This window comes from Hyla sarda, chromosome 1, assembly GCF_029499605.1.
Source record: "Hyla sarda isolate aHylSar1 chromosome 1, aHylSar1.hap1, whole genome shotgun sequence".
NCBI classification, from domain to species: domain Eukaryota; kingdom Metazoa; phylum Chordata; class Amphibia; order Anura; family Hylidae; genus Hyla; species Hyla sarda.
In genome coordinates, this window is record NC_079189.1 from 373,686,655 (window position 1) to 373,758,743 (window position 72,089).

Below are 72,089 nucleotides of genomic sequence, written 5' to 3' on the forward strand. Positions count from 1 at the left end.
CTGTATGTACAGTATATGACGTTGTGTATACTGTATACTATATACGTCCTCCATGTTTCTATATTGTAAAGATTTGCTAGATGTGTATATATATATATATATATATATATATATATGTACATGAAGGGAAGGGGGGGTCGATACTATTATTTAGATGCATTGATATAAATGTCCGTCCTATGCCTCTATCGTGTACAGGTTTGTTGTGTGTCCTGAGGTGAGGCCCCGCCCCCTCCACATGCAGTTTTGTTGCTGGATGGTGCAATCTCATTTCAGCCTTGCATTGCTACAGAGCGATCACGCGCCGAGCACGTGGACAGTCCGCCTATCACAAGTCCCGGCTGCGCTGTTTGTCCAACCACCGTTCGGGATCAAAAAGCACCATGTGAAAGTGACCAATGAGAAGAGGCGCTGTGCTTTATATCTACTGAGGCTGAGATGTAGGGCTGCGGATTGTGCACCAGTACTGCTTGTCTCTCGCGCACTCCTGTCAGCCCGATAGTCCCCTCTCTACCGCAGCCATGGACATCATCACCCAGGTTCTCAATTTTGGTGCTGGACCAGCCAAGCTGCCGCCATCTGTGAGTAAAGCTGACATAGGTCCAGGTTCCGTCATTTATGAATGTTATATAATGGTGACTGGTCTATTGGGGGTGATCAGACTCCTCTAGTGTACATGCCAGTCTATGCGGGTGTGACCAATGCTCTAGACCAGGCATAGAGCAACTATCGGCAATGCTGATGTTTTGGACTACGTCTCCCATGATGCTCTTACAACCAAAATGCTGACAAAGCATCATGGGAGATGTAGTCCGAAACATCAGCTATGCCTGGTCTAGACGGCTGTCTGCATGCAGTGTGTGTATAGAAGGGGTACACTCAGCCCCCTCCTGGGGGCATGTCCTTTCATTTATATCCTATGCATAGAATAAGCTGGTTATTAATTAAATAGACATAGAAAATTCTATATTAGTAAACAGATTGGATTTATTCCAAAATATTGTTATAACCTGCAATAGGATATTATTTATATATGTGATAAATACTCTAGCAGTGTTTCCCCAACCAGTGTGCCTCCAGCTGTTGCAAAACTACAACTCCCAGCAGGCCCGGACAGCCAACGGCTGTCCGGGCCTGCTGGGAGTTGTAGTTTTGCAACAGCTGGAGGCACACTGGTTGGGGAAACACTGCTTTTTGGATTTGTTGCAGGTTTTGACTTCCTTATTGAAGTCAGTTTGGAAAATCTGCAGCGTATCCGCCACACGTAAATATGGTATTTGACACGTGCCCTATAGTATAGTGCCAATGTACCTGTTAATGCGCCCCTTTAGGCACTGGCAGATATTTAGGATTCAGATGGCGTGAGAGCGGCACATAAATCTTCCAGGGCTGAATGGGTTGTAAATTGTGCATTAGTCAAGGGAATGTCAATCCTGATAAATGCAAAGATTGACATCTAGGAATGCGTATAATTTTTATTATTATTTTTTAATTGGGGGGCACCAGCCTACACAATGGTGACTTGTTCTGCTGGCACAGATGAGACTCCATGCAGAAAGAAATTGCATCAGCTGTCACCCTCTGACCAATCGGGAGGAACACAAGTGGAGGCGTGGCTTGTCCACAATAGTTCTACCCAACAGCTTAGTGTTTCTGCTCTGTCAGCATTTATTCCTCAGCTATGCACATGATTGGCCGGACTCATGTGAGTTCTGCTTTCAGAAGTCCATTACTTGTGAACACGTTCCTTTTGTCTGGTACTGGTGCCAAGAGGATTCTTGTAAAATGTCGTGGTATGAAAACCAGTGCTATTTGATTCCATAGATTTATCATCGATTCACAATAAGCCGTCTATCTCGTAAAATAATTTTCAGTTATTAATATAGTTTATCATCTCTTCAGTATGATAAGCTTAGCGTATTTTAGGCATGGCTTGGTATACATAATAGCGTGCATGGTCAGCCACTTATTGTACATTGAATTATAAATGCACATGTTCTGCAGATAATAAACCTGTTACAGGCTATTATATCATTAGTAGTGCAACATTTAGGGTTTTAGTGTGTGTATAATATTACATTTTTTATTATTATTTATCCAGGTTTTGCTTGAAGCTAAGAAAGAACTGGTTGACTATAAAGGACTTGGCATAAGTGTTCTTGGTGAGTGCTCCATCCGATTATTTTTTTTTTTTTAAGTGTCTGTTTTTAAATGGTATCTGTCTATAATAACAATTAATAGATTAAATGGATAGCTCAGCTAATAATTTTTAGCTATTATTAGTTTCCACCTTCATAGTTTTTTAGTTTTGCAATAAACATCCATAAAATTGACACTCCTTCCACCACTATTCCTATGGTGAAATGTCATCAAAACCCTTTCTGCCTCCTTGTTCTGTCATCTCCGTCTTGGCGGCTGTCCCTCCTCCTACAGCCCCCACCTTCCGAGACAGAGATCACATGACTTAACTGCTGAGATGACCACCTGACTCTCCATCTACAAGGGAGAGTGGAAGACTCCTGCCTAGCAACACCTGTGAAGCAGCGCGTCTGGCCCCTTACGCTCCTGGCACTGACTGCCCTGGAGCGCAGAGGAGAGAGATGAGCGGCCGCAGACACTCGGGTGAGCCGCGGCAGTCAGTGACCGAGCAGTAGTAGTGGTGGTCAGTATTTTTCTTTTCTTTGCTTCTGCTCCCGCTCCCCTGCTACAGTCTCTGTGTGTGTCTTTCTCTCGCCCTGATTTACTAAGTGTTGTGTAGGTTTCTTTGTGGGTTTTAATTCCCTACAATTTATTTTCCACGGTATTTACTAAGGTTTCCCTACATTTTCCACTTTCCCTACATTTTGCTTTTTTTTTTACACATGCTCTGATCTGTAGGGTTTTTCCTCAGCTCAAATCCACACCCTTTTTCTGTGGAAACCTTAGTAAATATGTTGGGTTTTTATGAAAATGTCGGGAACACGCCCCTTTTTGGCGACTACTCCCCTTCTCCTATGACCACGCCCCCTTTTCAGATTTTGTCATCAAAATGAAGAGTTATTTGGGATTTTTTCAGTTCTGGTGCAGACAGAATTTCTGCGCACATCCCGACAACCTGGTGCACAACCCAACAAAACATGTCGGGTTTGCAATAGTAAATGAGGGCCATTGTCTTTATTTAGTTACAAAATATATATAAAATATACATAAAAAAAGGATGAAAAATGGACATCAGAAAGGTCGTTGGACCGAAACACGTATGCATACCATATATTCATATACTTTTTTTATTCAATCTCCAGCCGTACGGAAGTTATGTGGGAACATACATTTCCCATTGATTTGCATGGGGCTTTAAACAAAAACCCCGCCCCTCACAAATGGGGGTAGTTAAAGGGGTACTCCGGTGAAAAACTTTTTTTTTTTTTTTTTTTTTTTTTTTTTAAATCAACTGGTGCCAGAAAGTTAAACAGATTTGTAAATTACTTCTATTAAAAAAAATCTTAATCCTTCCTGTACTTATTAGCTGCTGAATACTACAGCAAAAATTATTTTCTTTTTGAAACACAGAACTGTCTGCTGACATCATGAGCACAGTGCTCTCTGCTTACATCTCTGGCCACTTTAGGAACTGTCAAGAACAGCATATGTTTGCTATGGGGATTTCCTTTTACCCTGGACAGTTCCTAATATGGACAGAGATGTCAGCAGACAGCTCTGTGTTTCAAAAAGAAAATAATTTTTGCTGTAGTATTCAGCAGCTAATAAGTACAGAAAGGATTAAGATTTTTTAATAGAAGTAATTTACAAATCTGTTTACCTTTCTGGCACCAGTTGATTTAATAAAAAAAAAAAAAAAGTTTTTCACCGGAGTACCCCTTTAACGACAAAGGACTTAAGGGGTTAAGGGTTAAATTAACTATCCTATATTTTAAGTGGACATATAAGTAACATGTGACCAAGTATTATCGAAATATCTCCAGCCATTTGGAAGTTATGCAGTAATTTATTTCCCGTAGACTTGTAAGGGACTTTAAACAAAAACCCTGCCCCTGGCGAATGGGGGTGAGTAAGGGTTAAATTACCTATCCTATGTTTGTTGTTGACATATAAGTAACATGTGTGCCAAGTTTCATGTTAATATCTTCAGCCATTTGGACGTGATGCTGGAACATACATACATAAACACACACACATTGGGGGACATGTATCAAAGAATTTACACCGTTTTGTGTCAATTCTTGCGCAAAATTTTGTGCAAGCTGTTTTTGCGTCTCTTTTTTTTTTTTGCGTACATTCTGATAGAGCATTTTCTCCTGATGTCACGATACAGGGTACCTTGGAGTGACATCTATAGTACGCACAGATTTATTAACTGCGTACTTTTCCTTGACACCCAAAAATTTTCCACAAGTACCTTTTATTTTATTTATTTTTTTTTTATTTATTTTTTTTTTGTTTAACGCAAACATAAGCCATCTTGGGCTTGACGTAGCAAAATGCTCTAAATCATCGATTCTATTTTTCAAAGAGTGGATTGAGAACTATATTTGCCGCAATTTATGAAACTCATTGCGCTTGATTGATAAATTTAGCGCTTCTGCACTTAATTTAGAATTCGGCAAAAGGGGTAAACTGCTTCTACCATACACAAATAATGATACATGTCCCCCATTGAGATTGTGCCTTCAGTTGTTTAAAAACTTTAAAACTTCAACTCCACGCATGCACAGATGGACTTTGACTTTTATGGGCATGCTGGGAGTTTTGGAAGCACCTATTTTGTGAATCCTTGCTATATAGTACAGCAGATGAAAGCAGGATGGGAATGGTTGCTTTGTAACATTCCGAGTGCTGGGGCTGGTCAGGTGATTGGGGCAGAAACGGCAGTTAGGAGGAAGTGAGCACAGAGCGTCAGCAAAGAATGCTGGGACCTGTAGTTTAAAGTCAGCGTGCAGGGAAGGGAACAAGCAGGAGGGCAAAAAGGTGTATTAGAGCCACGTATAGGAGATTTAAAGGTCACAGTAGAAGAATAGATGCAAGGTAATGTCCTATGCTGATTTTTTTTTTAATATTTTTTTATGTTCATTTTAATATGTTCGTCCCTTTAATGTAATAGATTAAACTATTGGAATTACTTTTCTTATATTCTTCTGGCAGAAACAAGTCAGGTGGGACCTCAACTCAGCACAGTGTATGGAGTGTATAGAGCTGAATATTTCCACTCCCTTTGCCTTTAAGCTGAGCTAGACTTTAAAGGAAAACAGTCACCAGTTCACCCGCACTATAACCAGATACACCGGGTTATAGTGCGGGTGAACAGGAGACCGATGCAGGTTCTTGGGCTGCTATACCTACCTGCAGTCTGGAGCCCCAATCCCCAGAAGTCCCCCTCTTCCAGCGCTGACTTGCGCTTTGAGGCGGGCCCACCAGCTAGATTTAAATATTCATAAGCATCGGTCACGTGAGCGCTCAGTAAGCACGAGCACTCACGTGACCAGTACTTATATATAATAAATCCAGCAGGCGGACCCGCCTCAAAACGCAAGTCAGCGCTGGAAGGGTGGGGGTGTAGGGGCTCCGGACTGCAGGTAGGTATAGCAGTCTGAGACCCTATATAATGATGATGATGCCTTCAGTGCATAGTGCTGAACATGCTGCTAAATATTTCTGCTCCCTTTGCAAGCTGCTGGGAAGAGCTAACACACTGTAGCAGTCTCAGCCAATCACAGCCCATCTCACACTGAACTGTTCTTGTCTGTGTGTAGCAGAGTGAGGGAGGAAGTTCTCCTTTGCAGGGGTTCAGATGATGTCACAGCCTGCTGGGGAACGCCCCTTCCCAGTCTGTGGTGCTGACTGAGAAGATACAGAACAATTTGAAGGTAGAAAACAAAAAATAAAGGCAGGGAGTGAACTGGGAGCATTGGTATTATGAAATGTAGGTATATGTAAGTTTGTGACAGGTACTCTTTAAAGGGGTTCTCCGGTGCTTACACATCTTATCCCCTATCCAAAGGATAGGGGATAAGATGCCTGATCGCGGGAGTCCCGCCGCTGGGTACGCCCGTGATCTTGCACGCGGCACCCCGTTTGTAATCAGTCCCTGGAGCGTGTTCGCTCCGGGTCTGATTACGGCCGACCACCGGACCTGCGGTGTGTGACGTCACGCCTCCGCCCCCATGTGACGTCACGCTCCGCCCGTCAATGCAAGCCTATGGGAGGGGGTGTGACAGCTATTGCGCCCCCTCCCGTAGGCTTTCATTGAGGGGCGGAGTGTGATGTCACACGGGGGCGGAGGCGTGACGTCACACGCCACCGGCCGGCTGGTCGTCCGTAATCAGACCCTGAACGAACACGCTCCGGGGACTGATTACAAACGGGGTGCCGCCTGCAAGAACGCGGGCTTCCCCAGCGCCGGGACCCCCGCGATCAGGCATCTTATCCCCTATCCTTTGGATAGGGGATAAGATGTGTACGCACCGGAGAACCCCTTTAACAGCCTTTTCATATTTGTGCAGTAAGTAACTTTGGAAATGATTTCCCTTTCTTTGCTTTTGTTCTCTAGCTCCAACTGTTAGTGTCCTCTGAGTTCCCACTGTGATATGGGACTCAATGGTGACCTGTGCCAAAAAACCTCTAGCATGTTCTTATGGAGCTGGGGTTGGGTGTCTTAAATGGGCATTCTCATTAAAACTAATTTTTGCTATTGCACTACTTATGGTAAATAAAGAAAATCTTTGTAATGTTCTATGCTTAAAAAAAAAAAAAAAAAATATTGTTTTCATTGTTTTTTGTGTTTGAAAAAGCTGCCACTAGGTGTCTCCCTACTTGTCCAGAACACATTCCTCCCCCCCCCCCCATCTTTTGCACAGACTTTGGACTCCTGCTGGCCTGGCAGAAGTCCAAGGTCAGGAAATGCAGAGGGGTGAGTGTGCAGCCTTATCAAATCAGAGCTCGTCTCACACACTGAACTGTTAGGGCTGTGTGTAGCAGAGTGAGGGAGGAAGTTCTCTCCTGCATGGCTTCAGATGATGTCACGCCTGCTGGGGAACGCCCCTTCCCAGTCTGTGAATCTGACTGACTGAGACTGAGCAGAAAATACAGAGCAAGATCAAGGTAGAACACTAAAAGATAATAAAAATAGAGGCGGGGGTGGTTTATCATGAACTGGGAGGATTATAAAAGATTATAAGATTAAGAGAGGTACTCTTTAAGAAGACAGAAACAGCCAGAATTCACATAGGCAGCTTTAAAGGGAAAAATCAATCGCATTAATCTGTTTATATAGGGTAATATTATGAATGATGCTGATTCTAATGCACTTATTTTTTTATATTTTTATTTTTTTTCCTGTTGTGCTGTTCTGGAGAAAAATAGAAAAACCTGAATATGCAAATGATGATCTTGGTGCCCTGGAGGCGTTCCCAACCTTTTGATGCACCTTTCTCTCCAGCATGTTGCTAATATGTGCTGTGTTCTTGGGGAAGCAGTGCATTCATTCTCATGGACTAGGGCTGTACATGACAACACGGACACTGCACAGATTAGCAACAAGTTGAAGAGAAGATGATGATGAAGAAGAACAATGAAGGGGGACTATCTGGGAAGTCCAAATGGTGCACCAAGGATCTGGGAACGCCCACAGGTTTGATCACTTGCATATTAAAATGTTTCAAAAAGGTAAACTGCGTTACATTACGCATCACATGCACTATTACCCTGTATAGACAGGTTAGTGTGGGTGAGGCTGCTAACAAATTCCCTTTAAATGATCACCGTTGTTTCAACTTGCATACATAAATAGTGCAAGAGAATATAAGAAATTTGAAATGTATCTTATCTGAAAACAGTATGTCTTAATTTTTTTTAAATTGGGCTTCTCTCCTGCTGTCAAGATCACAATAACCTTTATAAATGCAGAATGCCTAATTTCTGTACAGCATGCGCTAGTAACCATGTGACTTGTAACATGAATGGGATTTTCAAAATAACTTACACACTTGTACTTGTTTTTAACAGAAATGAGCCACAGGTCATCTGATTTCACAAAGATTTTAAACTCTACAGAGAATTTCATGAGAGAATTACTGTAAGTCCTTGGAACCTTTCTGATCTCTATAAATCGGGTTTATTAAAAACAGACATTTTTTTTTTTTTTATCTTGTACTTGCAAATGTTTTGTTCGGTCGGGTTCTGGGTGTTCAGACCCCCACCAGTCGTTATAAGATTGAATATGTCATGAACTTGTCCTTAAAGGAGAACTCCAGAATATAAAAATTGTCCCCCATACTGCCGGCAGTAAAGAAAATAAAGATGTACATACCTTCCTCCGGTAACCGGCTCTGGTCTCCGCCACGATCCACTTCCTGGTTGCCGGTGGTCGGAGAGTCTTACTGTGCTCAGCCAATCACCAGCCGCAGTGAAGTCCCGACTCGGCCGGCGATAGGCTGAGCAGCAGTGTGACGTTTTCGGCCCCGGCCGCAGGTGCCGGTGTAGTGAAGAATTTTATGTCCTGAAGCGTTTTCTCATTGCCGCTCAGCCTATCGCCGTCTGAGTCTGACTTCACTGTGGCTGGTGATTGGCTGAGCGCTGTATGATTCTCCGACCACCGGCAACCAGGAAGAGGATTGCGGCGGAGACTGGAACCGGTTACCGGAGGCCCCAGGGGAGCGGAGGAAGGTATGTACATCTTTATTTTTTTTTTTACTTCTGGCAGTATGGGGGACAATTTTTATATTCTGGAGTTATCCTTTAAGGCCAAAACAGGCTGTTAATATATTTATTATTATTATTATTATTATTATTATTATAAATGTTTGTTTATTTTTTTTAACAGAAATATTCCGGACAATTATAAAGTGCTTTTCCTGCAAGGAGGTGGAAGTGGACAGTTTAGTGGTGTGCCACTTAATCTTATTGGTTTGAAAGAAGCCAGATGCGCAGACTACATAGTAACAGGTGCCTGGTCAGCAAAAGCTGCTAAGGAAGCAGAGAAATATGGAAAAGTAAACATTGTTCACCCAAAGCTTGCAAGTTACACAGGTATGTCAGCTGACAAATATCTATCGCTCTGTTCAGATTGGTAGGTAACTTGAAGTATAAATCTATATTATTTTTTTGGGGGGAAATAAATGGTTCTTTGTATAATGTTTCAATTCAGGGTTAAGACATTTGCTTAAGGTCACCACATGAGAGCTAATACAGATCTATGCTGGTTGTTAGGAACAACCATGTTTTAAATAAGATGGTCAGGGAGCATATGACTAGCAGCAGGCCTTTTTCAAAAAATTCTAAATTAAGGAAACCTTAAACCAAGGAAGAAGCAGTCTAAAGAAGTCCTCAGAAGAACATAGGGGTTTATTTCCTCCTGGACTGTTCCGTTTGCAGCTGATAAATGGCTGAGGGGGTGGGGCTTAAAGGGGTACTCCTTTTGCAGGGCATCTTATCTCCTATCTATGGGAGCACCGTAGATAGTGTTCGTGTATATCATTCCCTCCTATAGAGATACATTTGAGCAGTGTGTCGGTGACACTAATAGAGCAGAGGTCTTTCTGTGCATGGAAAGAGCCAGGGTCCCGGGCAGGAGGTTGCATGGGTCTCAGAGATTGGGAACCCCCCCAACCCTGTGATCAGACACTTATCACCTATCCTGCATATGAGTACCTCTTTAACAATCATGTCCTACTGTAACTGAGTCCTCTCAGCTTATCACCGGCCAAGGTTAGACAACGCTGTGCCAGCCATAAGCTCAGGACAGTCTAATGTGTCAGACGCCAGAATGCAGAAGAAGGCCAGGGCCCAGAAGACAGAAGAGCAATATCTGTTCACCAGGGAAAGGCAGAAGGTGAATTCAAGTTTCATATTCTTTTTGTAGCCCGGGCAGAATGGAGGAGTGGAGACATTTAACCCCTTAACGACAATGGATGTAAATTTATGTCATGGTGCCATGGTACTTGACGTACCATGACGTACATTAACCCCTCAGATGTCATGTTCAATACAGATCACAGCATCTGCGGCAGTGTGGTACTTTAAATGGATGATCGGATCACCCGCAGCGCTGTGCGGGGATCCGATAATCCAGCATGGAGGCCGGTGGCCCCCTCACCTGGCTCCGGCCGTCTCCCGGGGTCTTCCGCTCTGCTCTGGTCTGAGATCAAGCAGACCAGAGCAGAAGATCGCCGATAACACTGATCATTGCTATGCCCTATGCATAAAACTGAACAGTGTTGGCAATCAAATGACCTATGGGGACTATTAAAATGAAGAAGAAGAAAAAAATCCCCTCCCCTAATAAAAAAGTCATCCGTTTTTCCCATTTTTTTTACCCCCAAAAAAGCGTTTAAAAAATACACATATTTGGTATCGTCGCGTGCGTAGAAGTCTGAATCAAAATATATTGTTAATTATCCTGTACGGTGAACAGTGTAAACGTAAAAAAAATCCAAAATTGCTGTTTTTTGTTTTTTTTGTTACACATTTTTTGGGGAATAAAATGTAAAAAAAATTAAACCTAAGCAAAAGTGATATGATAAAAACTACAGATAACGGTGCAAAAAAATGAGCCCTTATACCGCCCGGTATACGGAAAAAATGAGAAGTACGTAGAAGTCTGACTCAAAATATATTGTTCATTATCCTGTACAGTGAACAGATACGGAAAAATGAGAGTTATAGGTGGTCAAAATAGGACAATTTCAAACATACTAACTTTGTTAGGAAGGGTTCACACAACGTTTTGTAGCTATGGTTCCCGTATACGGCTGGGAGGAGGGGGCGGGGCTTAATCACGGCGCCCGCGTTTCAGCTGTATAGGGGAGCCGTATTTAATGCATGTCTATGAGCCGACCAGAGTGAACCGCAGCCGACCGGAGGCTGCGGTTCACTCTGGTCGGCTCATAGACATGCATTAAATATGGTTCCCCTATACGGCTGAGTGCGGGCGCCGCGATTAAGCCCCTCCCCCTCCCAGCCGTATACAGGAACCGTAGTTACAAAACGTGGTGTGAACCCAGCCTTAAAATGGTTTGACATTTTTTTTTGGTTGCACCGTACATTTTATGGTAAAGTGATGTCATTACAAAGTAAAATTGGTGACACAAAAAACAAGCCCTCATATTGATCTGTGGATGTAAATATAAAAGACTTATGATTTTTAGAAAGATGCAAAAATAAAACTGGCCTGGTCCTTAAAGGGTTACTCCGCTACCCAGCGTCCGGAACATTGAGTTCCGGACCCTGTGTGTGGGCTTCGGTGTTCACGCCCGCCCCATCGTGATGTCACGTCCCGCCCCCTCAATGCAAGTCTGTTGGAGGGGGCGTGACGGCCGTTGTGCCCCCTTTCCATACACTTTCATTAAGGGGGCAGTCCGTGATGTCACGAGGGGTCGGGCGTGAACACTGAAGCCCGCACACAGCGTTCGGAACTCAATGTTCCGGACGCTGGGGAGTGAAGTAACCCTTTAAGGCCACAATGGGCCTGGTCCTTAAGTGGTTAAGGACCATTCACACTGTGAAATCCTCTCTGAGAACAGGCAGGGATTTGTGCAGCAGCCCCCGCCGAATTAATCTGTGCTATGACTGCACAGACATGCGCAGTCCACATTGAGGGCAATGCAGTTCCATGGGGAATTTTACCCAAAGTGTGAACATGGAATCTCTACAGCAAAAATCCGCAGTGTGCACAGTGCAGCTGAATCTTATTGAAAACTATTTGGAGTCTCCAATTCCAGGTAAAAATCATGTAGTGTGGATTAGGGGTGTGAATCGCCAAGAATTTGGCGATTCGATTCGAATCGCGATACCAGTGTGGCGATTCGATATATCGCGATACCGTCTAGGTGACGATACATCGCGATATATCGCCCACCTGGGAGCATTCATAGATCCCAATAGACGCCGCTGTCAGCTTTGACAGCGGCGATCTAGTACTCCGGTGCTCACTTTTCTCATGTTATCCCGTCCGGGCTGCAAAATAAAATAAAACGCACTTTATCTTACCTGCCAACGAGCCCGCGGAGCTCCGGTACAGGTGTTCGGTCCCCGGGCTGTATTCTTCTTACTTCCTGTTAGTCCGGCACGTCACATGGAGCTTCAGCCTATCACCAGCCGCAGCGATGTCCCGCCTCCGCTGGTGATAGGCTGAAGCTCCATGTGACGTGCCGGACTAACAGGAAGTAAGAAGAATACAGCCCGGGGACCGAACACCTGTACCGGACTGTACCGGAGCTCCGCGGGCTCGTTGGCAGGTAAGATAAAGTGCGTTTTATTAAAAATTCCACATCCCTAAAAGAATCGATTCAAAAATATTTTGAATCGATTCTGTATCGGCAAATGAAAAATCGTGATTATCGCGAGAATCGATTTTTTTCTTACATCCCTAGTGTGGATGGGACCTAAGGGAGGAATTTATTTGTTATGTGTGTATTTTTTTTATATATTTTTTTTTAAATCACATTTTCTTAAATTTTCAATGTCTAATAGAAGAGGCTGCAAGATAGGACTGTTCCTTCCTTTAAATTAATTTTGATCTATGTACTAATACTTTATGTAATGCACAACCAAGACAAGTATAACCTTTTTTTTTAAAAAATTGGCGCTTTTTTGGTGGGGGAAATAATTATTGATATGCAACTGGAAATTTTTAGAATGTAAAGTTTTATGACAGACATTTTACTTTTTTTATTTATATTTATTTTTTTTTCCTCCAGAAATTCCAGATCCAAGCAGCTGGAATCTTAACCCAGAGGCTTCCTATGTTTACTACTGTGCCAATGAAACCGTACATGGTGTGGAATTTCCAGAAATCCCTGATGTGAAAGAAGCAATATTGGTTTGTGATATGTCTTCAAACTTCCTGTCCAGACCAATTGATATTTCCAAGGTATATATCTGTTTTTGTTCAACATAATGTTAAATATACTCGTAAGATAGCTGAGTAAAGTAGTGATCTGAGACCAGTTTGTGGAAGTAATTTTGAGATTAATTGCAAACTTGATGTACAGTAAATGTCTTCATAATGTTAGTCATTTAACAAAACCTATGACATGTCAAAAGTTATGATCAGTTGGGAGCAGTGTATTCACACTCCAACCAATTGCTGGAATAAGCAGAGAGAAGTACTTGGCTGAGTGCTTCTCTCTCCACTTTTTTATTTTATTTGTCTCACTGCAGGAAACAGATTCTATAGTTTAGCCTTTAGATACAGGGAAATCGGTGAGTTGGGGAGAGAAGAGCTCAGCTGAGCACTTCTTCTTCTGGTTAGTTCTAGTGATCTGTGGGGTTTAAAAACCCACACCTAGACCGATCAAAACTTTCGACATGTCTCTGACACATGAAGATTTTTGTTAATGACAATAAAGCTTTAAAGCTCACTCTAATAGGCAGCAAATCAGTATAGTGGGCACTAGTTTCCACATTACTCAAGAAAACCCAAAATAGCATGCTAATACAATTCGTTACTTTAATATTGCATTGGAGCAGTCTCCTAATTGGCTTTTTTTTAGTTGGTCTTTTAAAAACTTCTATTTGCTTTTTAGTTTGGACTTATTTTTGCTGGAGCTCAAAAGAATATTGGCTGTGCTGGCGTCACAGTGGTAATAGTGAGAGAAGATTTATTGGGTTTCACATTGAAGGAATGCCCCACCATCCTAGATTACAAAATCCAGGCAGGAAATGGTTCCCTGTATAATACACCTCCATGTTTCAGGTATGTTAATTCTGAGTCATTTTTTTGTTTTTGATACACTAACCTAGAGTGGTTGTTTAGATTTATTATGTCTCGGTGTGCTTAATAAAATAACAGGTCACTCTGAGTTTTCTTCTTGCATTTCATTCTTGCATTCAGTTACACCATATTATCTATAGCATATGCTTTATTACTTATTTATTTTTTATTTTATTTTTCTGTATCCACTTCTTTTGGGTTAAAAAGGCTGTCTCCAATGAGGTGGTCTCATTGGAGAAAAAACTCACCCTGTTTCTTGTGTCAGCCAATCAGATTGATTCTCTTATTTTTCAGAGGCCTTTTGATTAATTGCTATGGGCAACTCAGCAACTTTTCCTCTCCATAGATTTTGATAAATCTCCCCCCTTATGCCTAAATGTGGATTGTGGAAATATCAGCCATACCATTAAAACCACTGGCAGATGGAATAGATTTCTCATGATATCGGCACCTGCCAAATAGTGAAAGATATTGGTCAGTAAGTTCTTAAGGTTGTATGTTGGAAGAAGGAAAATTGGGCAATCTTAAGAATTAACATTAACAAGGGCTAAATTGTGATGGCTAGATGAATGAGTCTACCATACTGGCAGCTTTATTTTTTAGTACACAGTCCCTTTCAAGCTGCTGTTAGCCCACATGACCGTGTGTGTACTTTGTGAACTGGAAGTAATTTTCTCAATTCATCTCCACTTTTTTTTCCTGCATTTCTTTTTTTTTTTTTTTTTGTTTTGTGTGTGAAAAATGCCAGTGTAATTTCCTGCGTCTGATGTTTTTCTGGCGATTTTGCATTGGAGTGGAAATTGCATTTATGGCCCCTTTTTGGCTATTTTTTATATTTTTTTTCTTCAAAATTTGTTGGGTACCAAAAAAAGACAGTAGGGATGGGGTGTGTGTGTGTGTGTGTGTGTGTGTGTGTGTGTATGTATGATATATATATATATATATATATATATATATATATATATATATATATATATATATATATATATATATATATATTGTAATTTTTTATAAAAGTATAGGTTTCATACTGGTCCTATCTATTGCAGAGATGCTGAGCGGCTCTCTACAGTGCTCTCATCTCTGCACTATACTTCGGGCTGGCCAGTGATGCAAATAGAAATTCACATCACTCATTCATATTTTCCGCCCAGAGTGGGGATTGGCCGGATGGTTGCAGCCAATCACAGCTCTCAGCAGGCAATATGAATGAGTGTTCTATTCACATCACTGAGATGCGAGTGCTGTAGAGAGCCGCTCCGCATCTCTGCAATAGATAGGACGATCGTGTCAGGAGTGACACCCGCTGTGATCTGTCCTTAACTGCAGGTAGTACTACTCCCAACATCGAGTACACTCTGCTCCATGCTGGGAGCTGTAGTAGCTGCATTAATAGACAGATCGCAACAGGTGTCAGAAGTTACACTCGTTGCGATCTGTCTATTAATGCAGGTACTACATCTCCCAGCATTGAGCAGAGTGTACTCCATGTTGGGAGCAGTAGTACCTGCAGTTAAGGAAAGATCATGGTAGATGTCACTCCTGACACCCGCTGTGATCCTCCTGTATAATGTACAGAGAGCTGTGATTGGCTGGAACCATCTGGCCAATCAGTGTGTATATATAAATCAGTGCAGGGGACCAATGAAGAGCGGCTGGCCACATCTATAAAATTATACAGAAGGATTGCAATGGACCCCCGTTGATCTGTCAATTAGTACAGGTACGACTACTCCCATCATGGAACAGTATGTTGCATGCCGGGGAGTAGCAGTACTATCTAAAAATTTTTTAAAAAATAAGGGAAAAAAAGTGAAAAAAACACACACTACATTTTTATTATGGGCTACATTTTTAGTGCCCTGCCCACACACATGAATTGAATTGAAATTTTTTAAAAGGTATCTCAATCACTTTTTTTTTTTATTTATTTTTTTGAATCGCTAAAGTCCAAAAAAGAATAAAATCTGCCTGCAAAAGCGCCAAAGTTAAAACCTACATGGCGTTTTATTATTATTATTATTATTATTATTATTATTATTATTATTATTATTATTATTATTATTATTTTTTTTTACTCCCATGACTTCTATGGGAGGAGAAACACCACAATTTCAGGGGGAAAAAACGCCAAAAGGATAAAAAAAAAAAAAAAAAAAAAAAAAAAAAAAAACGCCAAACTGAAAAATGCAAAGGGAGAAAAAAAACTCTGCGATTTCTCATTGATTTACAGCTAACATCTGGCTGCAGCGTTTTGTGACTGAAAAAACGCCATCCGGCAGAATTGTTTTTTTTTTTTTTCTTGCCATTTTGCGCCATTTTAATCTCGAGGCAACGAAGAGAAAGTGACTTCTGGTTCACACAGTAGATGCTGTGGGCTTTCACAACTTGGAATGGCAGACACGTGGGATATCAGGACTATATATTGACAGGATTATAGCTGCCAGTATGGTGATTACCAGCGTGGCTATTTAACTTCCAGATTACTAACAAGTAACAAAAAACATCAAAGTGCTGTTTCAACACATGAATATCAGGTAGTTATTCAAAATGTAAACACCGTTTGCAAAATGCACCCCATTAATATTTACACATTTTTTTTTTTTTCACAACAGAACACCATTATACATACCCAGTACTAAACAGATCTGTCAAACACACCTTCATGATTATCAGATTGCAACTCAAAAGAGGGTGGGGAAACTTATGTATCTACGTCACTTTTCAGATAGTGGGAAGGGGTTTAACTTAACTTATGCCAAAAAATTGTCATTTATGGCAAAAGTCTACTTTAGTTCATAGTCTGGTGCTGCAGTGCTTCACAGTATACATCAGTATCCCTGTTTTTAAAAGGATTTGACTTATAGCTGGAACACAAACTCCATGTTTGTAATGCAGTGTGAGCCCAGCCTAAGGGAAAACGGTAAACAGTATAGTTTTTGCTGTACATTTTAGCTAATGATCATTAACCTCTTGGTGACCACCGATACGCCTTTTTACAGCACTCTGTGGTTAATAAATATAGATGTGATTCAGTAGCTGCTGGGAATTGGACTTCAGTCAGATTCCCTCAGTTTAATACCGATCGTGGCATGCAGAGTGAGTTGACAGGTCCTGAATTTTATATTATTGAGTCTAAAAACAAAACACATATATTTGGTATCTTTACATATAGAAATAATGCCACAGTAAACAAAAAAAAACACATGCAGGAATTACTATTTTGGTCACATCACATACCAGAAAGTGTAATGATGAGGGCGATGTGATATTGCTAAACTGCTGTTACCTATGTCACTTTTATCCTAAGTAAGCAAAATCAGTATCAAGATAACTACTCTCTAATATTTTCTCCCTGTCACCATGCTCACATAGTGATACAATTATGCTGCTTCACGTAATTTGGGGAGTAATCTTGAGAAAATTATATAAAAAATTAAAAATGTCATATCTAAACCACAGTTAGGCTAGGTTCAGACTAAGGAATTTCCGCCTGCAATTCTGCTTTGAAATTGCAGGCAGAAATTCCGCTTTCTAAAATGTATAGTGTAGTGAATGATTTTCCGTTCACAAATTCACACTTCGGAATTTGAACGGACAATCCACTTGGAAATTTCCACCTGAAGAATGGTGTTGCTCTTTCTTCAGGCGGAAATCCGCGCAGAACACATTGCAGTCTATTGGAGACTGCAGTGTCCGCGCGGTCCTAGCGCCGACTGATTCAGCCGGCGCTGGCCGCACTAGGAATCTCCGGGTGGAAATTTTCTGCATGGAGATTCCGTAGTCTGATCCTAGCCTAACGGTGCGTTTACACGGAGTAACTCAAGAGGAATTTACTCGAGTAATTCCTCTTGAATTCTCCGCTACAAATTAATGAACATCTCCTCTGACCATTGACTTTAATGTTGTTTCTGCTGTCCTGTTCACACTGCGGAAATTCTGCTAGCAGAATTCCGACTCTGAATTCCGTTCTGCTTGAAGAAAGAACATGTTCATTCTTCAAGCGGAATCCGCTAGCAGAAATCAATTTGTCAATGGTTAAAAAAAAAATTCCGCCCGACATCGTTTTCGCAGGCAATTTGTGCGGAAATGGCTGAAAAACCGTTCACTCCCCCCCCCCCCCCATGTCCCTGTGCAAATTGCGCACAAATTTCCAGCGAATTTTGCGCGAAAATAATTTATTTTTTCTGCCTGTAAATTTTTCTGTGTGAATTACTCTTAATTTACTCAGTGTGAACGCACCCGAAGTCCTTCCTTTATTTCCCATTCCTTTTGAATACACCTCTAGCTTTGGCTTAAACTACAGTGGCAGTTTTTCAAAAAAACATGCTAGAAAATAACCCGTGTGGAAACCTAGCCTAAGAGTGCGTTTGCTTATTTTTACTGCAGATCTTCTGCAGATTTGCTGCTGCAGATTTTGCTGCCATTGACTTCAATGGGCAGCAAAATCTTCTGAGGCAAATCTGCAGCAGAAAATACACATGTGTGAACGCACCCTAAAACTGCCTTTATTTTGCTGCTAAAATAAAAGGGAAATGCTTATATATCGTCATGTTAAAGAGGTACTCCGATGGAAAACTTTTTTTATTTTTTAAATCAACTGGTGCCAGAAAGTTAAACAGATTTGTAAATTACTTCTATTAAAAAATCTTAATTCTTCCAGTACTTATTAGATGCTGAATACTACAGAGGAAATTATTCTCTTTTTGGAACACAGTGCTCCCTGCTGATATCATGACCGCAGTGCTCTCTGACATTTCTGTCCATTTTAAGAATTGTTCAGAGTAGGAGAAAATCCCCATAGCAAACATATGCTTCTCTGGACAGTTCCTAAAATGGACAGAGATGTCAGCAGAGAGCCCTGTGTTCCAAAAATAATATAATTTCCTCCTTAGTATTCAGCAGTTAATAAGTTCTGGAAGGATTAAGATTTTTTAATAGTAGTAATTTACATTTAAGTAATGTAATCTATTGTAGGTTATATTTTAACTGATGTTTTTATAGTTGTAACCAGGGCTATGCTGAGCATAGTCTGGGCTTCTCCGACCATGGATCCTTGGGCACTGCCATAATGTCCAAATGGTTAGTTCACCCCTAGTTTTAAAAGATAGCAGGGATAAAGTTATTCTTATGAAATATCTATATAAAGAGTTTTTTTTTTTTTTTTTTTTTCTCTGCTGTGTATTTCATTGCTATTTAACAGGTGCTCACCCAATGAAACAAGCCAGAATCTTAAAATAACATACGATCTGTCATTGTGTTTCAGCATCTACATAATGGGATTGGTGTTGGAATGGATTAAGAATAATGGAGGTGCAACGTGTATGGAGAAACTGAGCATCATCAAATCAGAAATGATTTACAATGTTATAGAAGAATCCAATGGATTGTTTGTGTAAGTAGTTAGCTGTAATCTGTTCTTTTTTGAAGGGCGTTTTGTAAAATGGATCATATATGGTGATGAAACTTTCACTCTAGCCTTATAAAGGGGGAATCTGTCTGGAGGCGCTGTTTCTATTTGATTGCATATTAGCTCTCTACCAGTGCTGACATTATCTTAGGGTAGATTTATCAAAACCTGTCCAGAGGAAAAGTTGCCCAGAGCAACCAATCAGCTTGACTTTCATTTTTAACAAGGCCTCTGCAAAATTAAAAAAGAAATTGGATTGGTTGCTATGGGCAACTTTTTCCTCTGGACAGGTTTTGATCTCCCCCAAAGAGAATTTGTCAGCTGTGGTAGAGTGCTAATATGCAATCAAATAAAAGCAGCGCCTCCAGACAGACATGAACTGCAGTGGGTGCAAGCACTTAGAGCCTCTGTGCACCAGTTCTCTTTAGATTAAATATATGCAGCTCACCAATATACCTGAAACAAACTTGTGGCGTTTTATTCCATGATGCAGCAGGCAACGTTTCAGTGATCTTGAGTCACCATTTTCAAGTGAATAACAGTGATACCGCGGGGTTTAAATACACACTCCCCCCAGTTAGTGACATCATAAAAGTTAGAATGATCAGTGATCTCATACATTTGCATAATAATGAAAACATAACAAAATACTTTTACAATGAAGAAACATACAGTCAAGTGCATAGCAATTGTATATTACATATATACTGTGTATCAATACATGCATAAGTGCCGCTCTCTATACATTATTATTAGATCAGCAGTCTATTTTTACATGTAACAGTGTCCAGGTGTATAGAATTAAAAACAATCGATTTACTAGTCACGATGACAATCGGAAACCACCATCCTCGTGGTGAGGAACGTCGGCATCCGCAACCCAGGAATCCGTCGGCATGGACCGAGAGTCACTTCCAAGTGCAGAGGAGCTGTAGCCAAATCATACAGAAGCCTCCTCCATAACCCTGGTAAGGAGGGAGAGAACTGTGACACGATCCAGCGCATGTCGGTGTCATTCAATGCATGTCAACTAAGAATAAATTCTTAGTTGACATGCAATGAATGACACCGACATGCGCTTGATCGTGTCACAGTTCTCTCCCTCCTTACCAGGGTTATGGAGGAGGCTTCTGTATGATTTGGCTACAGCTCCTCTGCACTTGGAAGTGACTCTCGGTCCATGCCGACGGATTCCTGGGTTGCGGATGCTGACTTTCCTCACCACGAGGATGGTTGTTTCCGATTATCATCGTGACTAGTAAAGCGATTGTTTTTAATTTTATACACCTGGACACAGTTACATGTAAAAATAGACTGCTGATCTAATAATAATGTATAGAGATCGGCACTTATGCATGTATTGATACACAGTATATGCACTTGCCTCTGTAGGTTTCTGCACTGTAAATGTATTTTATGTTTTCATTATTATGCAAATGTATGATGTCACGGATTATGCTAATTTGGATGATGTCACTAATTGGGGGAGTGGGTATTTAAACCCCTCTGTATTCACTTGAAAATGGGGATGCGAGATCACCGAAACATTGTCTGCTGGAATAAAACTCCACAAGTTTATTTCACGTATATTGGTGTGCTGCATATATTTACGTTAAATAGCTAAGAGACAGGTAGCATCTGTTTTATCTCCATATTATCAAATGGCTGTTTTCAAAGTTTTATAGAATTACATTTTCCATTCAAGCTCAAGTGTCATGAAGCAGGTTCCAAGCTGCAGCATGCATGTCTCCTCATGGGGTAGGGGGTATGCATGCTGCAGCTTGGCATTATTTATGGGACACTTGAGCTCTGAGCATGATGTAAACCTAACATATTGTCTTAAATGGGCACTGTCAGATCCAAAAACTTCTTATGTTACTGATAAAAATTAAATACATTTTGGAATATGGTTGTTTAAATTTTTTTTGATATTTAATGAAGAAAACAGCTCCTGAAAATCCCACCACTAGGGGTCCCCATACCTACTGGGACCCTAACCAGTCCAGCAGCATTAGGTTTGTCCATGAGTCATGGACAAGTGATGACTCGTGGACAAGGCTGCACCAATAACCTCCCACCACCACAAGGAAGGGACACGCCCCCTTCCCCTGAGAGGATTTCTAACACTGAGTTAATAAAACAAGGGGGTATTTTTATAATAAGTATAGGTGATGGAGGCATAACAATTAGATGTACATGGTCAGGATTAGGTACTGAGTAACTTATTTATCATTATTATACAGTATATTTTTTTTGTGGGATCTGACAGGTATGCTTTAATGGAAGCCAAACCTACCATCTCTCCTCTTCATTTATTGTGCAGTTCATGCAATCTATTCTATGTATCTAAACCTATTCAGCTTGGTAGAGGCTGAGGGTATCATTCTTCAATGGCTGTTACTTACAGGAAGTACAGTGAAATATCATCTGCCTTGATGCTTATTAATTATTTCACACATCTTTTTAGTTTTGAGACCCTATAGAATCTTATTTCCTCCGTAGTCTGCACCCACTATGTCCTTTTTATTTCATTTACTTCTAATTTAGTACTTTCATTAACAGTGCTATGTTAAGGATACAATAGAGTGATTCTCTCAGCCTTGCTCAATAGATTTTTGAATCCTAAGGGTGTATTCACATGCACAGTATCCCGCGCAGATTCGATTCTTTGTTCACTCAATTAGTTTACGTTAAAATCTGCAGGATACTGTATGTGTGAATAGACCCTAAAAGTGTGTTTTCCAAATAGGTAAATTTATCAAGTACAAAATGTTCTGTGAGATTAGATCTGACCTCTGCCATTTCTGATTTATAGTGAAAAAGCAATCCTGTCCAAGTCAAGCACTTTTAGATTTCGTCAAAATATTATCTGTTGTCAGATAAAAATGTTTTGTCTTATCTAACAAAAGAAATGTTTTCTTACAGGTGTCCTGTAGAGAAAAAAAGCAGGAGCAGAATGAATATTCCTTTCCGTATCGGAAGTATCAAGGGTGACAGTGTCTTGGAAAAAGAATTTCTTGACAAAGCTGCAGCACTTGGCATGATGTCTTTGAAAGGACACAGGTAAAAATGACTGGTTACAGCATCTAGTTTTACATTATGTAGTTTTCCCTTAAAATATTTGCTAGGGTATAATCAGTGGACAGTGGTACCATCTTATTGGGTGTTTCCATATTTGTATTGAGGTGTTATTGTTTTGTTAAAGCATTTTTTGGTATTTGGCACAATAAACTTTTTTTTTTTTTTTTTTAAAGTTTATTTAACCCCTTAAGGACCAAGCCCATATTAACCTTAAAGGGGTACTCCAGCGCTTAGACATCTTATCCCCTATCCAAAGCATAGGGGATAAGATGCCTGATCGTGGGGGTCCTGCCGCTGGGAGCCCCGTGATCTTGCACGCCGCATCCCGTTAAAATCAGTCCCCAGAGCGTGTTTGCCAGCTGTCACTCCCCCTCCCATAGGCTTGCATTGAGGGAGGCGGAGCGTGACATCACAGGGGTCTAAGTACCCCTTTAAGGACCAAGCCAATTTTTACTTTGCATCTTCGTTTTTTTCCTCCTTGCCGTCTAAAATCCATACCGCTTTTATATTTCCATCTACAGACCCATATAAGGGCTTGTTTTGTGCGTGACCAATTGTACTTTGTAATGAAACCTCTCATTTTAACATAAAATGTTTGGTGAACCCAAGAAATTATTTTTTTTTTTGGTGGGGGTGGGGGGGGAGAAAAATTTAAATGAAAACCACAATTTAGCAAATTTTGGAGGGTTTCGTTTTCACACTGTACACTTTACGGTAAAAATGACGTGTTCTTTATTCTGTGGGTCAATACGATTAAAATGATACCCATGGCTAGATAATTTTATATTTGTACTGCTTAAAAAAATCTAACTTTTTGTACAAAATCAGTAATCTTTAAAATTTTTCCATATAAAAGGCGGTATGAGGGCTCATTTTTTGCGCCATCATCTGTACTTTTTATCGATGCCACATTTGCATATATAAAACTTTTAGAAAAATTTTTTTTTATCAAATGTGACAAAAAGCTGCATTTTTGGACTGTTCTTTTAATTGTTTTTACGTTTTCGCCATTCACCGTACGGTACGGAATCATTAAAATTTTATTTTGAAAGTTCGGACATTTACGCACGGGGCGATACTAAATATGTTTATAAAAAATATATATTTTTAAGCTTTTTAGGGGTAAAATGGGAAAAACTGACAATTTTAATTGTTATTGGGGGGGATTTTTCCTTTATTTTTTACACTTTTTATGTCCCCATAGGGAACTATCTATAGCAATCATTTGACTGCTAGATTGCTAATACTGTTCAGTGCTATGCATAGGACATAGCACCGATCAGTATTATCGGTGATCTACTGCTCGATCTCAGACCATAGCAGAAGACCCCGGGAGACGGCCGGAGCCAGGTGAGGGGACCTCCGGCTGCCATGCTGGATGATCGGATCGCCGCGGCAACGCTGCGGGCGATCTGATCATCCATTCAAAGTGCCGCAGATGCCGTGATCTGTATTGATCACGGCATCTGAGGGCTTATGTCGGCCATTACTTGCGGGTCCCCGGCTTCTGCTAGCATGTATGACGCGAGCACTGTTCCGATGCTCGCGGTCATAGACAGGATGTAAATGTACGTCCTGGTGCGCGAAGTTCCACCAAACCAGGACGTATATTTACATCCGTGGTTGTTAAGGGGTTAAAAAAAATTATAAAAGTATTGTCACATACCAAGATCCATAATTTTTTATTTGGGCTAATTGGGGGCTTTTTATTTTTTTATTTTTTTTGTGCCATAATCTGTTTTTTGTATTGATCTGACTTTTTAATCGCTTAAAGGAGTAGTCCAGTGGTGATTCAGTGGTGAGCAACTTATCCCCTATCATAAGGATAGGGGATAAGTTGCAGATCGCGGGGGGTCCGACCGCTGGGGCCCCCTGCGATCTCCTGTAGGGAGCCCCGACAGCCCGCTGGAAGGGGGCGTGTCGACCTCCGCACGAGGCGGCGGCCAACACGCCCCCTCAATACAACTCTATGGCAGAGCCGAAGCGCTGCCTTCGGCAATCTCCGGCTCTGCCATAGAGATGTATTGAGGGGGCGTGTCGGCCGCCGCCTCGTGCGGGGGTCGACACCCGCTATCTCGGCGGAGAGCCGGGGCCCCGTACAGAGAGATCGCAGGGGGCCCCAGCGGTCGGACCCCCCGCGATCTCAAACTTATCCCCTATCCTTAGGATAGGGGATAAGTTTTTCACCACTGGACTACCCCTTTAACTTTTATTTTTTTTAAAATAGAAATTGCAATTCTTTCTTTTTGTTTTACATTTACATCATTTACCGTAAGGGATACATAATGTTATATTTTAATAGTTCATACAATTACACACGCAGTGATTATTATTATTATTTTTTTTTTTTAACACTTTTAGTCCCTTAGGGGACTTTTAGGAGGAATCATTCAGTTCCTCATACAGATCAATAGAGTTCTATTAAACTCCATTGATCTGTGTGCTCTGCGATCCATTGATAGAGCCTAGTCCAGCCAAGCTCTATCAATGACAGAGCCACGGACACCAGGGAAGGAGAGGTAAGCCCTCCAGCTACCTCTATAGTGGATTGCCCCTGGAAGCAGGGCCAAGGGTCTGAAAAATTCACCAGCCGGGCACCTGGAACTGCATGTCCTGGGTGTCTGGCAATAGGAATTCCACATCCCTGCTAAGGGGTTAAAGCAGACCTGTTAGCAGTTAAATGGGTAAAAAATAAGCACTTATATAAGCTAGATAGGGCTTCTCATATGGATTCCAGACATACGTTTTTTTTTTTTTTTTTTATATTTGTTTAAATATTCATAGACCTTTCCAATGCTGAGATGTAATTATTTTTATTAATTTTGTAAACAAGGCTTAAAGAGGTATTCCAGGCAAAACCTTTTTTTTTTTATATATATATCAACTGGCTACGGAAAGTTAAACAGATTTGTAAATTACTTCTATTAAAAAATCTTAATCCTTCCAATAGTTATTAGCTTCTGAAGTTAAGATTTTTTAATAGAAGTAATTTACAAATCTATATATATATATGTATATATATATATGTGTATATATATATATATATATATATATATATATATATATATATATATATATATATATATATATATATATATATATATATATATATATATATATATATATATATATATATATATATATATATATATATATATATAAATAAATAAATAAATAAATAAATAAATAAATAAATAAATAAATAAATAAATAAATAAATAAATAAATAAATAAATAAATAAATAAATAAATAAATAAATAAATAAATAAATAAATAAATAATTAATATATGTGTGTTTTGGCCTGGAATAGGCCTTTAAGTGCCCAGCAAACTCGGCATAGCAAGAGCCCGTGGTTAGCCAGCCCATGCCATAAAAGGGCGTGTCAGCAGTCATTAAGATGTTAAAGCAGACTTTCTATTTTTATTTTCCTCCTCTATAAAATAGTTAAATGTATGTAAGGAGTCTCAGGCCATACATGTGCCTAGTAGTCACTAAACCTCTCGGCAATAAATAATAGGAAAGAACTAATGTCCAAACTTGGACAGAGGTGCCTTATTAAAACATAACTTTTACTAGAAATGATTAAGCATAGATGAAAAAAAAACAAATAGTGCACAAAAGTGGTGGAAAACAAAAAAGATACAAAATATACTATCTGTTATGTAGCAGTAAATACAGCCGTGTTCACACAGATGGTACAAAATATGCTCCTATTTGTTATCACAGTGGAGTTTTGATTTAATAGAGTACACCATACTCCACTGACTATTCAAAGACAGTGCTCGCTAATCACAAACACGTACTACTAAGTCCTATAAAATAAAAATGTTTGTTTGTTAAAAGCCCTATTTTTCAGTTAGGGCAAGTTATCTAAACGGGGAAAAAAAACTTTTAGAATGCAGCATTATAAAAAGTAATTTTCCTCAGGCATCAAGGTCCAAGACACCCTTTTTATAAAGTTCCATGTCTCGTGAAGACAACTCCTTTTGAGTTAATCACCGTAGGTCTGGTTTCTCACAAGCAATAGATTTTTGGCAGTCACAATGTGAGAAATGTTGTAGTGTACACACCCATCAAATAACTGACTGTTCATCAAATACACGTAGGGCTAAATAGGGCATATGGACATCAGGTGTCATTATGAGACGACAACCCTTTTATAAGAATTTGAACACTTATACTTGTGAATTACCATGTTTGGACTTCAGTATCGTAAGTTTGTGTGCCTTTCTCCTTTTCAGATCTGTAGGAGGAATCAGAGCTTCTCTCTACAATGCTGTCACTGTGGATGATGTGGAGAAACTAGCAGATTTTATGAGACACTTTAAGGAGACTCACCAGTGATGAACTGACCAGCAAAACATCTTTTTATATTCATGTCACTACTGTATAACATATGACACTTAAAGGGGTTATGCTGGAATATAATTTAACCTAACAGCAGGGAGGCCTAAAAAAAACAACTATTCCCCCCCCAAATCCTAATCTGCTGTTTTTCCTATAGTCTTTATTTTCCTGCAGTGATAATGTGCCATACTGTAGTTGACATCTTCAGACTACTGAATACTAGTCTTTGTGATTATGTGCTGTACATGCACTAGGTAATGTGCCATTGATGCAGAAAAATAAAGATTTAAAGCACCACCAGAACAGATCTAATATGGCAGTTTTCTGTGAGATAGAGAGAGATATATATATATATATATTATCTATCTATCTATCTATCTATCTATCTATCTTCTCTAATTTTTTTTACTTTTCATATTATTTCCTGCTGTTAGGCCCATTAAACTCCCAGACAACCCCTTTAACAGATAAGCTATTTTCATAGTGTATAGATTGTTTTTGTTTGAAAACAAGTCACTTTCTTTTGTACTGAGAGAACAACCCAGTAGTATTTGCCTTGGTTTTTTTTTTTTTTTTTTTTTTTTTTTTTATATCATGAATGGTGTTTGCAATAACCTGTCGTCAATGAGATTATGTTGTAGTACAATTGAACAACTCTGGCTTATGCTGTATATGAAATCGTTCTCCTATACTATTTCTTTTTACCATCAGTTATTTAACCAAACCCAGAATTGGATCCAGGAGAAAGGAGAAGTAAAGCTCCTTTCTTTGTATTCCCTATTCCTTTTTAATAAACTTCTGGTTTTGGGGGGAAAAAAAAACTGCCACCCAGAAGATATAAGCCAGTGTTGCTGTTTCCGTTCACCATACACATTCCGCTGACTGTTCATTGATAGTAATTCCATATCTTTGGTCTAGCTGCTTATACTGTAAATAGAGGTCAAATGTATTGTCCTAAGACAATTGATGTGCCTGCATATTTTTATGCAAAGAGAATAAAATTTATGTATTATTGTACACATACAGAATATTCTGCTTTTTGGTGGTGGGGTTGTATGCACGCAAGGTCTTCATGCAAACGGCAGGAATGCTGGTAAAAATACAAATCATACAGTCAACCCTCTTAGGTACTTGAGTGAGAGAAATACATAATTTTTATAATGTCTGGACCAGTTCCTGCCATTATTACAGTGTGGGGGCATAAAGGAGCGCAAGTACGATATGGGGGCACTGCTATTTTTTGGGGACACTTTTACGGTGGGTAAGGGGGGGGGGGGGGGGGTAATGACAAGAGAATTATTACTATTTTAGGTACCATGGGTAAGGACTTTGTGGAACATCTTAGGATCCTCACTTTTCCAGCACCTTTATACACTTATATGGTCGCCATAGCCTGTGAAGAGTTGATGTCTACCGCTGTATGGTGGTACTACTGGTTTTAGTATTTTGGGCTTTACTGTAGTAATTTTAGTTTAAGCCAGTATACTGTGTCTAAACCCAGTCATACACTCACTGAATTTGTACGACTCTGCTGTTTTGCAGTTTCTTTGTGATCACAAGATATATTTTTTGTGCATTTCCTTTGTTATATTTTGTTCTTACCAAAGAAACACTAAAGTGAGGTAAATTTAGTATAAATCAATAGGAGTGCAGCATATGAGCACTGAAAAATATTCCTTATAGGGGCACTACATGGCACACTGAGGTACTTTTTGGATGACTGTTGGTTTACTGACGGATGTTTATATAGGATCTCTAGGGTTACAGCTTGTGTGTGCAATGAACATTTCTAAGAAGTAAACGCATGAACTCTTCTGCAAACTTATAACTGCTACCTTCTCACCCCCACTGGCTTTACAGTGACATGATCGCCTGTGCAGATAGGTTCCCATAGTTGAGTACATTGACAGTGATCGGGAGAAGGCTGGTATACTACAGCACAAGGCTGGCAGGCAAAGCCCCCTTGTGGGATTAGTAAAAATAAAAGTTAAATAAAATTAAAAAACAAGCCCCTAATAGTGCTACCAGACGAAACATTTTTCTCTTGCACCAAAGTAGTAAAAAAAACCTCTTTATTTGGTATCGCTGTAATCGTACTGAGCCACAGAATTTAATAATCTATTATGTTACATTTAACAGCGTGAATTTAAAATGCAGAAAATGGAATGCAAAATTTTTTTCCCATGCAAAAAAAAGTGTTAGTAAATTAATGAACCAGATGGTGGAATAAAAAGTACAACTTATCCTGCAAAAAACAAACCCTCATGTGAATACTGTATATTAATGGAAAAAAAAGTTACAGTACTTGGAAAGCGACAATGGAAAAATAAGCATAATATTGCTTGGGCGTTTAACCCCTTCCCCCTGCATGCCTTCTAGGTCTTAAGTAATGTTTTGTTATCTAGAATATGGATTGTGTGCGCTCAGCTCGCACGGATATGTTTTTCTGCTGAAATTGTAAAACCTGCATTTTCTTGTCTCGCGCTATAAACATGGCAATAAAAACCTGTCAGGACGACACATGCTTATACTATATGAATTTACATGTGTAAGTACAATTTATATAAATTATTAACTTCGCCAAGGGTAATGAATATTGCTTTATAGAGTAGCTGTGGGTTAGAACTGAGGATTTAAAGGAGATCTCCAGTATTAAAAAAACGTATCCCCTATCCTAAGGGTGGGGGGGGTCCGACAGCTGGGAATCCATCCCCCCCCCCCCGCGATCTCCTGTACGTCAGTCTGCTGTGAGGGGGCATGTCGACCACTGCATGAAGCGGCGGCTTACACACACCCTTTGACAATCTCCGGCTCTGCCATAGCGCTATGTTGAGGGGTCGTGTCAGCTGCCGCTTCGTGCAGTGGTCGACAAGTGCTCTCTTGCCGGAGAGCCTTGGGCCCCGTATGGGAGATCGGTGGGGTTCCCAGCTGTTGTGGACCTCTGAAACTGGGGTTGGTTGAGGTAAATTTTAAAGCAGATTTACAAATTAACAGGTTTAAATGAATGTTAACCATATATCTAACATTAATATTGCAGTGTGGATGGTTAGTACAGTGAATTTAGTTGACAAATAATAATTTTACAGTATTTCCATTGACAGGTGTATGGGCATTGGATTCCTTTTCAAGGTATCATTTGGTGTACATATTCATAAAAAAAAAAAAATACTTTAATTTTTGTGGGTGAGAAGTAAGAAAAACATTAAATTCAGAAATTTTGGGGGGCTTGCATGTGATATATATGATCTAATTCTATGAGCCATTATGGCAATTACAAACTTTGTATGCACCATGTAGGTTAAACAACTTAAAGAGAGAGGGCTAGTTTACCTGCACTAAACCCAGTATACTGGGCTATAGTGCAGCTGTAAAATGAGGGGTTACTCACTGAAATCCATTGATTAGATGCAGTGTTCTTCTTTTAACCCCCTTCCCGCAGAATGTCATATATAAACGCCGGGTTGTGCAGTGCGTTCGCGCATCCCGGCGTTTATAAATTACATTCAGTTAACCCGGCGATGTGCAGCATCGCACGGGTTAACTGGCAGAAGTCCCGCTGTTTCCAGCAGGGGACAACTTCTGCTTCACCCCCAGGACCATCCATTGATGGTCCTGGTCAGCGATCACTGTGATTGGTCCCTGTGGACCAATCACAGTGATCTGGGGTGAAAGTTCAGATCCCCCGCACTGCCCGCCCCTGGAAGTCGGGCAGAACGGGGGACGATGGCTGCGGGGGCTCGCGGGGACCTGCGGCATGGGGGGGGGGAACATCAGGGGACCGGCGGCCTTACCTGGCGGGACCGAGGAGCAGCGGCAGGACCGGCCACGTGGGCGAGCAGCGACGGGACCGGCAGGTAAGTATGTAGTCCTCAGAAGCAGCAGTGAAGATCTTCACTGCTGCTTCTAGGAGTCTGAAAACTACAACTCCCAGCATGCCTAGACAGCCTTTGGCTGTCTGGGCATGCTGGGAGTTGTAGTTTTGCAACATCTGGAGGGCCCCAGTTTGGAGACCATTGTATAATGGTCTCCAATCTGTGCTCTTCCAGCTGTTGCAAAACTACAACTCCCAGTATGCACTGACTGTCCAGGCATGCTGGGAGTTTTAGTTCAGCAACATCTGGCCCTTCAGATGTTGCCAAACTACAACTCCTAGCATGCCCTTCAGCTGTCTGGGCATGCTGGGAGTTGTAGTTTTGCAACAACTGGAGACACACTGGTTGGGAAACATTGTCTGTTTCTAACTCAGTGTTTCCTAACCTGTGTGCCTCCAGCTGTTGCAAAACTATAACTCCCAGCATGCACTAACAGACCATGCATGCTGGGAGTTGTGGTTTTGCAACAGCTGGTGCACCCCCCCCGTGAATGTACAGGGTACATTCACATGGGCGAGGCTTTTACAGTGGGTTTCTCGCATCTTGAGATGCAGCAAATTTTGCTCCGGGAAACTCGCTGTAATCCCCCGCCCATGTGACTGTACTCTAAAAACACTACACTACACTAACACAAAATAAGTTAAAAACACTACATATACACATACCCCTACACAGCCCCCCTCCCCCAATAAGAACGTCCGGTACGCCACTGTATCCAAAGCAGAGCCTCCAGCTGTTGAAAAACAACAACTCCCAGTATTGCCGGACAGCCGTTGACTGTCCACGCATGCTGGGAGTTTTGCAACAGCTGGAGGCACCCTGTTAGGGGTATTCTATGCCAGTGATTCCCAATGTCCACCCCTATGCAAATCCCTAATTTAGGCCTCAAATGCGCACGGTGCTCTCACTTTGGAGCCTTGTCTTATTTCAAGGCAACAGTTTAGGGCCACATATGGGGTATCGCCGTACTCGGGAGAAATTGCGTTACAAGGTTTGGGGGGCTTTTTCTTCTTTAACCCTTCATGAAAAGGAAATGTTGGGGTCTACACCAGAATGTTAGTGTAAAAAAATTAAATTTTTTACACTAACATGCTGATGTTGCCCTATACTTTACATTTTCACAAGAGGTAAAAGGGGGAAAAAAGCCCCCCCAAAATTTGTAACGCAATTTCTCCTGACTACGGAGATACCCCATATGTGAGCGCAAAGTGCTCTGGGGGCGCACAACAAGGCCCAGAAGGGAGAGCGCACCATGTACATTTGAGGTGATTTGCACAGGGGTGGCTGATTGTTACAGCGGTTTTGACAAACGCAAAAAAAAAAAACCCACATGTGACCCCATTTCGGAAACGACACCCCTCACGGAATGTAATGAGGGGTGCAGTGAGAATTTACCCCCCGCAGGTGTCTGACAGATCTTTGGAACAGTGGTCCGTGAAAATGAAAACTTGTACAGCCCACTGTTCCAAAGATCTGTCAGACACCAGTGGGGGGCAAATGCTCGCTGTACCCCTTGTTACGTTCCTCAAGGGGTCTCGTTTCCAAAATGGTATGCCATGTGTTTTTTTTTTTTTGCTGTTCTGGCACCAGAGGGGCTTCCTAAATGCGATATGCCCCCCCCCCCCCGAGCAAAATTTGCTCTCAAAAAGCCAAATATGACTCCTTCTCTTCTGAGCATTGTAGTTCGCCCATAGTGCACTTCAGGTCAACTTATGGGGTACCTCCATACTCAGAAGAGAAGGGGTTACAAATATTGGGGGGGTATTTCCTGCTATTAACCCTTGGTAAAATGTGAAATTTGGGGGGAAACACACATTTTAGTGAAAAAAAAAAAGTTTTTTTTTTTACATATGCAAAAGTCGTGAAACGCCTGTGGGGTATTAAGGCTCACTTTATTCCTTGTTATGTTCCTCAAGGGGTCTAGTTTCCAAAATGGTATGCTGTGTGAGGGTTTTTTGCTGTTCTGGCACCATAGGGGGCTTCCTAAATGCAACATGCCCCCCAAAAACCATTTCAGAAAAACGTACTCTCCAAAATTCCCTTATCGCTCTTTCCCTTCTGAGCCCTCTACTGCGCCCGCCGAACACTTTACATAGACATATGAGGTATGTGCTTATTCGAGAGAAATCAGGCTACAAATACAAGTATACATTTTCTCCTTTTACCCCTTGTAAAAATTCAAAAATTGGGTCTACAAGAACATGCGAGTGTAAAAAATGAAGATTGTGAATTTTCTCCTTCACTTTGCTTCTATTCCTGTGAAACACCTAAAGGGTTAAAATGATGACTGAATGTCATTTTGAATACTTTGGGGGGGGGGGGGGGGGTGTGCAGTTTTTATAATGGGGTCTTTTGTGGGGTATTTCTAATATGAAGACCCTTCAAATCCACTTCAAACCTGAACTGGTCCCTGAAAAATAGTGAGTTTGAAAATTTTGTGATAAATTGGAAAATTGATGCTGAACTTTGAAGCCCTCTGGTGTCTTCCAAAAGTAAAAACTCGTCACTTTTATGATGCAGTCATAAAGTAGACATATTGTATATGTGAATAAAATTTTTTTTTATTTGTAATATACATTTTCCTTACAAGCAGAGAGCTTCAAAGTTAGAAAAAATGCTAAATTTTCAAATTTTTCATCAAATTTTAGGATTTTTCACAAGGAAAGGATACAAGTTACCACAAAAATTTAATACCATGTTAAAGTAGAATATGTCACGAAAAAACAATCTCGGAATCAGAATGATAACTAAAAGCATTCCAGAGTTATTAATGTTTAAAGTGACAGTGCTCAGATGTGCAAAAAACGCTCTGGTCCTTAAGGCCAAAATGGGCTTGGTCCTGAAGGGGTTAAGCATCCTTATTCTTAACGCGCCCCTGTGAGCATTGGAGACGGTGTAATGAATACAGGTGTAGTGACAAAGTGTAGCCAAATTCTGCTATGGGGCACACTTTTCTTCACACAGAGCTTCTGTGTCTTCCATATTCCCAAGTCGGCCTGTTCCCTTCATTTGTAAGTTAATGAGGGCAGCAGGTGAGCGATCAGCGCTCACCTGTGGTCTTCCTTTGCATAATAAAGGGGCAGGACCAATGGAGACATGGGAGCTCCGCCAGTCAGCTCCCCGCCTCCAACGCGCACAGGGGCGCATTATGAATAAAGCTGTTTACAAGAAAAACGCAGCATCTAACAAACAAATTTTGGTGAGCAACCCCTCATTTTTCAGCTGTTCACCCACACTATAACCCAGTATACTTCTATTTTTATGTGCATTATGCCTGTTTGAGCACCACTGACATTCTTCCTATTAGGTAAAAGGAAAAATAGCCAGCACAACAACCTAATACACAGGTGCCCGCTGCTGTGGCAAATTTTTTGACCTAGAGTGCTGTTGCAACTTTCTTTTTTGTACATTGTGTATTTGCCACAGCAGCGGGCACCTGTGTATTAGGTTGTTGTGCTGGCTATTTTTCCTTTTTGTTTTTACTTTGTAAGTTGGGGGGTGTGGCACCCTCTTTAGCCGTGCACCCCACCCCTCTCAGACTGGAGGTGGTTTAGTCAATGGCTGATCCAACATGTCACACAGTCAGAGGCTATATGCACAGCAGAAGTGAGTTATCATGTTAGGGTCCCATCCGATATGAGGCCACCTCCGCGTGGTGGATGGGGGGACACACATTTTGATCAAAGTGCACTAAGAGCCTCCATTTTTTTGACCTAGAGTGCTGTTGCAACTTTCTTTTTTTGTATATTCTTCCTATTAGGCCTTGCCTCAGGTAGCGCCTAATAGGGCATACTAATAGAGCAGACTAAGAGGCCTTCATTAGGCCTCTGGCTACTGAGAAAACACTTTGGCACTCTATGATCATATTGCCCCCTTGCTTTGTCTAACAGCTTAGAAGCCACAGTATACCAACTTTGTCATCTAAGAGACTAAACTGCCAGAATCTGAGTTATCTCTGATCCAAGTAGTTGTGGGAAAAGCTTAGTTGTGTTACACCTACACATCTGTAGCTGATCAACAGGCATATAGACAGGTGTGAAAAATAAGCCCAGGTAGGGCCACACGTAATTTATCCGCAGTGTATTTTACTCTGCGGATCCACTGATGACCCGACCCTATAGTGTGCTGCCTGCTTTGTCTGCTCATATCAGTGGATTGCTGCTATCTGCATCTGCGAGTTACCATGTGCAGTGTACTTGGTCATTGTGGCCTGAGCTAGGCTGAGTGGCCGCGATGACTGTGAGTACAGTGTGTGTGTCCGTGTGTCCATGTGTGTCTGCTCGTAGTGGCAATCCACTTCTACGAGCAGACAGGCAAAGCAGGAGGCACACTATAGGGTCGGGGTGTGCTGGGTTATAGTGTGGGTAAGTAGGTTTAAATAAAGTAGTCACTTACATTTGTCTGTGTAGTAGTTTCCAATTTATAGCAGTTTTTTTTTTCTTTCATTCCTATTGCGCTGCTGTGCACAATGAAGGCAGCTGTCAGACTCCTTATAGACCCATTATAAGTTGATTAAATTAATTAAAAAAACAAATTTGTCATATCCATTGTTGATCCTCTAAAATGCAAGTACTTTTGTCATGTAAATAAAGGTTAAAATCCAGAAACTTCTGTACTTATTAAAATGTTTTGTGAATCCTGCTGTTCTTTTTTAGAAGCTAGCTGTAGAAAATCTAGACATGGACTTTTAAAAGTAGAAATGGAAAATGTTCCCTCTTGTAGATTTGTTACGCATTACAAAATTCCCTCAGCAGATAAGCGGTCAAAATTGTCCACCATAAATACACATAGCCTTATCTGCTGTGTGTACAGATAAAAGAAATGATCCAGCTCATCTTTGACAAAGCTATGAACTCTGTCCACTTACAACATATATCTGATAATCTGAGAGGGTGAAAAGGAACATGTTCACACACTACAGTATATGAAACACCGATAGTATGGCACATTCCATAACAACAATAATATAAAAAAGATAACCGTGGAGAGCATATTTCTTATGCACCTCAGTGTGCATATTTTCTTAGTGGGAAAGCAGAAAATAAAAGATCCCGTGAGTACAAAGTATAGACTTGTTAAAATCCAAAATGTCCCATCTTTTTCTTCCTTGACCACTGCCAACAGCGGAAAGTTGGGAGAGCTCTTAACACACCAGATGGTAAGCCAGGCCTGCTAAAATTGGTGGGCTTAACCCAGGAGCATAGCTGGAAACCACAGGGCCCAGATGCCAAAGATTTGCCTGGGGAACCTCCTACCCTCCCAATGACCCCATGGCTGCAAAAATTATCGGTGACTACAGCACTGATGGGACACAGTCAGGAAAGTACACAATGATATAAGTAACTCACATGTGATGCCTTCTCTGCAGTCTTTTTTCTTCTTCTACTTTTTCTGGTCCAGACTACCGTGACTTCCCTCTGTAGAGTGACGCCCGGATGTCGCTTGTGCCTCACTTTGTCAGCAGATCCTCATCCTATATGTGAATACAATTATTAATATAACCCTGTCACATACTCTACCATCTGAATCAGGGGCCTAACCTGAGTCCCATGGGCCCCAGGATAAAATTTGGCATGTTCCCATCCATCCATACCAGCCCCCCCCCCCAATTAGCAATGTTCCCCATGGCAAAGGTTGTGAGGGCATGTTGGTAGTTCAACAGCTGAAGGCATCCTGGTTGGGAAACACTGCTCTACTTAGTTACCCCCCTCCTCAGCATGTCCCGCATCCCTCTATGTAGTGCCTCCCTCCACAGCATACACCCGACTCTTCCATGTAATGTCCCCCATTCTTCCATACTAGTGTGTCCCAACCAAGGTGCCTCCAGCTGCTGCAAAACTACAACTCCCAACTTGTCCAGAGCATGCTGGGAGTTGTAGTTTTGCAACTACCCATGTGAGGAAACTTGGCTTCACACTGTGCCCCCCCCCCTCCTTTTACCTAGTTTCTTGCAAGTGGTGGCAATTGCAGGGCCTCTTCCTTTTCGTTTTCCGGTACTTTGTGTGCCCAGAGCCCTCTCCTTCTAGACTCTTTATGCATGTACTGCGCTGCAGTCAGAATACGGGGGTCGGGGCTATTGCACACCTTGGGGAAGAGGCTCAGCACTAGTTAGTGATTTTCCAAGACTTGTGTATCATAACACTGGTCTGTCTAAAGTGCTGCCCTTTTCACCCATGCCAGAGTTTTTTTTTTTTTTTAGTTTTAAATGCTTTATTCATTTTAATGTTTTTTCACATTCACCATAAACATAAGCATAAACAACATAAATGGATAAAGAGGAAAGAAACCACAAAAATAAGAGGAATAAAAAGGAGCAGAGAAAGAGAAGAAAAGAAAGAAAAAAGAGAGGTCTTCCGACCTATTTCCTCTATTTATCCTATCCTCTACTAAGAGTTCAAAAATTACAGACATATAGGAAGGAGAGGTTCATTTGTCATTCCTATTTCCCCACTCGCCATCTTTCGATCTCCCTCTGTAGTTAACGCCCTCAATTTACTGTTATGTTGTTCCCATATCTGGGATTCTATTTTTTGTCTAGTTGGATGACCAATTTTTCGCAGTCTTAATGTCTCCATTGTATTTACATACTTAAGAGAATTAATTATTTCTTTCAAAGAGGGGATATCTTCAGATTTCCATCTTTTGGCTATAGATATGTAAGTAATAGTAATGGAATATTATTATTTGTTTTGAAAGTGGTAGCTTATCTAATCCCAATGATAATAGGGCTATGTCTGGTCCCCAAGGTGGATCCTCTATTAGTTTATTTAGAAGGTCATGGACGCCTTGCCGTAGTTTAGAAATAACCCTACATCTCCACCATATGTGAAGCATGGACCCTTCTTCAATTCCACATCTCCAACATAGGGATGAAGATCCAAGGCCGTAATGGTGTGAGGCATCACCGGTATAATACTTTTGTAAGGGGGATGATGGAGTCCAGAGCTCTGGTGGAACATCAACCCCAAGTTCCTTTATCCAATTATCTTTTAATTGAAGTCTTAATGGCTGGGAAAAAAATGAAAAGGCTTTATATGATAGTGATGTTCCACCTTGGGGTTTCCCCCCCCCCCCCATTTTAACCCCTTAAGGACTCAGCCCATTTGGGCCTTAAGGACTCAGACAATTTAATATTTTTCGTTTTTGGTTTTTCCTCCTCGCCTTCAAAATATCATAACTCTTTTATATTTTCATCCACAGACTAGTATGAGGGCTTGTTTTTTGCGTGACTAGTTGTCTGTTGTAATGTCATCACTCACTTTACCATAAAATGTATGGTGCAACCAAAAAAATACTATTTGTGTAGGGAAATAAAAAAGAAAAACGCAATTTAGCAAATTTTGGAAGGTTTAGTTTTCACGCCGTACAATTTATGGTAAAAATTACATGTGTTCTTTATTCTTTGGGTCAATACGATTAAAATGATACCCATGATAACATACTTCTACATATTTCTATTACTGTTGTGCTTAAAAAAAAATCGATAACTTTTTAACCAAATTAGTACATTAAAAATTTGAAGACCTATAACTTTTTCATTTTTCCGTATAAGCGGCGGTATGAGGGCTCATTTTTTGCGCCGTGATCTGTACTTTTTATTGATACCATATTTGCTTATATAAAACTTTTGATACATTTTTTATTATTTTTTTTTGGAATAAAATGTTATTAAAAAGCAGCTATTTTGGACTTTTTTTTTACGTTCACTCCGTTCACCGTACGGTATCATTAACATTTTATTTTAAAAGTGTGGATATTTGCGCACACGGCGATACCAAATATGTATATCAAATATTTTTTTTTACACTTTTTGGGGGTGAAATAGGGAAAATTTACGTTTTTATTGGGGGAGGGTTTTTTCACATTTTGTTTCCTTTTTTCTTTTTTACTTTTCTTTTTACACTTTAATAGTCCCCATAGGGGACTATTGATAGCAATCATTCGATTTCTAATACTGTTCAGTGCTATGCATAGGACATAGCACTGATCAGTATTATCGGTCATCTGCTCTGGTCTGCTCAATCGCAGACCAGAGCAGAAGACCCGTGGAAGGCAGCGGAGGCAGGTGCCTTCCTGGATGATCGAATCGCCGTGGCAGCGCTGCAGGCAATCCGATCATCCATTTTAGTGACCGCGATGCTGCAGATGCCGTGATCTGTATTGATCACGGCATCTGAGGGGTTAATGGCGGATATCCACGCGATCGCAGATGTCTGCCATTACTGGCGGGTCCCTGGCTGCTATCAGCAGCCGGGACCTGCCGCGCATGAACCGAACATCGCTCCGATACTCGCGGTTATGTATAGGACGTAAATGTACATCCTGGTGCGTCAAGTAACAGCTCACCAGGATGTACATTTATGTTTGGCATCGTTAAGGGGTTAAAGGACAAATCATCCTAATCCCCAGGCCCTGATGGTTTAATTAATGAATTTTATAATATTTATGTGAAGAACATTATCCACTATTTGGCATATTTATTTAATAACATACTAGAGACTGGGACTATTCCAAAGGAAATGCTAGTAGCCGTGATAGTGGCAATACCAAAAGAGGGCAAAGATTTAACATCACAACCCCATTTTAGACCTATATCACTCTTAAATACGGACCTTAAAGTATATACCAAATTATTAGTAGGAAGATTGGAAGAGATACTCGCATCATTAATAGTTGCAGACCAAGTTGGTTTTGTCCGAGGATGCCAGTCTACAGATGGGACTAGGCGAATCCTGAATGTAATTGCAAGGGCACAAAACGGTCAGATGCCTTCTCTGTTACTGGCGATCGAGGCAGAGAAGACATTCGACCGTCTACACTGGGGTTATCTAGAGATTGTTCTGTAAAAATTCGGCTTTCCTATGGATATGGTGAGAGGTATTGTTACGCCGAGCGCTCCGGGTCCCCGCTCCTCCCCGGAGCGCTCGCAACATCCTCGCATTTGCAGCGCCCCGGTCAGACCTGCTGACCGGGTGCGCTGCAATACCCCTCTCAGCCGGGATGCGATTCACGATGCGGGAGGCGCCCGCTCGCGATGCGCATCCCGGCTCCCGTACCTGACTCGCTCTCCGTCGGTCTTGTCCCGGTGCGCGCGGCCCCGCTCCTTAGGGCGCGCACGCGCAAGGGTCTCTGCAATTTAAAGGGCCACTGCGCCACTGATTGGCGCAGCTGGCTTAATTAGTGTGTTCACCTGTGCACTCCCTATTTATACCTCACTTCCCCTGCACTCCCTCGCCGGATCTTGTTGCCATTGTGCCAGTGAAAGCGTTTCCTTGTGTGTTCCTAGCCTGTGTTCCAGACCTCCTGCCGTTGCCCCTGACTACGATCCTTGTTGCCTGCCCTGACCTTCTGCTACGTCCGACCTTGCTCTTGTCTACTCCCTTGTACCGCGCCTATCTTCAGCAGTCAGAGAGGTTGAGCCGTTGCTGGTGGATACGACCTGGTTGCTACCGCCGCTGCAAGACCATCCCGCTTTGCGGCGGGCTCTGGTGAATACCAGTAGCAACTTAGAACCGGTCCACCAGCACGGTCCACGCCAATCCCTCTCTGGCACAGAGGATCCACCTCCAGCCAGCCGAATCGTGACAGTAGATCCGGCCATGGATCCCGCTGAAGTCCCACTGCCAGTTGTCGCCGACCTCACCACGGTGGTCGCCCAGCAGTCGCAACAGGCCACCAGCTGTCTCAACTGACCGTGATGCTACAGCAGCTATTACCACAAATCCAGCAACAATCTCCTCCGCCAGCTCCTGCACCTCCTCCGCAGCAAGTGGCCGCCTCCGGCCTACGATTATCCTTGCCGGATAAATTTGATGGGGACTCTAAGTTTTGCCGTGGCTTTCTTTCACAATGTTCCCTGCACTTGGAGATGATGTCGGACCAGTTTCCTACTGAAAGGTCTAAGGTGGCTTTCGTAGTCAGCCTTCTGTCTGGGAAAGCTCTGTCATGGGCCACACCGCTCTGGGACCGCAATGACCCTGTCACTGCCTCTGTACACTCCTTCTTCACGGAGATTCGAAGTGTCTTTGAGGAACCTGCCCGAGCCTCTTCTGCTGAGACTGCCCTGCTGAACCTGGTCCAGGGTAATTCTTCTGTTGGCGAGTACGCCATCCAATTCCGTACTCTTGCCTCCGAATTATCCTGGAATAATGAGGCCCTCTGCGCGACCTTTAAAAAAGGCCTATCCAGCAACATTAAAGATGTGCTGGCCGCACGAGAAATTCCTGCTAACCTGCATGAACTTATTCATCTGGCCACCCGCATTGACATGCGTTTTTCCGAAAGGCGTCAGGAGCTCCGCCAGGATATGGACTTTGTTCGCACGAGGCGGTTTCTCTCCCCGGCTCCTCTCTCCTCTGGTCCTCTGCAATCCGTTCCTGTGCCTCCCGCCGTGGAGGCTATGCAAGTTGACCGGTCTCGCTTGACACCTCAAGAGAGGACACGACGCCGCATGGAGAATCTGTGCCTGTACTGTGCCGGTACCGAACACTTCTTGAAGGATTGTCCTATCCGTCCTCCCCGCCTGGAAAGACGTCCGCTGATTCCGCACAAAGGTGAGACAGTTTTTGATGTCAACTCTGCTTCTTACTGTGCCTGTGCGGATATCTTCCTCTACCTTCTCCTTCTCTGCCGTGGCCTTCCTGGATTCCGGATCTGCAGGAAATTTTATTTTGGCCTCTCTCATCAACAGGTTCAACATCCCAGTGACCAGTCTCGCCAGACCCCTCTACATCAATTCTGTTAACAATGAAAGATTGGACTGTACCGTGCGTTACCGCACGAAACCTCTCCTAATGTGCATCGGACCTCATCAGGAAAAAATTGAATTTTTGGTCCTCTCCAACTGCACTTCTGAAATTCTTCTTGGATTACCGTGGCTTCAACGCCATTCCCCAACCCTTGATTGGTCCACAGGAGAAATCAAGAACTGGGGTACTTCTTGTCTCAAGGACTGTCTTAAACCGGTTCCCAGTACTCCCTGCCGTGACCCTGTGGTTCCCTCTGTATCCGGTCTTCCTAAGGCTTATATGGACTATGCTGACGTCTTTTGCAAGAAGCAAGCTGAGACTTTACCCCCTCACAGGCCTTATGACTGTCCTATTGACCTCCTCCCGGGTACTACTCCACCCCGGGGCAGAATCTATCTCTGTCTGCTCCAGAGACTCTTGCCATGTCAGAGTACATCCAGGAGAATTTAAAAAAGGGCTTTATCCGCAAATCCTCCTCTCCTGCCGGAGCTGGATTTTTTTTTGTGTCCAAAAAAGATGGCTCCCTACGCCCTTGCATTGACTACCGCGGACTTAATAAAATCACGGTAAAAAAACGCTACCCCTTACCTCTTATCTCGGAACTCTTTGATCGCCTTCAAGGTGCCCACATCTTTACCAAACTGGACTTAAGGGGGGCTTATAATCTCATCCGCATCAGGGAGGGGGACGAATGGAAGACTGCATTTAACACTAGAGATGGACACTTTGAGTATCTGGTCATGCCCTTTGGCCTGTGCAACGCCCCTGCCGTCTTCCAAGACTTTGTTAATGACATTTTTCGTGATCTCTTATATTCCTGTGTTGTGGTTTATCTGGACAATATTCTGATTTTTTCTGCCAACTTAGAAGAACACCGCCAGCATGTCCGCATGGTTCTTCAGAGACTTCGGGACAATCAACTTTATGCCAAAATGGAGAAATGTCTGTTTGAATGTCAATCTCTTCCTTTCCTAGGATATTTGGTCTCTGGCCAGGGACTACAAATGGACCCAGATAAACTCTCTGCCGTCTTAGATTGGCCACGCCCCTCCGGACTCCGTGCTATCCAACGTTTTTTGGGGTTCGCCAATTATTACAGACAATTTATTCCACACTTTTCCACTATTGTGGCTCCTATCGTGGCTTTAACCAAGAAAAATGCCAATCCCAAGTCCTGGTCTCCCCAAGCGGAAGACGCATTTAAACATCTCAAGTCTGCCTTTTCTTCTGCTCCCGTGCTCTCCAGACCTGACCCATCTAAACCCTTTTTATTGGAGGTAGACGCCTCCTCAGTGGGAGCTGGAGCTGTCCTTCTACAAAAAAATTCTTCCGGGCATGCTGTTACTTGTGTTTTTTTTTCTAGGACCTTCTCTCCGGCGGAGAGAAACTACTCCATCGGGGATCGAGAACTACTGGCCATTAAATTGGCGCTTGAGGAATGGAGGCATCTGCTGGAGGGATCAAAATTTCCAATTATCATATACACTGATCACAAGAATCTCTCCTATCTCCAGTCTGCCCAACGGCTGAACCCTCGCCAGGCCAGGTGGTCGTTGTTCTTTGCCCGTTTTAACTTTGAAATTCATTTTCGCCCTGCTGACAAGAACATTAGGGCCGATGCCCTCTCTCGTTCTTCTGATGCCTCTGAAGTAGAAGTCTCTCCGCAACACATCATTCCTCCGGACTGTCTGATCTCCACTTCTCCAGCCTCCATCAGGCAAACTCCTCCAGGGAAGACCTTCGTTTCTCCACGCCAGCGTCTCGGGATTCTCAAATGGGGACACTCCTCCCATCTCGCAGGCCATGCGGGCATCAAAAAATCCTTGCAACTCATCTCTCGTTTTTATTGGTGGCCGACTCTGGAGACGGATGTTGTTGATTTTGTGCGGGCCTGTACTGTCTGTGCCCGAGATAAGACTCCTCGCCAGAAGTCTGCTGGTCTCCTTCATCCTCTGCCCGTTCCCGAACAGCCTTGGTCACAGATTGGTATGGACTTTATTACAGACTTGCCCTCATCCCGTGGCAACACAGTTGTTTGGGTGGTCGTTGATCGATTTTCCAAGATGGCACATTTTATTCCTCTTCCTGGTCTTCCTTCAGCGCCTCAGTTGGCAAAGCAATTTTTTGTACACATTTTTCGCCTTCATGGATTGCCCACGCATATCGTCTCGGATAGAGGCGTCCAATTCGTGTCTAAATTCTGGAGGGCCCTCTGTAAACAGCTCAAGATTAAATTAAACTTCTCTTCTTCTTATCATCCCCAATCCAATGGGCAAGTAGAAAGAATTAACCAGGTCCTGGGTGACTATTTACGGCATTTTGTTTCCTCCCGCCAGGATGACTGGGCAGATCTTCTACCATGGGCCGAATTCTCATACAACTTCAGAGTCTCCGAATCTTCTGCTAAGTCCCCATTTTTCGTGGTGTACGGCCGTTACCCTCTTCCCCCCCCCTCCCTACTCCCTTGCCCTCTGGTTTGCCCGCTGTGGATGAAGTGACTCGTGATCTTTCCACCATATGGAAAGAGACCCAAAATTCTCTTTTACAGGCTTCATCCCGCATGAAAAGGTTTGCCGATAAGAAAAGAAGAACTCCCCCCATTTTTGCTCCCGGAGACAAGGTATGGCTCTCCGCTAAATATGTCCGCTTTCGTGTCCCCAGTTACAAACTGGGACCACGCCATCTTGGTCCTTTCAAAGTCTTGTGCCAGATTAACCCTGTCTCTTACAAACTCCTTCTTCCTCCTTCTCTTTGTATTCCCAATGCCTTCCATGTCTCTCTCCTTAAACCACTCATCATTAACCGCTTCTCTCCCAAACTTGTTTCTCCCACTCCTGTTTCCGGTTCTTCTGACGTCTTCTCCGTGAAGGAGATTCTGGCCTCCAAGACGTTCAGAGGGAAAAAATTTTTTTTGGTGGATTGGGAAGGCTGTGGTCCAGAAGAGAGATCCTGGGAACCTGAGGACAACATCCTAGACAAAAGTCTTATCCTCAGGTTCTCAGGCTCCAAGAAGAGGGGGAGACCCAAGGGGGGGGGGTACTGTTACGCCGAGCGCTCCGGGTCCCCGCTCCTCCCCGGAGCGCTCGCAACATCCTCGCATTTGCAGCGCCCCGGTCAGACCTGCTGACCGGGTGCGCTGCAATACCCCTCTCAGCCGGGATGCGATTCGCGATGCGGGAGGCGCCCGCTCGCGATGCGCATCCCGGCTCCCGTACCTGACTCGCTCTCCGTCGGTCTTGTCCCGGCGCGCGCGGCCCCGCTCCTTAGGGCGCGCGCGCGCCGGGTCTCTGCAATTTAAAGGGCCACTGCGCCACTGATTGGCGCAGCTGGCTTAATTAGTGTGTTCACCTGTGCACTCCCTATTTATACCTCACTTCCCCTGCACTCCCTCGCCAGATCTTGTTGCCATTGTGCCAGTGAAAGCGTTTCCTTGTGTGTTCCTAGCCTGTGTTCCAGACCTCCTGCCGTTGCCCCTGACTACGATCCTTGCTGCCTGCCCTGACCTTCTGCTACATCCGACCTTGCTCTTGTCTACTCCCTTGTACCGCGCCTATCTTCAGCAGTCAGAGAGGTTGAGCCGTTGCTGGTGGATACGACCTGGTTGCTACCGCCGCTGCAAGACCATCCCGCTTTGCGGCGGGCTCTGGTGAATACCAGTAGCAACTTAGAACCGGTCCACCAGCACGGTCCACGCCAATCCCTCTCTGGCACAGAGGATCCACCTCCAGCCAGCCGAATCGTGACAGGTATCATGGCTCTTTATCAATCACATCAGAAAAAGTAAGTCTGGGAGGGGCAATATATAGATCTTTTTCCATCTCCATTGGGACGCATCAGGGTTGCCCTTTGTCCCCAACCATTTTTTGCGCTGGTAATGGAACCACTGGGACTCCGTGGGGATAAGGGGCATCCCTATAGGACCTACAGACCATAAAAGTGGTCTTTTTGCTGATGATGTGATTCTCACCATCTCTGATCCTGGGTATTCCCTGGAATCATTGATGGACTTACTGAATCAGTTTAGCAATGTAAGTTATTATAAGTTGAATATGGACAATTGCACTTCCCATCTTCTTAGCGCTTTCATATGGGCTGAAGTATCCCTTACTTATTTAGGGATCAAAATAACTACCTCTCCATCTCAAACAGTCATAATTAATATGGATTCTCTTCAGAAGCAACTTAAATCCAATATAGAGACATACACCAAACTTCCTTTATCATGGCTTGGTCATATAGCGATAACAAACATGATATCATTATTATTAAAAATCCTTTACATGTCAATAGATTAGGGAGTTACTTACTAAAATATTATCAGGCCATTCATCTAAACCAGCTGCAAAGATGGTGGCATAATGATTACACATTAAAATGGGTAGAAGCAGAGGCATGTATGAATAAGGCTCCATCACTTAAAACAGCACTGTGGATTTTGTCTATTCAGGGGAAACCACCCCCTACAGCTTGCCTGACTGTAGCAGCAAGTATGAAGGTATGGTAAGAAACTACAGTAGTATAGTTAAAACCTTGGAATTTATTAAACATGATAATGTACCAATAGAGGTTATTCAATACCTACTACCTGAAGCTGATTTGTGGGAGAGGAAGGGGATCAGAGCTCTGGGGGATATTAGCCAGGAGAATATTTTATTTTCATTTGAGGTTATTCGAGCAAAATATAATCTTCCTAATAGAGATTTTTTTTATACATTTTTACAATCATACCATCTGATTAAAACCATGACGGAGTTATGAGGCTGCCTTTACTTAACGTTTTATTTGTGCAAAAATGTGCAACTTTTTTGTTGCTAGGTCTGTGCCTGGCAAAGCCTTGATAAAGGAGAAGTAAAGCCAAAATTTACTTATCCCCTATCCACAGGATAGGGGATAAGTAGCTGATCACGGGGGTCCGACTGATGAGACACCCTGCAATCTCTGGAATGGAACCCGACTCTCTGTACAGCACTCGGGCATAATCACTGCTCCCATAGAAATAAATGGAATGCGTGACGTCTACCGGCAGATAACACACGCTCCTCACTGAGAGAGTCATAGTCCCATTCTGGGGATCATGGGGGGTCCTACTGCTAGGATCAGCTACATATCCCCTATTCTTTGGATCTTGGATAAGATCATTTTGGCTGGAGTTCTTCTTTAAATTTGGGCTTTATAAATGACACCTTTTTTTCCCCCCATACATTTTCAAGACTCACTTGTATTGCTTTGAAAATATGTGTGGTTTCCGTTTCACACCACTTTCTTTCCTTCCTTGCTATAATTTAACAAATAACACAAAATAAGATATGTGAGATTTGATTATTACATTCTATATAGGCTATTAGTGGTACTGTTGTGGTATTGCACACATTTTTGCTGTGTTCATGTAAAATACCAGAAATTGTGGTAAAAATGGCGAGTTTTACCACAATTTATATAATCCTTGATTTTGTAAAATCAGGGTAACAGTGCAGCAGTACCGTGCCAGTACCGCAAAGCCAAACGTGTCCAGTTCAATGTAAGCCACATAGGTGGTATGTTTCGGACCCCCTTTAAAAATAAATTTAGTTGGAAAAGCAATGCCAAGTTTAAAAAAGCTATATATGACATAAGAAAAGTTGAAGAACAAAATTTAACTTCTTACACTATAGCAAAGTAAGTTTTAGGGTGCGTTCCCACCTGGCGTATACGCAGCGTATTTCACGCTGTGCAAAATTTGCGGCAGCAGTGGGAAATACGCTGCGTATTCCTTGCTACCTATACACACAGGGATTTCCGGCAGCAGCCCTATGTGTGCAGTGAGTTTTGAAGGCGGGGCCGTATGCCGGCGTGACTGTGACACACGGCTCCGCCTCCAAAACTCACTGCACACATAGGGCTGCCGCCGGAAAGCCCTGTATGTATAGTGAGCAAGGAATACGCAGTGCATTTCCCGCTGCTGCCATAAAGTTTGTGCGGCGTGAAATACGCTGCGTATACGCCAGATGGGAACGCACCCTTAAAGTTTAAGATCACACCTGTATAACACAGGATAAGGGACAAGGGGAAGGTTCCTACCTTTAAAGCATTAGTGTCAGTTGTAAAAAATGTTGACATGTCAAAAGTTTAGATTGCACCAAGTCTCAGTCCTGACGCATACTGCAGTTGTAAACAATAGCCGAATTAAGTGTGCAGAAGCAACTGGTTCATTCCTCGGCTGTCAATCAACTTCGACTCTTTCACTGCACTAGGCTATGGAGTAAAAGAGTCGGATAGGATGACGGGCCGGGCAGTGAAGAGCACTGCTGTATACATTTTCTAGCTATTACTGATAATCACATTGGGTATCAGGACTGAGACTGGGTGCAAACTATACTTTAGCTATTAGCTTTTAGCTTTAACGAGTTAAAGAGGTACTCCAGTGGAAAACATTTTTTTTTAAATCAACTGGCTCCAGAAAGTTATAAAGATTTGTAAATTACTTCTATATAAAAATCTTAATCCTTCCAGTACTTATCAGCTTCTGTATACTACATAGGAAGTTATTTTCTTTTTGAATTTATTTTCTGTCTGACCACAGTGCTCTCTGCTGACAGCTCTGTCCATGTCAGGAACTGTCCAGAGCAGGAGTAAATCCCCATAGCAAACTTCTCCTGATCTGGACAGTTCCTGACCCAGACAGAGGTGTCAGCAGAGAGCACTGTGGTCAGACAGAAAAGAAAAATAACTTCCTGTGGAGTATACATGAGCTGATAAGTACTGGAAGGATTGTGATTTTTTAATGGAAGTAATTTGCTAATCTGTTTAACTTTCTGTAGCCAGTTGATATGAATAAAATAGTTTTCCACCGGAGTACCCCTTTAAACAGATTTTTAAATTACTTGCATAAAAAAATCTAAATCCTTTCAGTACTTATCAGCTGCTGTATGATCCACAGGCAGTTATTTTCTTTTTGAATTTCCTTTCTGTCTGACCACAGTGCTCTCTGCTGACACCTCTGTCCATTTTAGGAACTGTCCAGAGCAGAATAGGTTTTCTATGGGGAGTTGCTCCTACTCTGGACAGTTCCTAAAATGGACAGAGGTGTTAGCAGAGAGCTCTGTGGTCAGAGAGAAAGGAAATTCAAAAAGAAAATAACTTCCTGTGGAGAATACAGCAGCTGATTAGTACTGGAAGGATTAACAAATCTGTTTAACTTTCTTGCACCAGTTGATTTAAAAAAAAAAAAAAAGTTTTCCAGCGGAGTACCCCTTTAAAGGGAAAAGAACAAAGGTTACATTCCTGAAGGTCAAATCATTGTAATCATTATGATTAGTTTTGTTTGCAGTATCTTTCATTAACACCATCTTGTCAGACTGACTGGTACTTTTAAATAACAGTAAGAAAACAGCACCAATTGACCCTTTATTCACCAGCCAATATAGTGCTTGGGAAAGGCTTATTTAAAGCCCAAACACTGCATTTTGTGTATGTATGTTAAAGGAGTACTCCGAAGCAAACTTTTCTTATCCCATTGTAAAGCTAGCAATAAGTTATATAAAAAACTCAATTACCTCAGTTGCCATACCTGAACGCATCCCTGACTTTTCCCAAATCCGGAAGTACAGGCTGTCTGCGATGATTACGAATTTCGTACCCCATGCATGCTGTGGGCCGGGGCCATCTTGGTAATGAAACATCACCATGTTCAAGATCCTCCCCACCGTATGCCGGCCTCCCAGCCACAATTAGTTCACTCCCACTATTGCACAGCCCATCGAAAGATGGCTGTGCAAATGCCTCACAGTGCCTCCAGCCTATCAACACAAGCTGAACGCGCCTGCGCAGTCCTCCTTTCCCGGGACCGGACATGTGATCTGTTTAGGCCAATGATATCCCTGGTAGTTACGCTGCCGTAACTACCAGGGATATTCTCAAAACCACTAAGGAAGTCTGCAAAGAAGATGTAGGTATGTCCAGTCTCCACTGTCAGCTCTGTACAGAAGCGGGGAAGCGAGGCTGCGAGGGCGGTTGGAGGGGGCGGGTTTATTACAATTACTAGGGCGGGGAAAGGATGAGGTAGGGGAGGGGGTGAGTAGATGTGAGGCACTGAGGGACAGGAAGCTGGAGCATAGCAGCATGGGGGATGACGATTTTTACGTCATCCTCCACACCACCATAACCCGGAAGTACCGGGAACTTCATGGCAGTGGGAAAACGGCTGGACCAATTTTTGAAAGAAGGACATGGATAGAAAGGTACAGCCGTGGGGAACATTTTGGGCTAATAACATAGTGCGCCACAGTACTCCTTTAAGTCAAATAAATAAAGATCTGAGGACATGCCTACATTTTTTTTGTATGGTCAAGCTGTAGTTCCTAATGATGGGTGAGTTCTATACCTATTGAATTCTAGCAATAGTAATTATACACCAGTTGTGTTTCATCAATAAAATATGATGGCAAGCTGTAAGCCGTTGATGAATAAAAATATTTTCTGTTGTGACATTTGCGTCTCATATAGATGTTGCATTTTACTACAGTATGAGAAGATTAAATCAATATAAATTTGAGAACCCTGAATAATTTACAGCCAATTTACTGAGACAAAAGCAATTGCTAATTGAATAATTTAAACAACAAAATGCTGTTTTGATCTTAATAAGGTCAGAAAAACCCACTGAACGAGCAGCATGGAGAAGCTGTTAGGAAAGTCATTTAGTTCACAGGCTGTAAAATTTATTTATGAGAGTCTATGAGTCATTAGCCAGAGCTGGCAAAGCCGGCAATCATTGAAGACACTGTCTACTTTGCAAATAAATAAAGCTGATTTAAAGAATGCACTTGTATTATTGGTGTGCAGGACTGGGTGGAATTGGATCGTTATAGATGACATACATTTGCAAAAAAATGAAAGCGAACACTCTGGAATTTGTAGTACAATATGTAGAAATAACGGGTGGCGCTCACAATAGCAAATCCAAATGCTTTATTCTCAGGAGCAGCGGGTAACAGGCAGTTGCGTCAATAGTAGTAAACGACAATTTTTTCGCGTACATGCCCTTCCTCTTGGCTCACTAACATAACGTCACTAATCTGCATCTAAATCCACCCTCTAGTGCGTAACGTCTCAATATCCATACGCAATACAATGCTGGGTAACCAGACAACCTAAGACCCCTGGCTGTGCTGGCCAGGAGGAAATCACCCTGATTTTCATTCTTTATATGAGCAATTAAATGGGGGCAACCTAGACCTGTTTTAATGGATTTACCATGTTCTTGTATCCTTACATATAGGCAATGTTTAGTTTTACCTATATAGAACCTGCCACATGGGCACACCATCGCGTAGACTACAAACTTAGTCTTACATGTAATGAAGTCTCTAATTGACCATTAGCCGTGGAACCCTAAGGCTAAGTTTCTACCTGTTTTTTTTTTTTTTTTTAAACGTCAAGAAAAATTCCAATTCTGCCGCATGGCGTTTTTTTCGGCCCAAAAAGCTGCGGCCAGATGTTAGCTGTCAATCAATGAGAAATTGCAAAATTCTTATTCCACTTGGCGTTTTTCACTTTGGCGTTTTTTTTTATACTTTTGGCATTTTTTCACTCTTTTTTGGCGTTTTTCTGCTCCTTGGGAATCGCAGCATGTTGAGCCACTGGCGATTTCTTAGTCAAAATCGTGGCGTTTTTCTCCCATAGAAGTCTATGAGAGTGAAAAAACACCAAGAAAAACGATGCGCGGGTTTTAACTTTGGCGTTTTTGAAGGCAGTTTTTATTCTTTTTTGGACTTTAGTGATCCAAAAAAGTGATGGGGATACCTTTTTTAATAAAATTTCGTAGGGTACCATTAAGCTACAGTAGTGAAGAAAAAAATTATATCTAACGAAATGTATATTTTTTATAACAAAATTTTTATTACTTTTTAAGCAGGGATCAATTTATGCGGGGACTTAAAAATGTAGCCGACAATAATTAAAATGTAGTGTGTGTGTATTTTTCACTTTTTTTCTTTCTTTTTTAAATTTTTTTTTAGGTAGTACTACTACTCCCAGCATGGAACACACTGTTCCATGATGGGAGTAGTACCTGAACTAATAGACAGATCACCCGTTGCGATCCTCTTGTATAATGTATAGATGCGGCCGGCTGCTCTACTATGGTCCCCTGCACTGCCGTATATATACACATATTCATATTTCCCGCAGAGAGCTGTGATTGGCCAGATGGTTCCAGCCAATCACAGCTCTCTGTGGGAAATAGGAAAATGTGTATATATACGTCAGTGCAGAGGACCATAGAAGATTGGCCGCATCTATACATTATACAGGAGGATCACAGAGGGTGTCAGTAGTGACATCCACTGTGATCTTTCCTTAACTGCAGGTACTACTACTCCCAACATGGCGCACACTCTGATTCATGCTGGGAGCTGTAGTACCTGCATTAATAGACAGATCACAGCAGGTGTCAGAAGTCACACTCGCTGTGATCTGTCTATTAATGCAGGTACTACAGCTCCCAGCATGGAGCAGAGTGTGCTCCATGTTGGGAGTAGTAGTACTTGCAGTTAAGGAAAGATCACAGCTGGTATCACTACTGACACCCGCTGTGATCGTCCTGTCTATAGCAGAGATGCAGAGCGGCTGTATACAGCGCTCGCATCTCTGCTCTGTACTCCGGCCGGCCACTCACTCATTCATATTTCCCTCAGAGTCGTGATTGGCTACAACCATCCGGCTAATCACCACTCTGAGCAGAAAATATGAATGAGTGATCTTCTATTCACATCACTGGCCGGAGTATTGTGCAGAGATGTGAGCGCTGTATAGAGCCGCTCCACATCACTGCTATATTATGGACGATCGCATTGAGTGACACACGGGGCGATATGTCTATAGTACATGTCTATAGATATGTCTATAGTACAGGTACTACTACACCCATCATGGAACAGTCTGTTCCATGCTGAGAGTAGTAGTACTATCTAAAACATTTAAAAAATAGAGAAAAAAAAGTGAAACACACACTTTATTAAAAAATAATAAAAATGTTGTTCTAAAATATATACATTTCGTTAAATCAAAATTTTTCCATCACTACTGCATCCTTTTTTTTTTTTTTGGTACCCAACAAATTTTGGGTACCAAAAAAAAACTGGCAAGGTACAATTTCCACACAAATGAAAAAACGCAAGAAAAAATGCCAGACGCAGGAAATTGCACTGGCGTTTTTTCAGGCGTATTTACATACGTTTTTTTCTCCTAAAAAAACGCAGGACAAAAAAAAAAACATGTAGAAACTTAGCCTAACCCAGACTCCAGAACACGTGGGCACCTTTCACCATTTATTATCAAGGGATGTGCTGTTTTTTTTTTCTTATTATTCTGATAGATAGATAGATCAGTGTTTCCCAACCAGGGTGCCTTCAGCTGTTGCAAAACTATAACTCTCAGCATGCCTGGACTGCCAAAAACATGCTGGGAGTTATAGTTTTACAACTGCTGGAGGCACCATGGTTGGGAAAAAGTTATCTATCTATTTGCCAACCAGGGTGCCTCCAGCTGTTGCAAAACTACAACTCCCAGCATGCCTGGACAGCCAAAGGCATGCTGGTAGTTGTAGTTTTACAAAAGCTGGAGGCACCCTGGTCAGAAAACATTCAGAAATTGCCCATTTACCCCCATTGACCCCCAAACAGCAATTTGCCCCCTCCCCCTTTTACTCCCTAAAAGTTGGATGGGTTGCCTCAGCAGTGGGCAGGGGAAGTCTTCTTGTTCCCCTTCGGCGTTGGTGGGTGTTGTAGTCTATGGTGGAGCAGGAAGCAAAGCATGTGCCTACTCCACCAATAGGGCTGCAGCCTGCAAGCAGAGGAGTGTGGGGGAAGGGGGAGGAGTGTCCCTCTCTGCTCTCCTCCCCGAGACAGGCATTGCAGCCACGGCCTCTGCTTTCACCTTAAAGGGCCGGAGGCTAAATATTTAAAAAAAGGAAAACAGCAGCAGCGGGCCCACTCGCAGGCTTGAGTGTCCCACGATCAGTTCGGCTCTACTGTGCTGCAGCTGCTGTAGGGGGGGGGGGGGGTACAGCGTGGGCCCAGGCACCTTAATGGGGTACTGACTGTACCCCCCTGATGGTGGCCCTGAGCAGCGGTGGCAGGCCCTTTACCTGTCCGGGCCCTCGGACCACGTCCGAACGGGCCGGCCGGTCATACCGCCCCTATGGACAGATGATAGGATTGTGCAACTTTGTATTATACATGCAGAGCACTTTGCTTTGAGGCAAAAGATTACTGAACACCAAAACCATATATCAACTGTCAAGCATGGTTTAGCTAATATAGTGGATTGGGGCTGCTGTGCTGCCTCAGGGCTTCTGTGCCTTGTAATTATTAAGAAAACAATGAAATCAAAGGTGTATCAGAACATTTTACAAGAGAATAATTGAGCAGCAGTCCATGACCTCAAGCTTAAGTGATGCAACAGGACAATGACTCAAACCACACAAATAAATCAAGAATAGTTTTGGAAAGGCCAAGAATACTGCCCTTAACCCTGTCAATATGCTGTAGTATGACCTGAAGAATGATATGTACAGGACATCCTTAAATATTGATGAATTGAAATATATTTGCGGAAATAAATAGTTTAAAATGTATCCTCAGTGAGAAAATCTTATTTGCAGTTGGAGGAAATGAGAAAAACAAAACTCCTATTATCACCACTGATTACCTCAATCCTTTTCCCACCAGGACCCTAATCTCTATGAACCTAAGTGAATACATCTCTGAATTAGTGATCAGTCTGTAGTTCCTGTTGTTAGCTGATCTTATCCCAATCAGTAGTGCATTTTTTTAGGCAAAATACTGATTCCCCACCTCCCTCACCCCCTTCTCCCAGTGATGACTTCCCTTTGACTTCTGATATACACTGCTCAAAAAAAAAAAAGGAACACTAAGATAACACATCCTAGATCTGAATGAATGAAGTAATTGTATGAAATACTTTCGTCTTTACATAGTTGAATGTGCAACAATAAAATCACACAAAAATTATCAATGGAAATCAACTGTATCAACCCATGGAGGTCTGGATATGGAGTCATACTCAAAATCAAAGTGGAAAACCACACTACAGGCTGATCCAACTTTCATGTAATGTCCTTAAAACAAGTCAAAATGAGGCTCAGTAGTGTGTGTGGCCTCCACGTGCGTGTATGACCTCCCTACAATGCCTTGGCATACTCCTGATGAGGTAGCGGATGTTCTCTAGAGGGATTTCCTCCGAAACCCGGACTAAAGCATCTCATGTGGCTGGAGTGTGTCAGCAGTTTGTGCTAGAGGAAGGTATTGATGCTATGGACTGGCCCGCCCATTCCCCAGACCTGAATCCGATTGAGCACATCTGGGATATCATGTCTTGCTCCATCCACCAACACCACGTTGCACCACAGACTGTCCAGGAGTTGGCGGATGGAGCGAGACATGATGTCCCAGATGTGCTCAATCGGATTCAGGTCTGGGGAACGTGCAGGCCAGTCCATAGCATCAATGCCTTCCTCTTGCAGGAGCTGCTGACAAACTCCAGCCACATGAGGTCTAGCATTGTCTTGCATTAGGAGGAACCCAGGGCCAACTGCACCAGCATATGGTCTCACAAGGGGTCTGAGGATCTCATCTCGGTACCTAATGGCAGTCATGCTACCTCTGGCAAGCACATGGAGGGCTGTGGGGCCCCCCAAAGAAATTCCCCCCAAAATACTGACCCACTGCAAAACCTGTCATGCTGGAGGATGTTGCAGGCAGCAGAATGATCTCCATGGCATCTTCAGACTCTGTCACGTCTGTCACATGTGCTCAGTGTGAACCTGCTTTCATCTGTGAAGAGCACAGTGCGCCAGTGGCGAACACCCCATTGGTGTTCTCTGGCAAATGCCAATTATCCTGCACGGTGTTGGTCTGTAAGCACAACCCCCACCTGTGGACATCAGGCCCTCATGGAGTCTGTTTGTGACTGTTTTGGGTGGACATATGCACATTTGTGGGCTGCTGGAGGTCATTTTGCAGGGCTCTGGAAGTGCTCCTCCTGCTCCGCTTTGCACGAGGGCAGAGGTAGCGGTCCTGCTGCTGGGTTGTTGCCCTCCTGCAGCCTCCTCCAAGTCTCCTGATGTACTGGCCTGTCTCCTGGTAGCACCTCCATGCTCTGGACACTATGCTGACAGACACAGCTAACCTTCTTGCCACAGCTCGCATTGATGTGCCATCCTGGATGAGCTGCACTACCTGAGCCACTTGTGTGGGTTGTAGACTCCGCCTCATGCTACTACTAGAGTGAGAGCACCGCCAGCATTCAAAAGTGACCAAAACATCAGCCAAGAAGCATAGGAACTGAGAAGTGGTCTGTGGTCATCACCTGCAGAACCACTCCGTCTTGCTAATTGCCTATAATTTCCACCTGTTGTCTGTTCCATTTGCACAACAGCATGTGAAATTGATTGTCAATCAGTGTAGACAACAAAAAAGACCCCAGGGTGGGTTAGGGTAATTATCACCAAGAAACACCTTTGACCCTGGAGTACCCAGGGTCACTGATACCCTTATTAAATCCCACCCCTAAAACTTAACTTTTATTAGTGTTCAGATTAGAATTAATAAATAATAAGTGTATATTAAATGATGAGTGTATTCACTTAAAAACACGGGTTGGTGTGCTTTCTAATAGTATTTGGATTTTATCCAGTTCACCACTGTGTATGTATCAAATATCCCAGGTGGGCTGCAGTACCACCATAGATAGCACACCAACTCCCGCTAGTTAAAATGCTGTAAATGCCCCCTCTACATGTTTCACTACATCCATAGCGTCTTCAGGAGGGAAAATGGGCATCAACTTTCTGATCCACCATCTCGGTATTTATACCTATTAGGACCACCTACTTACATCATTCCACCTATCATGGCTTCACAGGTTGCAATGCACCTGTGTGCCCGATATTTGGACCAATCAGGTCCTACCATACATCCTATCACCATCCTGGAACGCCGCCTTGTCATCCTCGCCGCTGAGTCGGCGAGGATGACGAGGCGGCGTTCCAGGATGGTGGCACAGGTAATATTGGTGAATAGGACCTGATTAGTCCAAATATCGGGCACACAGGTGCATTGCAACCTGTGAAGCCATGATAGGTGGAATGATGTAAGTAGGTGGTCCTAATAGGTATAAATACCGAGATGGTGGATCAGAAAGTTGATGCCCATTTTCCCTCCTGAAGACGCTATGGATGTAGTGAAACATGTAGAGGGGGCATTTACAGCATTTTAACTAGCGGGAGTTGGTGTGCTATCTATGGTGATACTGCAGCCCACCTGGGATATTTGATACATACACAGTGGTGAACTGGATAAAATCCACCAACCCGTGTTTTTAAGTGAATACACTCATCATTTAATATACACTTATTATTTATTAATTCTAATCTGAACACTAATAAAAGTTAAGTTTTAGGGGTGGGATTTAATAAGGGTATCAGTGACCCTGGGTTCTCCAGGGTCAAAGGTGTTTCTTGTCAATCAGTGTTGCTTCCTGAGTGGACAGTGTGATTTCACAGAAGTGTAATCTCAGTCTCACTCTCTGCCTCCACCACAGGAAGTAAGCAGCATTTGCTGATCAGGGAATAAGGGTATGAGGATCACCAACAAATGTTTTTTTTCACTAAACTACACATGGGCACACTGGTAAGTGGAATCAACAGCTTGTGTAGGATTTTTTTTTCATAACTAATCGGATAACCCGTCTAACCTCCTGGATGCCTGTCAGACTTTTAGATGCTGGGTAACGGTCTCCTCCACACTGTGATGTTGGTCAAGGCACCTATGCTGACCATGAGAGTCAAAATTTGCCTTTGCTTGGTGAGAAGTGTAAGCAGTGAATGGATAGAAAGCCCGTGTACCTTCTATCACATGCCAGAATTTTTTTTTTATTTTAAAGATACAGCTACCCTTTAAGCATTCAGAAATGTCTGATGTCAATTTAGGTAAAAGAACACAGTTTGCTTTAACTTACCAATATAGGCAGTATTAAAATTCATTCTGTAGGTGGGTCTACCTATATACATGGTGTGCAATATGATTGCCAACTGCTATATGGAGACCTGCTGCTGTATGGTGGCTTACTGCTATATAGGGGCACAGAGGGGACCCAACTACTCAAAAGGAACACAATGTGGGCACTTTTACTGTGTAGGGCAGTACAGATGGACTTTATATAGAGGTGCTGGAGAAAAGAGCCTAAAAATGGGATCACTTGGCCTATGGATATGTGGCCACTACCTGATAACACTACCAATCGGGGCCCTGATGCTACCCCTGACCCTAGGCGGAGTGAACGTCCTGATAAGGACGGCCCCGCACAGGAACCTACCCCTAGTTGCCTACTCTCACCCTAGAAAGAGACAAAAAGGAGGCTAACTGTCTCACTATATGATTGCTGTCTAGATAAAGGGATAGAAGAAAGAAAAGATTGACCTATGGTCAATCTTCTCCTTCTCCTATCCCTTTATCTAGAGCAAATTGGAGCGGATACAAGATACTGCTTTCTATTAAGGTATTATTTTATACTTCACTGTATTTGGTGTTGGATAAACACACAGAATTCTGTGGGTGATTTTTTTGAAACTTTTCTGTTTTTAGTGGAAATAATAAAAGTTAAATTTTAGTGTCCTGCTGTGATCCCGAGACCATAAAGTGGCTGAATGACACAGCCTGGAGTTGGTGGCAGCAAATGGAGATCATATAGTGGTTAAATGACACAGCCTGGAGTTGGCAGTAGCAAGAGGAGACCATATAGTGGCTGAATGACACAGCCTGGAGGTGGAGGAATCCAGAGTAGACCATACAGTGGCTGAATGGCACAGCCTCGAGTTGGTAGCAGCAAGAGGAGACCATATAGTGGCTGAATGGCACAACCTAGAGGGGGCAGAATGATAAGGAGACCATATAGCAGCTGAATGTCACAGCCTGTAGTTGGCGGCAGCAAGAGGAGACCATATAGTGGCTGAATTACAGCCTGGAGTTGGCGGCAGTATGAAGAGACCATATAGTGGCTCAATGACACAGCCTGGAGGTGGTGGCAGCATGAGGAGACCATATAGTGGCTGAATGACACAGCCTGGAGGTGGCGGAAGCATGAGGAGACATATAGTGGCAGAATGAGCTCAGGCCTCTCGCTGCGACTCCTGCTGCCACTCACCCCTAGTATGCTGTGACCTCTGCCTGTGCCTGATGAATTTAGGCCTCTGCTACTCCTCTGTGCTTGTCCTGGCACTTCTCTGCCTGACATACTTAGTGTACATGAGGGGAGTACAATATGCTCCACTACGCTTAAAACAGTATTTGTCTACAACACCAGCAGGTGTGTACTTTTGGCTGGCCTTTCACAGTATCTAGGCCCTTAAGACTTTAATAGGAACAAAATGGTACACCACTTGTTGTACACACCAGTGCGCAGCACACAGTCATTGCGTACTACACTCAAAATTTCACTCTCTCTCAATCTCAATCCCTTCCCTATCAGTGCTTCTAGGCTGGATTTGGGCTTGAGGTGAATCAGTGCTGTAAAAAAGCTTTTCTATGCAACACACACTGCTCTCTGACCCTCTCTCTGCAATCGAATGCTGATGTGACTGGGAGGTGAATCACTGCTGTAAAAATGCTTTTCTGTGCAACACATACTGCTTTCTGTCCCTCTCTTTCTGTAATAGAATGCTGATGTGACTGGCCGCAAGATGGCTGCCGATTATATATGGCTGTGACATCACAGAGGTGGCTGGCTGCTAATAGGCCCTTAAGACTTTAACAGGAACAAAATGGTACACCACTTAGATGTACGTATGTGGTATGCACTATGAGGGGAGGATAATGTGCTCCAGTACGCCTAAAACAGTATTTGTCTACAACACCAGCAGGTGTCTACTTTTGGCTGGCCTTTTACAGTATCTAGGCCCTTAAGACTTTAACAGGAACAAAATAGTACACCACTTAGATGTACATATGTGATATGCACTTATGAGGGGAGGACAATGTGCTCCAGTACGCTTAAAACAGTATTTGTCTACAACACTAGCAGGTATGTACTTTTGGCTAGCCTTTCATAGTATCTAGGCCCTTAAGACTTTAACAGGAACAAAATTATACACCACTTGTTGTACACACCAGTGCTGCAGCACACAGTCGTTGTGTACTACACTCAAAATTGCACTCTCTCTCTCAATCTCACTCCCTTCCCTATCAGTGCTTCTAGGCTGGATTTGGGCTTGAGGTTAATCGCTGCAGTAAAAAAGCTTTTCTATGTAACACACTGCTGTCTGTCCCTCTCTCTCTCTCTGTAATAGAATGCTGATATGACTGGCCGCAAGATGGTTGCCGATTATATAGGGCTGTGACATCACAGGGGTGGCTGGCTGCTGATAGGCTGTATGCTGCATGTGATCCTGGGTCATCCCGCTGACCTTTGTTCCTGCCTTCCCAGGATTCCTTGCCCCATGTCCTCACATGTGGGTCTGCCATTTTAGATGTCCGGCGCCCGCAGCCTGGACCGCACTAAATGGAGTTAAATGATCGAATGATCGAATCGTGGTGATATTCACATTCGTTACGAATCAAATTTTTCCTGAAATTCTTAACGATTTCGGATTCGTCAGATTCGATTTGCGCATCCCTAGCTAAGGTGCACAGGTGCACAGTGCACAAAAGTCACCAACCTATGTGCCTATGGATTTTGTCTCAAACGCTCCTGTAGGTGTAATGTGAAGGTGCCCAAAAATTTTGTCTGTATAGTGTACATTTATATTCAGTTCTTTATAAAGATAAGTTGTGACACACACCACTAGAGGGAAGCAAACACTAAGGAAAGAGTAATGAAGATCTCTTTATTAAATGGATGATTTTTTTATTGATTAATGTAGCCTTTACATATTTTTTTGTGCTTTACAGGGGGAGAATAATGTTCTGGATACTTATCCCCTATGCTGTGATAAGACTCTTTTTGTTTTTTGCTCCCCCCTCCTAATCAAGAGCCATAACTCTTATTTTTTCATCTACAGAGCCCTATGAGGGTATGTTTTATGCAAGGCCAATTGATTTTTTTAAAATAATATTCCTCATTTAACCAAAAAATATACTGAAAAACTTAAATAATTTTTTTGTGAGGTGAAATTAGAAAAAAAAAAAAACACGGGGTATCTGTTATCTTCAGATGGGTAGTATTACAAGGGTATCCAATTTACATACTTTTACAACTTATAAAAAAAAGTTGAAAACTTAAAAAAATGCTTTTAATTGCCATATCCTATTTTTTCCCCATTTATTTGGGGGCTAATTTTTTTGGTGCTGTGATCTTTAGTTTTAATTGGTACCATTTTGGTTTAGATGGGAATTTAGATTACTTTTTATTAAATTTTTGTTAGAAATTTTTACATTTATACCATTTACCATGTGGGATCACTAAAGTTATATTTTAGTAGTTCAGACAATACTACACCCAGGATCCTGACACTGCAGTAGAAAACCATCTAGATTAAACATTAAAAATTGCATTAAGATTGTTAAAAGACCAACCTCAGAACTCAAAGAACGCAGCTGGAAAGCACCAGTTATGGAGAAAACGTGTCTCTCCATACATCCTTAATGCTATGGGGCCAGAGGGCCCAGTCAAGGACCAAATGGCCACACACTTCAATCCACTTGTCCCCGCGGATTATCATGTGGATAGTTGTCCAAACCACCAACTTTGTAATCTGTTCATTAGCTGGAATTCCCAGGCCAGCGAGCACCAGTTTGGTGTAGGACACCGACAGCTTAAGGTTACAACAGGTGTGAAGCTTGACCAATGCCCTGGCGCAGCGGTGATGTCATCGCTGTCTACACCAGAGATGGAAGGAGAGGACCTGGGTTCTGTGTTGGAGAGGCAGTAAGTAGGAAATTTGTAGTTTTTATATTTGGCTGCTAATCTGGGGACCACCTGCCTACTAGGGGTAGAGGGTGCTAATGTGGGAACTACCTGCTTAGTGGGAGGGGGGTGATCAGGAGACTACCTTCCTACTAGGGGGAGCTAATCTGAGCACTACATGCCGACTGGGAGGGGTATTCTGTACATTACCTGTCTACTGGGGGGACTACCTGCTTATTTGAGGCTGATCTGGGGACTACCCACCTACTGATGGGCTTCCAAGCTAATGGCCTATACTACCTGCCTACTGGATGGAGGCAACCTAGCCAATCAGGGGACTACCTGCCTAATGGGGAGAGCTGCCAGCCTACTGGGAGAATGGGGCTTTCTCACTAATCTAAAATATTGCTGCCTAAAGGGGAGAACTGCCTGTTTACTTTGGGACCATCTGCCTGCGGAGTAGGGGAGTTGAGGGGACAACTAACTGCATAATGGGAAAACTACCTATCTACTGACATATCTACCTAATGGGGGAACTACCTATCTGCTATGGGAGACAAACTTAACGGGAAACCGATCTACCTATTGGGGACCTGCTTACCTACCTACTTTTACTGCGCAGGGTACCAAGGTGGGAAATATTACCCTTTGGGTATTGTGATGAGGAGTCTAAGATGTTTGGCAGATTCTGTAGGATCTAGTCGTGAATATGAAAGGATGTCATGGTGGTTTAAGCCAGAAGGAGAAGATTAGAGAATGACTCAGATTAGAGTAGACATCACCTGTGGGTCCCTGGATGTAACTACACTATATATTAACTACTGATGTTTAGCTCAGACCTTTACCTGACAGTAGACTGAGGTAAGTGGACCTTTTCTAAAAGTAGTTGAGTAGCCCTGTCCCGGAATGAAGGTACTAAACTTAGTGCCACAGGACTCTGCTGGACAATAAGCACAGATGTTCTGCTGCTGGCGCTGTTTCATTGGCCAGCCAAGTGACTCACATACAGTGCGCACTGCACATGACTGATGGTTCTGGCTCTGCCTCCTTCTTCAAACACACTGCAACCCATCTAGAAAGGGGGGGGGGCAGACATTAGGGGCAGGCAAATACTCTAGATACGCCCTTGTACAGTATTAGTCTTGGTCTGGCCGCTCTAATTCTCCACACTGATTTTGTTTACTTTCCTGCAGCGATGATGTGCCAAGATAACATGCAACCAATCCAACAATCCCATTAAAGTCAGTGACAGGTAAAGTGAATAATGTTGGTTATCTCATGACAGTGGTACCTGTTATGAAGCGGCATATATTAGGCAGCAAGTGAACAGTCAGGGGGGAATTTACTAACACCAGTGTTGCACACACCAGTCTTTGGTAAACCCCTGCCAACGAACAATCCAGCTGGATTCTTTAAGAGGAGCAAACCTCAGAAACCTACGCCAACTCAGAACTGATCTAGATTTTCACTACAATTTACATCTGCTATGAGGTATAATTGTAGTATATTTGTCGACTGGGGCGGCCACATCCCCTCTGCACCAAGACCCACCCACTTGGCAGGTGCGGTGTAGATCAGCCAAAAGTTGCAAGATGCTAACCCCACGTTCCCTGTCAGCCCAACTCTGTTCTCCAGCACCAAGAACTATGACGTGGGGTGGTATAATATACGATTGCCGGACCCCTCTAGACTACATACCAACTTGGCGTTATGTTGATTTGGTTGTAAAACCAGTGGCATGGTCATTTCTCCAAAAGTGTCTCACAAGCCGTTTTTAATATGCCAATGTCAGGATGCAACTTGTGCTATTGTGAGCAGCCTCCGTGACCTAAACTTGTTACCATGTCCTGCAGCGTCTCTGGACTCTGGTCTCAAATCTGGGATGTCATTGGTCAACAATTGCAAAGGGAGCTTCCAGCACCAGATCTTGATGATTTGTGTGCCCAAGTGCCTTCAGCATTGCAGAACATTGCTTAGACAACTAATAATAACCTCACTTTAAGTGCATGTATTTCTGCATGTGGTGCTAATACTCTATACTGAATAAATCAAGATGATTTGAATATTTTGCTTCCATCTTTTTATCATTTGCATATCATTAACATGTCTATCAATGCTGTGATTTCCATATTCCCATCACTTTTTCTTCTCGGTGTTGCAATTTCAATGTGAAGGAGTGTATATGAGACATTCTTTTTAATGGGGTGTGACCACATACTCAAGATTAAGACCTGCACCGGATTTGTAAAATTCCTTCAATTCCTATTTAGCCCTAATTGTATTTACTTTTTTTTTTTTTTATTAACAAGATCTCTAATATTTACAATATAGAGTGGTCCCTCAACATACGATGGTAATCCGTTCCAAACGGACCATCGTTTGTTGAAAACAATGTATGTTGAAGGATCCATGCAATGTAAAGTATAGGACAGTGGTCTACAACCTGCGGACCTCCAGATGTTGCAAAACTACAACACCCAGCATGCCTGGACAGCCAACGGCTGTCCGGGCATGCTGGGAGTTGTAGTTTTGCAACATCTGGAGGTTCGCAGGTTGAAGACCACTGGTATTGTAGTTTTGCAACATCTGAAGGTCTGCAGGTTGAAGACCACTGGTTATACTCACGTGTTCCCGCCGCTCCGGACCGTCACCGCTCGTCACCGCTCGTCACCGCTGCCCTGGATGTTGCCTTCCTTCACTGTCGCTGCATCCCCGGGGTGTCCCGGACGCTCCAGCAAGGCCTCTGCTTCCCCGGCATCCTCGCTTTCCGTTGCCGTCATCACGTCGCTACGCACGCCGCTCCTATTGGATGATGGGACGGCGTGCGCAGCGACGTGATGACAACGATGGAGAGCGCCGACGATGCAGGGGATCCCGAAGAGGACGCGCCGGAGCCCCGAGGACAGGTAAGTGATCGTCAGCGGACCACACGGGGCACCGTAAACAGCTATCCAGTGGCAGTTGAAGAAGTCTGCGCTGCCGGATAGCCGTTTATGCGATGGCCCCGACATACAAAAGCATCGTATGTTGATGCTGCCTTCAACATGTGATGGCCTCTGAGAGTGATCGTATGCTGAAATGATCGTATGTTGGGGCCATCGTAGGTCGGGGGGTCACTGTAGAAGGTCACAGTAACTTGTGGGTATATCTCTTTTATATAGTTGGTATTCTGTAGTGGTATGAAACCAAAATGTATTATGACGGTAAAGTGAAAAAATCAGATATCTCAGGATGTAAACATGAATATAGCACCTGAAATTTCCACCGCGCTTACATCATCTCATTTTTATCCTGTTTGTTTTTCACTGGCAAGCTGATCATCAGTTATAACAACAAATGTAACAGTCCCAGGTGAGCTCTAGTGGGACTGGTAGCATCAATAGCTTGTAAACAGTAGTTTGTTAATTTTGACATGCAATGCTTGCAGAAGGCAGCTACAGGCAATCCTTCATCCTTCCTGAAAGGGCATATATCTAAGATTTAAAGCTTTGGCTGTGGGGTTTATAGTATATGTTTGTGTATGCATGTTGTTTATGTAAGTTAAGCCTTTTCCCAAGTGTCTTATTTATACAAACCAACACAAGTGTAGAGATGGCGGTAGTGCCTTCTCATTTCTCTAAGTGAGATCTAATTGTGGCTGCTCTGTCTGTCGGCAGATGTGGTTTCTACATAACAACAGCCCAGAGACAGAGCCGCTTGATTAATGCCCCCAGCTGTCATATGCCCCATTATCTGTGCATTTGCATAACTTAATGTCTTAGGACAGAGGAGAGAGGATGCTTAATTTAATGTTTAGCAGGCCCTTGATAGCTGAATAATTTAAGAACTGTCAGGGGAGGTCAGTCCTACAGCGAATTTGTAAGACAGCTATGATTTCTGCATATTGTTAAGGTTCTTACTTAGGAGGATATGAAAAAATGATAAGAACAACAGTGCCTGAAAGGAAAGACATTATTGGTTTTCTGTTAACTATTGCTTCCAAGAGGATAAGCCATGCGTATATTTTCTGCTGGGAATTGAAGAGTAGGCATCACCCTTAGAACAATAGGATTGTTATGCTGATAGCAGGAGGAAACAGGAGATGACAGATTTTTTTTAATACCCATATAAAGTCTCACTTATTAACTACTAATGAGCATTATTAGGCTAATTTAGTGCTTGCCTTCTAATTATTGATTACAATGTGCGGTGTTGTCATGCAAAGCAAATGCAGCCACAGAACCTTTCTATCCTGTGAACCTGTCAATGTTGCTTTTTATTGGATTTGCCTGCAATTATTAGATTGTAAAGCTCAGAACGCTCCCCTTGTCTTCTGATCTGAGATGTTTAGTGTTAATAATCCTTTGTTACCTCACCTTGTAGGTAATATGGTAGGAACCTTATCAGGTCGGGTTCATATGGGGTGCTCGTATTGCGGTTTCATGGTTTTTCTACAGATGTGCAGTGGTAGCGGAATGGAACTAATGGAATTCTATGTGATATTTTGTTAGTCTTTTAGTTGCTTAACCCCTTCAGGACCACAGGTTTTTTTCATTTTTGCACTTTCGGATTTTCCATCTCACCTTTTAAAAATCCGAACGCTTTCAATTTTGCACAGACCCATATGAGGGCTTATTTTTTGTGCCACCAATTATACTTTGTAATTACATCAATGATTTCACCACAAAATCTACGGCGAAATCAGAAGAAAAAGCATTTGTGGGGCAAAATTGCAAAAAAAGAAAATGCCATGGGGGACCCGATTTATCAAAACCTGTCCAGAGGAAAAGTTGCTGAGTTTTCCATAGCAACCAATTAGATCGCGTCTTTCATTTTTGAAAAGGCCTCTGAAAAATGAAAGAAGCAATCTGATTGGTTGCTATGGGCAACTCAACAACTTTTCCTCTGGACAGGTTTTGATACATCTCCCCCATATCTTTATTCTGTAGGTCCATATGGTTACAAGCTACCTAATTTATGTAGGTTTTATTTTATTTTACTACTTAAAAAAAATGATAACTACATGCACCAAAATTTGTATGTTTAAAATTGTCATCTTCCGACCCCTATAACTTTTTTATTTTTCCGTATACAGGGATGTATAGTGATCATTTTTTGCACCATGATCTGAAGTTTTTATCGATACTATTTTTGTTTTGATGAGACGACTTGATCACTTTTTATAAATTTTTTAGGGTATACAAAGTGACAAAAATACGGATTTTGGAATTTTTTTCACGTGTATGCCATTGATTGCAGTTTAATTAACATTATATTTTTATAGTTCATTTACATACGTGATGGTACCACAAATGTTTATGTTTACTCTTGTTTACATATATTTATTTTCATGGGAAAGGAGGTGACTCAAACTTTTATTAGGGAAGGTGTTGAATCACATTTATTAACTTTTTAAAACTTTTTTTTTTACACTTAGATTGCATACACTGAACAATGCTATGCCATAGCATAGCATTGATCAGTGTTATCTGTGCTCGATTGCTCCAGCCTGCAGAGCCTTGCTGGAGCATTGAGGAACAGATCAGACGGCGAGGAGGCAGGTAAGCCCTTCTGCCGTCCTCTCAGCTGTTCAGGACGCAATGATTTCAACTTTGATTGTGGCGTCTAAAAGGTTAATACTGGACATCAGCCCAATTGGCAATGTCCGGTATTAGACGAGGTTCCTGGTTGCTGATCGCTTCCCATAACGGGAAAACTGCAGGAGTTTTTTTTTTTTTTCAAAACTATGCTCATTGTGTGGGATTTAAAAAAATTAACCTTTACTCACCTCTAGCGCTCCTGTGGTGCCTCTGGTGCCCTGCTCCAGTCCTCTGATGCAATCTTCTTTCTGAGCTGCAGCATGAATGTCGGGCCTAGGAAGCACCCAAGCCAAATGTGTCATACTGTAGCTCAACAAATCGCTGACATTGCTTTGGCCAGCACTTTTTTGAATGCCAGTAAGACATATTGAAATTGACACATTGGGTCCCACATGTCACGCTGGGGCTGAGGAAGACGATTGCATCGGGGGACCCATAGCAGGACACTGAAGACACTGCGGAAGGGCTTGAGGTAAGTAGAGGTTTATGCGAATTTCGAATGCAAATTTCATGTGAAAATTATGCCAATATCGGCACTTCCAGAGGACACTGATCCCTCCCTTCTTTTAGCTTGTGGGCCAGTGAGAAGGATGCAAATATGTTACACGCTGCAAGCACCGGCCGTGAGCGCAGTGTCCCTGTATCCCCGACCGCCAGCGGGGCCGGGATTCGCATTGCGGGACACGCCCGCGTGCAAATCATGGCCGTCTCTCACCACGCTCTGCTCCTGCAGCTCCTTCTGTCTCTTAGGGCACGTGAGCGCCGGAGCTCTGAAATTTAAAGGGCCAGTATGCCCAGAATTAGTGAATACACCTGACACCACATTATAAGTTGTTTGCACCTCCCACACTTCCCTATTGGATCTTCAGTGCCTATTGCCTGAGAGAAAGCAGACATTCCTGCTATGTTTTTTGACTACGAACCTTTGTCGCCTGCCTTGACCTTCTGCTACGTTGACTATGCTACAGCCTCCTCCTTCGGTACTTCGCCTTGCCCAGTTACCTGTGTGCTCGAGCTGTGTCGGGGGTAGCGACCTGGGTGTCGCCTGCCACAGCAAGCTCATCCTGCCTTGCGGCAGGCTCTGGTGAAGACTCAGTGGCAACTTAGACTCCGCTCCCCGATACGGTCCGAGTCATCAGCCACACAGGTAGAGGATCCACATCTAGCTCAGTTACAAAATACAGTTGTCAGAGGTTAGCAACATCCCTAGCAACCAATAGGAAAGTAGTTGGTTGAAAGATACAATCGCGCATGCGCATTTTGCGAATTTTATTTCAAATTTTGCATGGCAAAAAAAAAGTGCATTTGCAAAATATCGCAAATTCGAATATGGCCTATGCCGCTCATCACTAAATGATACATCATGGCTGGACAGGATCATGGGACTATTACAGTAACACTTTTTATTTCATTGGTTTTAAAAGGTAGATTGAACTATTGTTTTTTTTATTTTTTATTTTTTTTTTCTGGCCCAGTGCAAAATTATTGTGTACATTGAAGAGGAGGAATTTTGGACCATTCCTTCCTGCAAATGTGTTCGAGTATATCAATATTCCTGAGATACTTTGCATGTGCAACTCTTTTCAGGTCATGCCACAGAATCTGTATAGAGTTAAGGTCAGTACTCTGTCTTGTCCAATCAAAACACAAATTTTCTATTTCAACCATTTTGTACTTTATTTACTTGTGTGTTTCTGGTCACTGTCTTGCAGCATCACAAAACATTGTTTCTGCTTGAGGTCATAGACTGCTGTCAATACATTACATTTCAAAACACCTTTGAATTCATGGTTTCCTCAATGATCGCAGGCCCTAAGGTAGCAAATCAGCCCCAATACATGATACTCCCTTCACAGTGTTTCACACATGAGATGAGGTTTTGGTGTTTTTGAATAGTTTTTTTCCTCTCCAAACATAGCTTTGTTCATATATTTCTAGATCAAAAAATGTTTTTGCATCTGCATCACTGACTAATACAGCTACTCATATTTACTATTCATATTAACTAAAAATTCTTACTTTTGTCTCATCTGTTCATAGACTATTTATAAGGATGAGCAAATTGAATCTGACGAATCTGAATTTGTTATGAATTTCATGGGAAATTCGATTCGTAACAAATCCGAATATCACCGCGATTCGATAAAACAAATTGCTTCATTAAACTCTATTTAGTGCGGTCCAGGCTCCAGGGCATCAAAAATGGCAGCTCCACATGTGAGGACATGGGGCAAGGAACTCTGGGAAGGCGGGTAGGCGGGATCACCCTGAATCACATGAAGCATGCAGCCTATCAGCAGCCAGCCAGCCCTGTGATATCACAGCCCTATATAATTGGCAGCCATCTTGCAGCCAGCCATTTCAACCTTTTAGTTCAGAAAGAGTGTTTTATTGCATAGAGAGAGCAGTGTGTCTGTTGTACAGAAAAACAACTTTACAGCAGGGATTCACCACAATCCCAAATCACTGCAGAAATACTGACAGGGAAGGGAGAGAGAGAAAGTACACTTTTGGGTATACTACACAGCGACTCTGTACTGCTGCAGTGGGGTGTACAACAACTATAAAACTAATAGGTGGCTGTCAGGGTGAGCACAATTAGCCATAGTATGGAGTGTGTATGTATGGAGGATATGCATTAGCTAAAACTTAACTTTTCTTAGGATAAAATTTATGGACCCAAACATTTTTTAACCCCTTAAGGACTCAGTGTTTTTCAATTTTTGCATTTTTTCCTCATCACCTTCTAAAAATCATAATGCTTTCAATTTTGCACATAAAATTCCATATGATTGCTTATTTTTTGCACCACCAATTCTTCTTTGCAGTGACATTAGTCATTTTACCAAAAAATCCACGGCAAAACGAAAAAAAAAATGAATTGTGCGACAAAATTGAAGAAAAAATTCATTTTGCTACTTTTGGGGGTTTTCGTTTCTACGCAGTGCATTTTTCGGTAAAAATTACACATTATACGTTTAAAATTGTCATCTTCTGACCCCTATAACTTTTTTATTTTTCCGCTTACGAGTCGGTATGGGTGCTAATTTTTTGTGCCCTGTTCTGAAGTTTTTACTGGTACCATTTTTGCATTGATCGGATTTTTTGATCGCTTTTTATAAATTTTTTTATGATATAAAAAGTGACCAAAAATACGCTATTTTGGAATTTGGAATTTTTTTTGCACGTACGCCATTGACCGTGCGGTTTAATCAACTATATATTTTTATAGTTCGGACATTTACGCACGCGGCTATGCCACATACTGGATCAGCGTAATAGGGGGTTGATTGCTCAAGCCTGTAGCTCAGGTTTGGAGAAATCAAACGCCGATCGGACACGACGGAGCAAGGTCAGGGGACCTCCGCTCGCATCCTAGCTGATTGGGACATCGCGATTTTATCGTGATAGTCCCGATCAGCCCGACTGAGCTGCCGGGAAGCTTTTACTTTTGTTTTGGATATGGCGATCAACTTTGATCGCCGCGTCTGAAGGGTTAATAGCGCGCGGCACAACGATCTGTGCCATGCGCTATCAGTGCAGGGTCCCGGCTATCATTATCAGTCGGGACCGACCCGGTGTGATGTGGGGTCACAGTGTGTCCCCGTTGTAAACACCGGGACCGGGTGCAGGGCGTACAGGTATGCCCTGTGTCCTTAAGAGGTTAAATCTAACAAAAGGAAAGGTGTGCAAAAATAACATGTGCCGCCTACACCATCAAGTATTGATGTGATGCAAAGACCTCTAAAAGGTGGAAGGGAACAACGTATGGTCCATTGTAACCGGTGGGGGTAAAAACTTCCCCTGTAAGGCCCTACTCTCCCTCTATTAATTCCCTTCTTGGCAAGTGTTATTCACCCTAAAAATGGTGGCCCCACACAGGAATCTAATTTCCACCTACAAACACTGCCATTTCCCATGGTTTTTAGGTGGAAATAGGGAGAGGTTCCTGTATGGGGCGAGTAACACTTGCCAAGAAGGGAATTAATAGGGCGAGAGTAGGGCCTTACAGGGGAAGTTTTTACCCCCACCTGCTACAATGGCCAATATGTTGTTCCCTTCCACCTTTTGGAGGCAAGTGTTACTCGTCCTAAAAAGGGTAGCCCCACACAGTAACCAATCCCCTTCACCTTAAAACCCTGGGAAATGGCAGTGTTTTTAGGTGGAACTAGAGAGAGGTTCCTGTGTGGGGCCGCCCTTTTTAGGGCGAGTAACACTTGCCAAGAAGGGAATTAATAGTACGGGAGTAGGGCCTTACAGGGGAAGTTTTTACCCCCACCGGTTACAATGGACCATACATTTTTTTAGACGTCTTTGCATCACATCAATACTTGGTGGTGCAGGTGGCACATAGTGTTTTTTGCACACCTTTCCTTTTGTTAGATAAAAAATTTTTGGGGGTCCATATATTTTATTCTAAGAACAATATTAAAAGTTACGTTTTACGTAATGCATATCTCCAATACTTACTTGTGCACACCAACACTTGAGACAAAAGAGACCGTTTTCTTCTGCCTACCTACCTCAGCTACTACTCTGATCCTGCCACCAGCCTGATGCCACACATCTGATACCAAGTTCTCCTTCTTTCATCCACCTTCTTCACCGGGTACTGGTATTGCCACCCACCGCCCCACTCTGTCACCGGGTCACTTTCAGGACTCCTTATGCTGCTGATGCCACGTCCAGGCTGTGTAATTCTGCCACCATATGTTCTCCTCATGCTGATGCCACCTCCAGGCTGTGCCATTCTGACACCATATGTTCTCATGCTGATGCCACCTCCAGGCTGTGTCATTCTGCCACCATATGATCTCCTCATGCTTCCGCCACCTCCAGGCTGTGTAATTCTGCCCCCATATATTCTCCACATGCTGATGCCACCTCGAGGCTGTGTCATTCTGCCACTATATGGTCTCCTCATGCTGCCACCTCCAGGCTGTGTCATTCAGCCACTATATGGTCTCCTAATGCTGCCGCCACCTCCAGGCTGTGTCATTCAGCTACTATATGGTCTCTTCATGCTGCCGCCACCTCCAGGCTGTGTCATTCAGTCACTGTATGATCTCCTTATGCTGCTGCCACCTCCAGGCTGTGTCATTCAGCCACTATATGGTCTCCTAATGCTGACACCACCTCCAGGCTGTGTCATTAAGCCACTAATTTGTCTCTTCATGCTGCCGCCACCTCCAGGCTTTGTCATTCAGCTACTATATGGTCTCCTCATGCTGCTGCCACCTCCAGGCTGTGTCATTCAGCTACTATACGGTCTCCTCATGCTGCCACCACCTCCAGGCTGTGTAATTCAGCTACTATATGGTCTCCTCATGCTGCCACCACCTCCATGCTATGTCATTCAGACACTATATGGTCTCCTCATGCTGCAGCCTCCTCTATGCTGTGTAATTCAGCCACTATATGGTCTCCTCATGCTGCCACCACCTCC

The 72,089-nt window shown here is 42.7% G+C and overlaps 1 protein-coding gene across 1 annotated transcript; it reads left to right on the top strand.

Annotated features, from left to right (window-relative positions):
• Positions 1–399: 399 nt before the first annotated feature.
• On the top strand, positions 400–27,354 carry PSAT1 (phosphoserine aminotransferase 1). Its single transcript, XM_056523625.1, has 9 exons — positions 400–581; positions 2,102–2,162; positions 7,999–8,068; positions 8,816–9,021; positions 12,690–12,862; positions 13,518–13,687; positions 18,972–19,100; positions 22,041–22,178; positions 26,440–27,354. Exons 1-9 carry the CDS (start codon positions 522–524, stop codon positions 26,540–26,542), a joined length of 1,110 nt encoding a protein of 369 aa, XP_056379600.1. The 5' UTR covers positions 400–521; the 3' UTR covers positions 26,543–27,354.
• Positions 27,355–72,089: the final 44,735 nt, after the last annotated feature.

Coding starts and splice junctions, on each gene's coding strand:
- PSAT1 (XM_056523625.1), top strand. CDS start 522: ATGGACATCATCACCCAGGTTCTCAATTTTGGTGCTGGACCAGCCAAG. Junction 2,163..7,998: donor ACTTGGCATAAGTGTTCTTG/GTGAGTGCTCCA, acceptor TGTTTTTAACAG/AAATGAGCCACAGGTCATCT. Junction 13,688..18,971: donor AATACACCTCCATGTTTCAG/GTATGTTAATTC, acceptor ATTGTGTTTCAG/CATCTACATAATGGGATTGG.